Below are 70029 nucleotides of genomic sequence, written 5' to 3' on the forward strand. Positions count from 1 at the left end.
TGACTTCGTCGACTGCTGGTTCGCGCTGACTGTTTAGTTCCCAACCCAGCATCTTGCGGGTCGACTCGCCAGTAGGCCTAATCTCTGTGGACCAAGCCCTTTTGACGGATTCCCGATCAGTGAAAGTGGTATGTGGCACACTGGCCGGCCTGAAACCACCGAGCCATGATCCATCAAACTCCTGTGAAGGGTCGACAGCTCTTTTTATGGAACCAAAGTGCTTCTCGAAGGCGTTGAGTCATTGGTCAAGGAAGTGCCATACAGTATCGAATTCCTTCTGTGATGCCCAGCCCTTCTCAGCCAGCATGAGTGAAAAATTGCCACACAGGTCTATAACAAATTCGCCTGTGGCATAATTGGTGGCAGTGGCCAGATGCGTGAACGCTGAAATCTTCGAGAACAGTCAATCCTAGTCGATCTAGGGGTGTGAGCCGATATCGCAGTGTTGGCTTAGCACTGTCATCGGGGATGAGTTCTCTTTCGAGCCGGGCTGGCATGATTCTCTGCCAATTATGGATTTTGGTCATAGGGGCATTGGGATCGTTGAAAACTCCACCCTCAAACTCTCTGATGGCCTCTATGATGAGTGTGAGATCTTGTTGCCTCCGAACGGCTTCAGGCAAGGTTTGCACATCACCCCATGGGGAAGACGTTGCTGCGGAGTCGGGTACCTGGTAGGAGAGGGTGTCTTGTGTGGATGATGCCAAAGCATCATGGTTGTGCGTTGATTGAGCCAGTGTCCTTAGTGGCATGGTGCGATCTAGTCGGACCAGGGTCGGGGCACCAATGTTAAAGAAATGGGTTCTGGGTAATCCATTCCTTTCCATCCTTATAGACGACTTGGGATCGTCAACCTCGTGTATGTAGGGTGGCCTAGTCATGTAATGAGTATCATCCGATAACCTTAGAGCTTTTGACAGAAAGCTGGGACCTCGTGGTGAATGAGAGTCTGCTGTGATGGATACTTGGCACTCGTTACATGAGCGTACCATGCATGGATGTATAGGATCACAAGGAAAGGGGATATCCCAAGCTGGACCAGTCAAGGGCAAGAGGCTAATGGGTACTTGGCGCTCAAGGGAGCGTACCGATAGTGGGTGATATAACAGCTCCTTGAGGGAGCTTCCTGAGGTTGGGTTGACGGGTACTTGGCACCCAGACAGGCATACTGGCAACAAGTGGGATTCCAGCTCCTTGAGGGAGCTTCTTGAGGTTGGGTTGACGGATACTTGGTGCCCAGACAGGCATACTGGCAATGGGGTATAAGACTGTTCGTTTGGTGAACGGTCTGTGTTCATGTCAACGGGTACTTGGTGCTCGTATGAGCATACCGGTGACGGAGGGGTTAGTCGTTCATAGGTCAAACAACATATGGTGGGATCGGCAGCTACTTGTCAGGGGACGACTCCCGGGTCCCCATGACCCTCCCCTATGGTCCACAGCCTACTGGTGTAACCAGCCCTATCCAGGGCACAACCTGCTGTGGGTAAGAAGATGAGAAGGAAGCTAACTTCTCATCTTCCCACAGTGGCCACAATATCAGGCAAACTTCCGGGGATACCCGGAAGTCACATGAGGGGGTGGGAACCAGGCCTGGAACATGTGGCATGTGGAGCGTGCATGGATGCGGGAAGCGCAGCGGGCAGACGCAGGTCCGGATGCGGGTCCGGGTCCGGGCTAGTCAGGGTGTGTGCCCTGACACTAGTTGGCACTTGCGAGAGTGTACCGGCAACGAAGGGAACAGGCTGGTATTGAGTACTAATCCATCTATAGAGTTAACCAGATTCTCACCATGTGGTGAGACAGACAAGAGCCCGGTACCTGGGCAAGCGACGTGAGTCGTAACAGAAGATGTTTGCACATACCTGAGTTGAGTCACGCATGAACTTGACGATCCATGGCTAGAGTCGTCAACCTCGGTAGGGATGACCCATATAGATGGTGACCAAGACATATACAACCTTACACAGATGTTACAATGTTGGCACAAGGAGGTTTACAGTTGTTGCACAGAAGGTGGGAGTGTGTTATTCGTTAAGTTCCATCTTTCTCGGCTGTAGCTGTACATGAATGTGATGCTAACTATTGAATATGAATGATTGCGAGAGTCTCGCGAAATGGAATAAATAATCTGGCCAGCACCAAAACCCAATAATGGAAAGCTTAGTGCAGAGTGAGTGTATAAGAAGGGGGGGAATGGGGAGAATGTAAGAAAGAGATGGGAGGATGTGGACAAGGAGGACCTGCTGTGGTTGATGTTCAGTCGACATGGTCGTGAGAAACTCCATTCCTATAACATACATTGTATATAAGGAGGGGTCCGGAATCAAAAGGAGGAAGGGTACTCCGAAAGGAGACAAAGGGAGCTGGAAGGAGGAACAACACTGAGGGTCAAGGGTTTGACTCAATGGTGTTTCCCAAAGAAGGAGTGAAGGGCCAAGGCCCAAGGAGGAAGGAAGGAGGATGGGAGTGGGGAATGGCTAGCTGACTGAATAGAAAGGAAGCAGCAGCCCAAATAGGAGTGAGGGAGAATAGCAGAATTGAATGGAGCAATGCAATAGTTGCAAGGTCCAAAGTAAGTCTGGGAAGTCCGAACTCAGAGGTTAAACTCCAAATATTGGCAAAGGTAATTACATGGAATGAGCTAACCAATACAATGGGTATAAGTGGAGGTGGGGTCAAAGTCCGAGGTCAGAGGTAAGACCAGAGGTTCTGGAGATGGAGATGCAAACAGGATTCTGGAGCAGAGGTCCAGAGTCAGGAGCATAGGTGTTGCATACTCGTCTGGAAGGTGTCGAGGTTGAGGTCGGACCTGCAATTTTCCAGAGTCGGACCAAAGGTGGTGTTGGAGCTGGAGGTGGGATAACCTCTTGGGAGCTGGCAAGGAGAAGGTGACAGAAGGGAAGTAGGGCTCCGGAAGTCAGTTTCGGAGTTCCGGGAGCCCAGAGCAGAGGTTGGGATTGTATGGATATGACAGGAGGAGTGGGTAGTGGGGCACTGGGTAAGGTGGGGCCAGGTGGAGCCAGGTCAGGTGGGTGTGCCCTGACACTTGGGTCTTGGCCCTTCACTCCTCCTTTGGGAAACACCATTGAGTCAAACCCTTGTGTCAGGGCACACCCACCTGACCCCCACTCCACCTGGTCTGGCCCCACCCAATCCCACTATCCTCACCCAGTGCCCCCACCCTCCTTCCTCTCTTCTTCCCTCCTCCCACCTTTCTCCTTCTTTCTTCCCTCTCTCCTTTCTTCTCTCCTTTCTTCCTTCTTCCTTTTCTATTACACAGATGAATTTCCCTGCATCGATGTACCATTAACCCAGCTGTGCAACATGCCTGGACCTGGACACACCAGGTGATGCCCTGCACACCAGACACTCCTGGGATCTCTTGCAGAGATACCTGGGCAGATGCAGCTGTGTGCGTAGATGATGTGGCACCCCCCATGTGCCCTCCAACTGCATGTATATCAACACAGCCTAAGTGGGAATTGAGAGGTACCTTCTTCTCACACTTCCCACTTTAGGCAAGTAGTAGTTTACTTCCTTCTCTGTTAATAATAATTCACACTTCCCACTTTAGTCTAAGTGGCCAGGGACACCCTTTTGTGCCAGGCCTTCTAGTATGTGTGCTGGTGTTACACCCTATTGGGCCCTCAGTGCTGGGTGATACACCTGGGCGCTCTTAACCCCAGGTCACTCCCTGACACCTTGACCCTTGGTGTTGTTCCTCCTTCCAGCTCCCTTTGGACTACCCTTGCTCCTTTTGATTCTGGACCCCTCCTTTATATACAATGTACCAAGTAACTTGTAACCTCAGCCTGAAATGAACTTGATTCCCCACTAAGAGACTTCCCCCTCATTAGATCTGAAATTAGGGACCCCCAGGACAACCAGCAATGGCACAGTGCTCTGCCTGAGTCACTGAGGCCAAGGTCCTTCCACGATAAGTCTCCAGTTCCATTCCAGAATCATCTGAACTCACTGTATCTAACAAATATAAAGAACTCTTGGCATCACTATGCCCCCAGAAATGGATGTGGAGGAAGTGAAGCTGAAGGGCAAATGCCCACAGTCCCAAGGCCAGGCCAGAAACTTGCCTGGACAGCCACCTGAAGTCCTGCATGATTAGACATCACATGGGCTAGGCAACCTTGCTGCCCAGACCATGTGAACCACAGAATCACATGCTTCCCAATACACCCTTGCAACAAATTCCACACATGCAAGGACACCAACCCCTCCCACCACCATGAGAAACAAATAACAGAATGTCATTCTCTGGGGAGGCAACCCTCAATATGACCTGAACAAACCACTGGACATCAAGATACAGCCACCCAAGGAGCAAGGCTCCTTGAATCAACAAGCACACAAGGGGCAGCAAACACAGTGGGAAGTAACCCTGGTAGATAGTGTAGGGTTGCCCCAGTACCAGCCCTGCTAGGTAGCCCCATTACCATTTGACGGGGCCAACCATCAGATTTCGAGTGCTGGGACCTCCTATCAGATATGCGCAGTCTGATGGGGCCATCCTGATGGGGTACCCCAGAAATACTGATAGGGTGCCCTGGAAGTTATTGATAGGTAACCCCACTTGTTTTAATAGTAAATCATAATATATTCATTTGGCATGGCACTATATAGTAATACATGCATACACTGGTGCTTGTCATTGCGAGTGTTGGAGAAATAGTACCCTAAGGCTATACTGAGGGTGCAGGGAAAACCCTGCACCTGAACACACCCTTGCAGGGATAGCCCCTCAGAGTCTGTGGGGCCGGTGTAGGTCCCAAGAGCAAGTTGGTTTGAAAGACAGGATGACAATAATCAGTGGGGGTAAATATGGCAGGTAGATTGCAAAGCGAATGATGAGGTGAATGGTGGGGTGAATGGTGGGGAACACATAGTTTGCTCATCCATGAAACCCGACCCATGGGGTTCTAGCACTCCTTGTACCTCACTAGCAGGAGTTTCCAATTCCGGTCGCTTTTGGGAAGTTTGATTGTTTCCTGGAGTAGAAAGTTAGCAAGGAAATGGGAAGGGGAGGAAAGTTAAGTGCGTAGTAGTAGGCACACTTTTTGGTCAGGCACCAGCACAGGCTCTGCAATAGCGTGTTGGGCAATGCCATGATGACACATCTGGTCTGCATCCTTCCATGTCGGTTGACCCAAAATCTTGGCATCAATGAGTGAAGAACACGTCAAAATGCATGGGAACACGTCCAATTGCACAAGCCTGACTATTGGAATGGAAGCATGCATGGTGCAACAGAGCATGGGCCCACAGTGTCGGACTCAAGAATTGAAGAGACGAAATAGCAGACACAGATATGGCTCCCACCAAAGGGTGCAATGCAGGCTTGATCACCAAGATCGGATGAGCTGATTGTGCAAGATCGCTCAACCTGGATTGACAATAGTAAGCATTGAAGCATGTATTAGGATGCAAAAAACAGAGGGCCAGCCAAGAAAAACATGGCTGCACATATTACAGATATCCAGCATCGATTGGATGAGTGTGGGGGGAACACAGAGATAAGAGAGCTGACAGGTGAGACAAAGTTCCAAAGTAAATGGCACCTCCCAAACCGACAAGGATGAGGAAAGGAACCCAAAACCGATATTAGCACCCCGCTTCCACTCTTCCCAATGGTCTCCTCCCTCCCAACAATCACATGCCTACAGTAGCCCTGGTACTCCACTCGACTGAGCAGCTGCTGCATTTCGAAGAAAATGATAAGTGATGGTAAAACCCAGTACAATCTGATGGGGAACTTCCCACACCTGGACAGACTTGAAAAGGGAGGACATGTAACTCAGTGATGATGAGAATGAGGGATTGGAATTCTCTAAGTTAATGTGCGAAATTGTCTTTTGGTATCAATATGTAACTCAGAATCCAGATGCTAGGTAGCCCCAGTACTACATGACTGAGCATTTCCAAAAAGCTGATAGGGACTCCCAGCATTTTCGATTAGGTGATGGTACAACCCAGTACAATCTGATGGGGGGACTTCCCACAGTGCAAAGTGCCACAAACCTCACAGCATATGTGGCCAGATGAGTGCCATGGATCAACAACTTCCTGCAATGCCAATGGGCACTGTCAGGACATGGTGAGGAGAGAGCAAGTGTGCCTGGACCTTTCCCCAGAAGGGAGGCTGGAGGTAGAGGACGAGCGGAAGGACTGTGGCCTCAGCCACTCGGAGGGGAGCTGTCAGGGGATGCGCATGCTCGTGCAGATTGCTCCGGATAACCTAGTTGTGATTAAAGCCGGGGGAAAGGGATGTCCCCATCTTAGGGTCAGCTATATACATGTAGAGTCCGGCAATAAGGAAACCAAACGGATTGCCAATAGAATCACATGATCATAGAATGTTCCAGAACAATGCCGGAGATGATCCGGGCCACCGGGGCTTAGGTAAGCAGAGTAGATGGGAATTACCAGCATACTTCCCATGTGCATATGCGCAGCTGGCATAGGGTCCAGGGTTGTTGCTGATCCCTGACAGGAGCACTGTGCCTACGTTTGGTAACGCTTAGTGTTGGGTCCTTAACTTCAGAACAAGGGGGCACGAACTCTGGGGGAATAGTTGTTGTTGTCGATTTTGCACTAAGGTGCCATCAACTACAGTACATGACTTATATACATAATACAAGACAAATAGGAACAAAGGGGAAAACTCAAGATGGACTTACCCACTTGCCAGGTTTGGCGAACTCATGAGAGAATTGCCTTATCGAGCACTGTGGAGTGGGTAGTTGAAGGGTGGGATTAGCAACAGCTATTGGATAGTGGGAAAACCTTTGTGGGATTGGTGGAGGTCCTAGGAGGTCCATAGTAATGTTGGGTAGGTAGGAATATTAATAACCTTCTATGATTAGGATAAGGGGTACCGGAGATGGTACCAGAGATTGGAGGTGGAGGTGGACTGGAAGTAAACTGGAGGGTATGGCAGAGGTGAGGGAGGGGGCGAACCGGAGGTGAACCGGAATGGTGGTGGAGCAGGTCGGAGGTTGGGCAGAGTTGGTATGGATATTGTCATATCCATGCATACCCGATCCCAACCCGACTCCCAGACCTCCTTCTTCACCACCTCCGGAGTCCTACCCTACCGCTGTCCATTCCGATATTCACCTTCGGTCCTCTCACCCCTCATGCCACCTCCACTCCTCCGTCCTTCTCCTGTCCTATCTCCATCCACTCCAATACTCACCTCAGGCCGAATACCACTCCTCTTGCCACCCTCCTCCTACTCTTCCTCCCACTCCTCCTCTTCCTCCTCACAACACCTCCACCCTTCCGTCATTCTCCTACCCTTCACCCATCCGCTCCGATACTCACCTTCGGACCTGACACCTTTCCTCTCCTCCACACCTTTCCTCTCCTCCACACCTTTCCTCCCCTCCACACCTTTCCTCTCCTCCACACCTTTCCTCTCCTCCACACCTTTCCTCTCCTCCACACCTTTCCTCTCCTCCACACCTTTCCCCTTTCCTCTTTCCTCTCTCTTCCCTCTGGCCCTCTTCCGCTGACCTTCTGCCAAGTTATGACCTTCCACCGCTGTCCCGTACCTCGTACTCAGACACCGCTCATACCTTTGCTCCGAGTCTCCATCATAGTTCCTACCTCGGAATTTGACTCCACCTTGGCTTTAGTCCATTGCATTGGTGACCTCATACTATGTAAACACCATTGCCAATATTCCTCAGACTTTCAACCCTGCCTCCGTAACCTCCGTAAGTGTCATATCCGTGCATACCCGACCCCAACCCGACTTCCGGACCTCCACCCTCTTCACCTCCGGAGTCAAAACCTACCGCTGCCGTTCCGATACTCACCTTCGGTCCTGGCAACATACCTCCTCCTTACCTCTCCGACCCTATCTCCGTCCGCTCCGATACTCACCTCGGACCGAACACCACCCCTCTCGCCACCCTCCTACTACTCCGCTCCCCCTTCACAACACCTCCACCCTCCCGTCATCCTCCTACGCTTCCCCCGTCCGCTCCGATACTCACCTTCGGACCTGACCACACTCCTTCTCCCTTACCTTTCCCCTCTCTCCTCCCTCTGTTACTCCTCTGCCACCCTTCCACCAAGTTACGACCTTCCACCGCTGTCCCGTACTTCGCACTTGGACACCGCTCGTATCTTGCTCCGAGCCTCCGTCATAGTCCCTACCTCGGACTTTGACTCCACCTCGGTCTTAGTCCATTGCATTGGTGACCTCATACTACGTAAACACCATTGCCAATATCCCTCGGACTTTCAACCCCGCCTCCGTAACCTCCGTAAGCTCCGCAACCCCTGAGCTTCGCGGATCACCTTCGGCACTCTCGCCACTTGTAATGTATTTCTCGCGTTTTCCCCTCATCCCTATTTGGACTACTGCTTCTTCCTATTCTAGCCAGTTAGTCATCATCCCCACTTCCCCTCATCCTCCTGCCCCTCTGGGCCTCGCCCTCCCTATCTCCTTTCGGACGTATCACAGGTCCTGCCTTATGACCTTTGGTACCGCTCTGCTCCTTCTACCCTTTGTTCCCGTTCGGACGTCTTCGTTCCAATTCGGTTACCCTTTGTTCTCCTTGTGCTTTTGCCCCTTCCATTATATATATCGGCACTTGTACATACTCGTTTTGGTTTAGTCCGAAATCGACCTGAAATGCCCCCTAGAGACTTCCTGCTCACCTACTGTGAAATTAAGGACCAAATGGACAAACAGCAATGGCACAGCGCTCCGCTTGAGTCGCTGAGGCCAAGGTCCCTCCACGCTAAGTCTCCGATTCCACTCCGGAGTCGTCTGTTTCCGCCCGGTTCTAACAGTAAGCTCCACAACCTCTGAGCTCCATGGATCATCTTTGGCACTTTTGCCGCTTGTAATGTATCTTTCACGTTTCCCCCTCACCCCTATTTGGACTGCTGCTTCTTCCCATTCTAGCCAGTTAGTCATCATCCCCACTTCCCCTCACCCTCCTGCCCCTCTGGGCTTCGCCCTCCTTACCTCCTTTCAGATGTACCACAGGTTCAGCCCTATGACCTTCGGTACCGCTCCACTTCTGTCATCCCTTTGTTCCCGTTTGGACGCCTTCATTCCGATTTGGACCCCCTTTGTTTCCTTGTGCTTTCGCCCTCTCCATTATATATATCGGCACTTGTACATACTCGTTTTAGGCCTTAGTCTAAAATCGACCTGAAATGCCCCCTAGAGTAGTACAGTACTACCAGGCTGTCAAATACACAGAGCATTGCAGCTCCACACACTGTGCACACTGTAGTAGTCAATGAGTGAGAGGATAATAATGCGAAAAAGTGCTTCACTATTTTGGTTTTACACTGGTCAGGAATTCTGGAGGGCCATTGTAATGCACATTGCAAGTGCCAATTGTAATAAAGATCAACTAACTGGTTGGCTGTGGGAAGAGGGGGAGTATAAGTGGCGCAAGAGGAGCTGCAGAGGTTGGAGTAAAGGTGGAGCAATGAATGTCGTAACAATGCCATGGAGGAATGTGGGGGGCAGGGGATGTGGAAGTGAGACAAGTGATATTAGTGCTAGTTGTATAAAATACACAATGCGCTGAATTTTTCACACCCCCTCTCCAGGGGGAACAGAAATGTGTGACAAAGTTCTGTCACAATGATTTTGTGACACAAACGGTGATGCATACTCTGTTCCTCCAAGGGGAACAGAAGTGCATCTGTGACAACTTGTGTCACAATGTTTGTGACCCAAACCGGTGATGCATACTCTGTTCCTCCAGGGGGAACAGAAAATGCAGTGACAACTTGTGTCACAATATTTTTGTGACCCAACCAGTGATGCATACTCTGTTCCTCCAGGGGGTACAAAAATGCACAAGCCAAAGTAAAACTTGCTAGAGTGCCCTACTGCTTGATGCCCTAGCGCTAGGGCAAGCTGAACCTGGTCCCTAGGAATTTTTTGACCCTAGGGCAGGATGACCCAGGTTAGGGCTAGGGATCCTGCCCTAGGGATTTGTCAAACCCTGGAACCCTAGGCCCCCTCTTAAAATAATGGAAAAACTACTTGCCTTTGATGGAAATAAATACTTCCATTAAATTCTACAGCATTGTAGCTTTCTGTTGCATATTTTATCATAATTTAACTATAACTATGGTAAAATCTGATTTCCACCCAAGATCAACAAAGATTAATAGGATTTCAGATGTGGGATGCTTTCCAGGTGCACAGACCTGTACTGTGCAAGTATAGATACTAGGCAAAAAGGGCTGATGAGTCCCCCCAGACAAAAGTCCCCTGTGTTCCAGTAGGAGCAAGGGTCTCCTCTTTCTGCCTGCAATTTCAGCCCAGGACAATTACTGTATGTTGACAACCCAACCCATAAATTGCTTTCTAAAACTGCAATGGGTATGTGAGCATGTCTTCTATAAACTATTAGCACAAAACTTTGGATTCAGGTCAACAAACATCCTGACCCTCCAAGCTGGCGCAATGCTTCAGCGATGTATGAGCAGGTCAAAGAAATGCCAGGACCTCCATCTTGGACGTCAGAAATAGTCACCCTGGATGAGGCTCCAGATGAACCACAAACCTTATATTGGCGCAACCCGGTGGAATGTGCCCACTTCTTATTCCAGAATCCGGATTTCGATGGCTCTATGGCATATGCTCCTTCTCGTGTATATGATCAACATGGAACAAGGGTATACACGGAAATGACAACCACAGAGGAATGGCACCTCCAACAGGTGAGTAAGCATCCTTCAATCGAGTAAGCACACATTAGCAACATACCTGATCAGTTATCACTTGACAAGGGAACCACAATCCTTGGCATAATCCTGGCATCAGACCGGACACACCTAACAAACTTTACTGGCAACCAAAAGATGCATGCTGTGTATATATCGCTGGGGAATATCTCCAAGAATGTTCAGAAATGGCAAAGTGCCCACGTGTGGTTACTCCTTGCGAAAATACCTATTTCTAAGTTTTCCAAGACTCACTTCACTGGAAACAAGTCAGAACGGGAATCCATGCCTGGGATTCTTTCTCATCATCTATTCCATAAGTGCATGAAACGAGTACCTGCACCGCTGAGGGTAGATCAGAGATTGTGCAATCACCTGATGGCAAACTCCGACTGTGTGTCACCATTCTGATGGCCTGGATAGTGGATCTGGAGGAACAGCTGCTTATTGTTGGGTGCAGAATTTCAGTTGTCCAGTTTGTTCTGCGAAATTTGAGGATTTGGAACAACACAGATGTTTTGGCATTCATACAGGTGAAATGATTACGTCCGCACTCAGGAGTGTTTCTTGTATGCGAGTTCTGACTGTATTTACAGTCCCGCACATCGAGGTAAAAGAATAACATTTAGATCTCTTACTCAAGACTGAGTCCTGTGCATCTATCCATCCAGCTTATTTACTTTAGCAGCAGAGACAAACTCTTGGTGATGGGAAACCCTATCACTTGGTTCTTGATGCGCGGTATAAGCACTAGCTAAAGGATACATATCATGTAAGTTACGGAGTAAAAGGGATGATAAATGAAAGGAAGTATTACTGACCTCTGTCTCAAGCTATATGCATGAGAACTGAGGGAAAAAAGGAAATTCCTGCTACTCTGTAGGGGGTTTTGTAAATTTCTTGGTGCCAAACTGAATGGAAAATATGATGGGGTCCTCTATTATTGCCAATGGCTTCATAACTTAGGGTCCTCCCATTCTGCTTTGATTCTATTTCAATCCTCTCTGTGTATGCATGCAATCCAATGTCTGTCATCCATTATGGACTCCTTTGCAGTCGAATGCAGTGGGTGTCCATCACCACTTTCTTTCTATTCTCTTATCACTTTATCCTCAGCTCTTTGGTCTCAAACGTTTTTAACTTCCACCATATTGGCATATTCTCATCCACTAATTGTGGATGCCCAAAATCATGGCTTTTCTGTGAACAGTTTGACTGAGAATTGTCTTTGTGATCACCTACTTTGTCACCTCTTTTGGGGTGATTGTTATCAATCCGGCTTTCCAGCCTGTGTCACTCTCCGTACCCAATTTCCCTCTTATGATCAGTACTATCGCACCGTACATCAGGAAACTCGGTTTGACTCCGGAGACTCCAAGAATTCGCTTGCGCTCTTGGTGCTCCCTGCACTCTCATGAGCTGCTCCAGTGTCTCCCGGTGCTCTCCATCATTACCATTGTATATAGCTATTGCATATGGAATCAAGAAGTTACGCATACAGTTCATAATCAATGTGACTTGCAAAAGGATTAATATAGAACTCCAACTCTGTCTCCATGCAGGTCGCGGAGCGTATGCTACCTTTCTGGAGACGCCCAGGAAGAACTGGTGCTAAAGGGCATGGTACCACAATGTTGGAGAGGGGAACAATCCCACCATCTGGTATGTCACGATATACCTCCTTTTTTACCGTGCGGAAGCGGCTACTTACACTGGGTTTAGAGATCGGACTGAACCAGTGGACATAAGCGAACAAAGGGCCTAAATTGAAACGCTCACAGCCATTGCGGTCTTGAGACTCGGAGAGGGTGAACACAAATCGGATTTCCCCAACTCGGTAACCTAGTATGGAGCCGGGGTCAGCGGAAAATGAGCTCTAAATTAACCCGTTGGCATTGTACTTACGTCGTATATCTGAGACCAGCAATTCTTGATCCATGTCGATGAGGACGGTTGAATAGATACCACCTTGCTGTGCTGTTGGGGGGGTGCATTGGATCCGAGTTTGTGCAGGAGGATAGAAAGCATTGGGCTGGGGGAGTTGTATCTTGAATGTGTGCCAAATATCGATGCTTTGGAGATGGCGTGGTAAAGCAGCTGAGGAGTAATAATCTCGATTTGGGTGATTTCGAAGGCCCGAGTTCCCATTATAAACAAAGTACCGTATCATTGCTGATATAAGATCCGGTGAGGAGAATTTTATAGCAGCAGAGGAGACCAGCAACCCGATGGACTGAGGCCGCTTAGAGACAGTAGGCATGTGACCAGCAAGTGACCTCGGGGTCATGCTGCCGGTTAAAGGGACATCTCTGCCACCGGATGTCGCTGCTTGGCCATCGCAACAATCTTCTGCCCTGTCGAAGTCATCTTGCTCAGGAGCACCGCATCCCATTGCTTCAAGAATGGAAGCTTGGATAAAGAGCGAATCCACGCGTTGAAGCTGATCGAGAATTTGTATCGTGTGAGCCTTCTTATTTGTTGATTGATAGGTCACTTTGCATGTTGGGATATGCAACGATTCTGTGATTTCTGACGATCCATTATCCATAGTGCCATGATCACGAATATCTTGAGCGAAATGGCGAAGATTATGGTGTTTTGGTATGTGGAAGTGAGGAATTAGTACACCCTTTATATTGCAATGAGCGCCGTTGTCCAGGAAAACCTTCGAAGTGGAATAGTATGTTTTCAGATCTTGAATCATTGACCCCAAAGTAACATCGGAATGTGCAGGGAATTGGGCTTTGTAAGAGAAATCAAGCAGCGCACGCGTCGCTTTCACAATTCTTGGATTTACACTTTCCTTCCCCTTCTCATATGCTCCTGCGATGATGACGCCTAGATGGCGCTGAAGATCCCGATTTTCACGGCCTGACCACTGGGATATCTTTGATATCCCCTGGTGAAATGTACGTTGTCCCTTCCGGTACGGTTGTGCAATGAATCGAGCATCAAGTGAGTCTTTTCCAATCGAATTTTCGATCCATGTCTTTGGATGGTCACTTATGTATTTGTGAAGGCCATGCAGCAGGTCAAGGCAGACAACGTGGCAAATATCCACTGGAAGACCCTCCCAGCAAAGGTTTTCGACACCTATCAGTCCCATGTCTTGTGCCTTGTTCGCAAATTGCCACGTTGTCGCTTCAGGGAACCTTTTTCGCAGCTCTCGGAGGGCACATATGATTGAATCCCCAGTTCGACATTCGCATGTCCAGTTTCCACCAAGGTCTTTGTACTGAGCAGTGCACTTTGGACAGCTGTTTCGACAAAGACCAAGGAGATCAAGGACTTCTTCAAGATCCACAATCCAAGCCATTAGAATTAGGATGCAAGTGCGGGTCATTCCATGCGCATCAAGCAGGGGCACTGGTCTGATTATGCAGCCTGTCCGATAATGCTCATGAAGTGGCTTCAGGACAATGCGAAGACATTCATGATACAATATCTTCTGAAGGAGACCAGGCATTCCCTTCATCTCATCAGCTAAGTGGCTATTGTCGAAATGTGTTGCCGCAAATTTGCTAATTGGGAGATTGGCCAAGAGAATCCATGCATGCTTGTTAGGTTTGTTCCGGACCGATTTCTGAATATTTCCCAGAGAAAGGTACACAGGATGCATCTTCTTGTTGCCAGAGAAGTTGGTTAGGTGAGTCTTGTCAGAGCCAAGCATTATCGCAAGGATTGTGGAATTGCTGAGCCCCTGCTCAGAGAGTTTGAACTGTTATGAAATGAGGAATATTTTCCAGACTATACTTGATCTACCTACTAACCTGCTCCTCATTCCAGATCCTACCGGAGCTTAGCTCAGCGTAGACTCAATTTCTTGTGGGTGTCCCATTTCTGTCAGTCACAAAAATCTCCTCCGGCTCATAATCAATAACCTCCTTATAGTCAGGATTACTGAACAGAAATGCTGAGCATGCAATGATGTCGCGGAAATAGAGCTCATGCTGCTCATCTGGGGCATCCTTTAGCACAACCGTTGCATGCTGGAAAGGTGGCCCCTGAGGTAGCGACACTCAGATTATCGTGTACATCTCCCTTGCTGAGGAGAAGGACAGATCAAGGTGGTGAATCTGGGATTTCAATGTTAGTTTCTCAATTGCCTTCCTCGATAATTGGTGAACTCACAAATTCCAACTGGAGAAATTTGTTTCAGCTTGAGACAGCTCGCACTTGCAGAGCCATTGAACTAAGTCCCATTCTGCTTTTGATTTCCATGGGCTGTATGGTTTTTCGGTGTCCCCTGTCTGCTCCCAAATAGACCATACTGACGTTGCTCTCTGCTCTGCTCTCGCTGGCACTGCCCTTGGCCCTTCACATCTCCGGAACACACTGAACGACAATGCTGTGCCTTGCCATGCACTAAGCCCATGGAATTGCGGCTGGTGTTCCAGCTCAGTGTCTGAACTCATGTCTAGGTTGGATGAGTCTGACATCTCACTGTGAGTATTGCGGGAATCGTCACTGGCATGGGAGTCTTGCCCATCATCTTGTCTTTCATCAACATTGTTCAGGAAATTGTCGTCGGTGCGATTGTCAAGATTGCTAGCAAGGTATACAGTGGGGCCGACCTCATTCTGTTTGTGAGAGTCAAATGATGGTTGGAAGCTGGATGAGGGTGTTTGTGAAGTGGCCAGCGGGGTATCTTGGGAGGAAGGAGTAGGGGCTATGTGATTGTAAGTCAATCTATTCAGTCTTTGTTTTAGGCACTCCGGAGAGGCTGAAATGTGAGCTTGAAGTGCTTTATGTGACCGGAAAGCTCGACTGTTACCACAAAATTCACACACCCACTCCGATTTTGATTGGGTGGCGTCAGAGCTGGAGCATGGCATCACTTGCCCCTTGTGGGACCTGTGGAACCGAGACTAAGGTATGGAGCAGTCCGGAAGGTGTGGCAGTTGGCTCAGACGTCAGGCCTGGGAGGCAAAGGCCAGATGAGCACTTTTTTTTTTCGGGGATAAGCGGATACTAATTTCAGTGGCGAGGCAGATTCAGTAACACCCCCGTTTTTTTTTTCACTTCGCCACACCCCATTTTTTCCCTTCCACCATCTTCTACTCTTCCACTACTAGTTCAACACCCCTCCTGCTTGACAATGCTCTCACAACACCGCAATCCCAATTGTAACACACCTACTCACACATCCTCGGCAGAGTCGGTTCCTCCTGTTCTTGGAAAGCGTGCTCGTCGCCCAACAGTGGCTATTGCCACCCATCTGGCTGAAGTTGAACTCTCCAAAAAGCGACGCCTTTCTCAAGGCAGCCGGAAAAGCAAGAAAGGTGGGCCTTGTTCGTTGCCACTCACCATGAAAAATTTTTAACACATGAAATCTTGCCAGTTCCGGCATCAGTTACAAACCCAACGAGGGACAAGATGAAGTCTGTCAACATGACCTACACCACAGCTGACCGACCCGAATACGAGAATGACAGCAGTGACAACGGCAGTGACAGTAACGACAATGCTGGTAGGAGGAATGTTGAGAAGGGCTCTCACTCCTCAGTCTTGCATTTCTCCAATGGCAGTGAGTTGAATGATAGTGGAGAAATGACTGAACCAAATGATGATGGTAAGTGTTGCTGGTTACTTTCCTACTTAGTTTGGTTGCACTCAAGCGGCTTTAGAAGCAAACAAGTTGCAGGCTGAAATTACAGCCTTAGCCGAACAGATGGAGGTGAAATGTAAGGCACTCAAGCTCAACAAAACCCAGATCTCCAGTGGACGGACCAGCCACCACACCAGTCGGGTCCGTCATCTCCCCACTTCTTGGGATGAAGCTAGTCTTAGCAGAGGGCCCTCCTTGGGTCTTGTTCCGCTGAAGGGAACACGTTCCTCTCAGCCCTTATCCTCTCCCCATCCAATATCGCGACAGTCACCTGGCTTAGATGATGACGCTTCAAAACAGGCTAGCCACTCTTGCGGGTTCACTTGCTTCTTGATACTTATTATCATCTCACTAATAGTACGATTTCTCATCAAGCCCCATGCCTCCCCAAACTCAAACACCAAATCCGTCATCAAGGACGCATAGCTCATCTCCTGTGGCCTCCAGCACAGCATCTGTCACGCTTCATGGTGCTGTTAATCTTGCACCCAAGGCAAGCTCCAAGAAGGCAAAGCAGAAGGCCAATGGCGAGCCAAGTGCAAGAGATGCCACACTTGAATTCTGGCGCCAGCATGATAACCCTCAAGTTTTTTCCGTCCTCAATTATTCACGCCCAGTTTTCCTTCAGCTTGTTGCGTCAAATCCCTGGTCTCTTGGGGAGAATAGCCTGAATGGAGCACTGTCAGGGCACACACCCTGACTAGCCCGGACCCGGACCCGCGTCCGGACCCGCTTCCACCCGCCGCGCTTCCCGCATGCGTGCACGCTCCGCACGCCGCATGCTCCGGACCCGGTTCCTACTCCTTCATGTGACTTCCGGGTATCCCCGGGAGTTTTCCTGATATGGTGCCCACTGTGGGAAGATGAGAAGTTAGCTTCCTTCTCATCTTCTTACCCACAGTAGGCAAGTGTACCTACTACTTCTTTATCTTATACATCTTCTTACCCACAGTAGGTTGTGCCCTGGATAGGGCTGGTTACACCTCAGGGCTGTGGACCATAGGGGAGGGTCATGGGGACCCGGGAGTCGTCCCCTGACAAGCATGTAGTGAAGATGCATCAATTCACCAACACTTTGCACAAGAAGCTCTTGCAAGATCTGCCCAAAATCTGAACCTGCGAAGTGACCGGTTCATGGTTGAGCCCCTGATGATTACTACAGTATGTTGAATTAGTTGTATATAAAGTCGTAAATATCCTCTGTCTCAACCCCTCATACAGCTTATGAAAATTGTGTCCAACTTCCGAAATAGATTCCGGAATGCTGCTGTTCAAGCTGTTAATGAATACTATAACTTTTCAGCGATGGATGACTCAGAGCGCATCGAAAGTGTCACAGACCTAATGGAGAAGTCCAGGTACATCTGGCGAAATCACTGCTTAGTATGATTTTGCACCAATGTCAATATGGCTAACTGACTTTTTACATACAGAAAGATGGTCCATTCAAAAACCCGATCATTTTGACTGTGCTGAAGGTGTTCTTCACCTTCAAACAGCAGTTTATTTCTCATCGGTTGGGGGAGACTTGTCTTGATGATTTCAAGAACCTCGATGAACATCACGAGCTTATTGCCCTTGCCCTATCAGCGGTACTTCATCCATTTACTCATAACACCAGTTTGCTAATATGCACTTTGTTTAGATTCACTGTGCGCTTGAGAGTGTTATTAATCCCAAGGTTGAATTTTCTGCCGAACGCTTTGCAGAAATACATGAACATCATCTGTTCGACATTGCCGAGTTTTCATCAAAAAAGACAAGACGATGGAAGCGTATTTGCTGTGCCATGTTTTGGTCTGTAGCGTATGTTGCCAACACTCACTAACCTAACTACCGACTCATATTCCATCAACCTCTATAGGCAAGAACTCAAAAGGGATCATATGTATGAGGAGAGGGATGGATCTATTATAGACATGGAAGAACAACCACATGGCAACACTAGTCCATGGAGCGAGTCTGAGTAGCTGCCAGTTATATAAAAATCGAATTTTCTTCCTTTAATTACATGAGTTCGCGAGAGTCAAGAACCAAGGGGGGGTCATTCGGGAAATGCCGAACCCCATGTTAGTATGATAGTCTCTGGTCGGAGGGACTAAACCTATTTTGCGCATGTCAAAATTTTCGATTCAAATGTATATTATCATTGAAAATAAATTGAAAACCTCCACTATGCCAATAGTTAGCCTTGTTTCCTTGCTCGTTTGCTGTTGCGGGATTCTTGATGGGCACCGCATGTCCAGTTCGGGGGGATGTAGGACCCTAGACCCTGACATGACCTATGGAACTAATTTGTCTGTCAGAAAACAACAACAGTATTAAGGTATGGTAAAAGGCATATACCCAAACCGTCTCACAGCCCATCCCATTACACCTAACAACATTAGTACTGTCGTTAATTTCACTTGCGGTAACTTTCATGGTACAACACATATGAATGCCAGTAGGACGTTTGGGAGCGTGGCACATTGGACGGCCACTGGAATAGGTGGTTGGCAAAGCTGAGGCTGGGGAGGGTGGATGGGGGCTAGGAGAGGTGGGAATATGTTCGGGGGTGCTGGTATCGAGGTCATCGTCGATATCTTGTTCCAGTGGTCCAGTGGATGAGTCCGCATTGACTTCGGGTGGTGTTTCCAGGTCTGTGTCCCTGGATGTAGATTAATAATTAATATTACATCTGAAGTGATAAATAAATAAAGAAGGATTGGGACATACCGAAGGCAGAGATGGGAACTATGTGCTTCAGAAATGTTGAGTTTCGCCGCTAAGTGTTTCCATCGTCTAGTTTCCCCTCAATTCGCAGTATGGCGATTGTTCCAGACCATCTTGAGACCTTCCAGCTCGAAATCTGAGATGTCAAATTCGCTAGGTGGAACAGAAGGGGAGTGGTTTTTCGCATAATGAAAAGCAATGTTGTACTTCCATACCGTGTTGGATCCTTTGGGGCACTGTGGACACTTTATGGGAACATTAGCACACAGGTTTGTAGGTGAAGGTTGGGAAGCAGTGGCGTAAGAAAACTTAACCAGCCTCTGACACATTGAATTAGTATAATCAAGCGTAAAAGACGCTTTATATTTCTTCAGGCCAATCCGACATGAAGGTGCTGGTGATAGACAGAGCCCGCATGGCTCGTCCTCTCGGCTAATAGTTGGGTCATGTAATATGTGAGCTGCGATGTGTGCAAGTAATTTTGGGGCTGTTTCAAAGATCGCATGACAACGTTCACAAGAAATATTCGTTGTTACCACATCTCTGTCATCCCCCTCAAGTTCACATGCAAAACACACTCTGCCTGATGAGAGAATTGCCCAATGGGTTTCGTGTGACAGTTGTAACCTGCAGCCAACTAGCTCACCGTTAACCTGGTAAGGGAACTTATCCGACTGTTTGATCTCAACTATCTTACGTCGATCATCCAGCGAGAGTGCCCCAAACATCACTGCTGCTAACTCTCGCAGCTCATCACTTCGAAACCCATATCCTACAGCCTTCCTCAAGCCACCTTCTCTTCTGATTCCTGCTCCGATCACGGCGCTCTCTTCTTCGACAGTAACAACATCAGGATTGATTTGCTGGATGAACTTTCCGGGAACCACGATGCTTGCATCTCGTCCATGCTGCCAGACCCAATCACCATCCTTCCCATTTGACAGAATTATGTTTTGCGACTTCAAGCAGAGGATTTGAAGACCGATGGTGACTGTTTCTTCGTTGAGTAAGTCTTTTGATACTGCACTTTGGGAACTCTTATCAACTTTGATGGAACTAACTTGGGCAACACCCAGAAATGGGATTCCCTCGCATCTCAGAAGCATGGCTACTGGATCTTGGATCAAGATGCATTCGGTCTCCGTTATAGAACCATCACCAATGTGATGATGTGGCGTGGCGGGGATTTGGGCAAAGCGGGAAATATTGGCGACACGTCTCAATCGGTCAGTCGAGTTTGATGTTCTTGTGAACCTTGTGAATTCATGCAGAACCTTTGCCTTGTGTACATGCTTCCCATTCCCCACATCAATTGTACTTTCGAGCCCATTTTTCCGCGCATCCTCGTTGTCAACGAGTTCCTCAAGTTCCAGCGAGTCGGGTACAATGGGAATGGTGGAATCTGGGTTGGGTTGCTGGGGAGTTTCATCGTACGTTTCTTCATTTTCACCATCTTCACATACTTCCATCCCAAAGGGGTTTAGCAGATCGGCACCCGGGGTCGACTCAAGCTTGCCGAACTTTTCTGCAGGACTGAATGCCATGAGTTCTGGATCATTTTCCACCTCATGCCGGCCGGAACTCCATGCAGACATCAGTTGTACGCCAGAGACTCGCACGTCTCCCTTCCACAATGCCGGATTGAGGTGATCGATTTTTTGCTCTATCCCTGTTGTGGTGCTTAAACCCTGGAGCCTTAGCCGACGAGGGCCCCGGTCCCATTCTGGGTGTTGGGAGAGGATTGAGTGGCATTCGACGGCCCCTGAAGTTCGGCCCAATAAAGTGTAAGTGCTAACGTTAACATCGCTCCCATTTTGAGATCTGATAAGGCCAAAAATCCATTCCAGCCTATCCATGCCCAGCAGGATCAAGAAGAACTCGCCATTGGGATTGTCACGCTTCATCTTTGCCACGCAAAAGAACGCGTTCTTGACCATGATTTGGATATCACGGTAAAGGGGTGATGGGAGGTAAGCCGAGTGTGCATTATGATCAGTAAAGAATATGTATGCCAGGTGTGCCGCGGCACTAAGAGACTTAAGTTGATCATGAAGGCTCATGTCAACATTTATGTAGGGTAAGATTAGATATTTGACAAGCTTTGAGTGTTGATTGAGGGCGACACGAGTTTCATAGTATATGGGATTGTCCGTGGTGAGTGGTGGTGGTAACTTCCAGATAAGTAGCATTAGGTTAAACATTGTAGTGACATCTTGTTTATCTGTGGCATTCATCAGGTTGTTGATTTGGCTTGAGGGGTATTTGTTGCCTTCTAGGTGGGACCGCAGGACTGAGGGTGTAATCTGAACACCACCGACTGAAACACCGCTGGGCCTCAGGTGAGTGTGTCGAAGTCTTTTCATAACATGCTTGTAGTCTTTGTCAGATGTTAACTCGTCCTCTCCAACCAGTAGGTTTAGCAGCGGTAGTCCACCCAGGTAAGCATATAAGCGGGATGTTGGAGATAGTGGTGTGTGCTCCGTTAAGGCTACAAGTGCCTTTCCTCGCCTTGATTCGCCATCTGAGGCAAGGCAATATACACTCCCCTTGGTCTCCTTATGCATTTGGTTGCAGGCACTGCATGCTAGGTGGAGGAGATCAGCATGTTTGTCGGCTTTCTCATTTTTGCATGTTGCACTGATTAGAAATGGCCGTGCGATGTATTGGCGATGATTCCCGGTGAGAGCTCCAATTGCGGCAACTGTAGCCTATCGTCTATGATTTAGCTGGTGCTATGGTTCACACCCCTTTGTCCTAGACGTACCTCCATGCCGAAATGCACTTTTCTGTTTGCCAAGTCATCAAACAGTGTATGCGCATCATTGTCAGGGTTCAGCACCCTGCCCTAGGGTGCCCCAGACTCCCCAACCAATCCCTTCCTTCCATTCCTTCATTGTTGCCTTGTTGTTGCCTTTCTGTGTTGTGTACACATGCGCGCACGGGATAGCGTGGGAACTTTCTGAGCGAGCAGCTCGCCCAGAATGTTCCCATGGGTCACAGCCACAGTTCTGGGCAAGCAACTCGCCCAGAACGTTCCCACGCTTACTGGGCACTGCCACCTGGATGTTCCCTCCGGGTCACACTACACAACTCTAGGAGCTGTATAGTTGTGGGCATGTGACCCATTCCTTTATATAGCAACCATGCGGGGAGATGAGACCTTTACCCTTCTTCTCATCTCATGCCCCACATAGGCAAGTGTATATATTATCTTTCCTCTTACTATACATCTCATACCCCACATAGTGTGAGGACAGGCCAGATGGGGGTTGAGGTCAGGGAGCCTCCGAGTCCAAGGCCGGGCCCTGACAATCATCGATGTTATTGATTGCATGTGCATTACACCCTGAATGCTCTCGACAAAGGCCAATCACACTGTTGGTGTGCAGGCACCAGTCCAACACCTCTTCCACCTTAATCTCATCTATCATACAAACAAGGCCGACAACTTGATTATTGGAAGGGGCATCAATTTGAAACGCTGTTGCGATGTTTGATCTCATTTCATCAAGGGTTGGGAAGGCAGGAGAAGCGCGGATTGAGGTTGTGCAGTGTCGTCAGGTTGTTGCTATCCCTGGCATGCTGAGTGCTGCATGTGCAAACTCTGCAACGCGTGCGCCCCCTAACCAGTAGAGCACAACACTCATAAGGTGTTCTTGTTCTGTGTGCCTCGGGCTGTAAGTTCCAAGTGCGGCTCTCCCAATAAGTTGAATGATTCCATTAATCCCATGCTTCTTTCGTAGCGCGGACCGCACAAGTTGATTCAAGCGGGGTACATTGCACTTGCCCACAGCCATGACGAATCTTTTGTAGTCCAGGTTTGAAGTCATGAGCAAATCCAGTTTCCGATTGGTGTTAAGACGTTGAAGTTTGAGACTGTCAATTTGACGGTCTTTCCGCCTGAGAATTTCGATTAATCCAGACATCCCAAGGTACTTATATGGGGTGGTCTCGGGGATGCCTCTGTGGATCCGGTCCTGAATACAGCAAAGTCTTTGATTGTTTTGGAGGAGTTGGCATTCTCGGCATGGCTCATTAACCCGCAGTGTCAACTGTAGACAAGTGGGAGCATGCAAGGTAAGAATACCATTTTTAGTGTGGATGTCCCAAGCCATTGCTAACTCCGCTTGTTCTTTCCATGGCCACTCAAGAAATGGGCTTCTCCCTTCAGGAACGTCAATTCTGATTCCTTGGCATGGATGCTTGTTGTCAATTATTTGGGGAGGTGAGTCGCTGTCCTCATCAGAGTCCAGGAGAAATGGGAGGTGTTTGGTACCAGGTTGCGGTGAAGGCAACATGCGCTGAGTGAGTACAGTATTATCCTGTCTCCTTGGGGAGGGCCTTGTTGATGCAGGATGGGACTCTAGAGGGATTCTATTGGAATTATGTTAAGCAGCACTTTGGGGGGATTTGAATTTAACGGTGATGGTGACATACATTTTTTTTGCTTCCTCAATCAGGTTATTGATTCGGATCTCCAGAATTTCTTCAGAAGCAAATTTGTTGTTGGTGAAGTATTGGAGTGTAGCACAAAGCCCTGGCAACCCCATTGGGCCCCGTCTAATGGCTGATGCTAGGGTGCCATTCCGTTTCGCATATTCACCACAAATATTGTTGAGTTTTTTATCCAGCCACTCATATGTTAGAAGTTGCAGCCCAACGCCACTGGTGGTCAAGGGAGTCACCCGGGCCGGACATTCACGCTTTGGGAAGGGGAGGGGCGCTTTGAGGCACAAACGGCGGCAACCTCTTGGACTCTTTGTTTTTGCGCTTTGCGCTTTTGTTTTCAACTTGTTGTTTACCATTTATGTTTCACCTCAGTGGCGTAAAGTCATTACAAGATGTATATAAGGACCGGACTTGCGCTAGCAGCTGATACCTCACTAATTGAGGTATCGCGCTGCGCAGGCAAGTCCGTCCATCACTACTCATACCTAACTAATTGAGGTATCGCGCTGCGCAGTCATCACAGGTTATCAGCCCAGTTTTACTCCACCGCTTTAAAAAGTCGCCCGGCACCGTTGAACTATTGCTCAGAAAGGAGCTGTCTCGTTCTGAATCGCCGTTACCTGCTCGTTCTGGATCAGACCCGAAGAACGTACCATGACTCTGAAAGACTCGACCATCGATAAGGCTGTCCTTGCTATCGCTAAGCTGAAGGGACGCGACGATTGGAATAGGTGGTCTATCAACCTCCGATTTGCTATGGGACACACCTGGGGCTACCTAGATGGAAGCCTGATTGAACCATCTGATAAGACAATACCCGAACACGCGGAATGGGTTGAAGGAGAAAGGAATACTCGCCGAAGATTATGGCTATCTCTCAGCGATTCAGTCCAAGACAACGTTTTTCGCCACTCCGAAAGTCCTGCCGCAACACTATTCAGAGCCTTGAAAGGTGCCTACCAGCAGACTGGTGCCTCCGCTGAATATTATGCGAGAACTAGGTACTGTGAGGCAAAAGTCAGCAACTACGAATCGATCTCGGACTTCTTATCTGGCCTTATGAACCTCGCTCACGAGGTAAACAAACTTGTCCCTGGCGATCGAGGACGGATCGAAGATCGAATGATTGCCATGCAACTCATCCATACCCTCCCATCTTGCATGAGTACCCTGCAGACCTTGCTCATCCAGAACGCCCCAGCAGCAACTGACGACATGAGCTGGGACCTCGACAAACTGAAGGGGGAGGTAGAGACCGAGGAACTCCGGGCCCGGGCAAAGGGGGAGAACCTTGGAACGAAAACTGAACTTGCACTCACGCCAAAGGCCCTTGCTGCAGAGAGCGATACAAAGGGAAGGAAGGGTGATCCATCCTGGCTAACGCGCAAAACATGTTGGAGTTGTGGAAAGACCGGCCATCTTCGCACAAAATGCACGGCAACAGAAGCCGAAAAGGAAACCTACCAGAAAAAGAGAGCCGCCGAAAAGGAAAGTGCAAACGCTACTGAGGACTCTGAGGAAAAGGCTCTATGTGCTGAACATATCATGGACACTGCACTGGTCACCGACAGGAACACAGACGCGCCGAAACCCTGGATCGTGGACTCAGGATGCAGTAACCATTTTTGCCCAACCAAAACGACTTCGTGGAATACACACCTTTTGATCCTCCACGCCAGATTGCCTTGGGAAACGATAGCCGCGTTCCCTCGCTCGGGGAGGGGACCGTCTTGATCGCCTGCACTGCCGGAGGGAGGCGCTTCACCTGTCGAATTCCAGACGTACAGTATGTACCTAGTCTCAAGTACGGTCTCCTTTCCTGTAGAGTCCTCATCCGTCGGGGCGCCCGGATTACCTTCGGCCTTGACAATGTCTGCAGGATTGAAAAAGGTGGGAAGCTGATCGCCGAAACACTAAAAGAACTCGCACCGATGTTCTACCTGAATCACCCGACCTCGCAGCTGACACCCACCGCATCCGAAAGGGCGAACCCGGCTGTGGAAGCCTCCACCCCCTCCTTCGACCTTCTCCACAAACGCCTGGCCCATCCTGGGAAGGATGCATTAAAGGAAATGATAAAGAGCGGGTCGGTTCTGGGAATGGAAGATGTTCGGGATGACTCGAGAGGTTTCGATTGTGAAGCGTGTATCAGGGGAAAGATGACGAGGGGATCTTTTGGAAGGGGACATGAGGTTGCTGGTGAGAGACTAGGGCGAATACACTCCGATATCTGCGGACCGATGGAGGTGATGTCACTTGGAAAGAGGCGATATTTCTGCACACTCGTGGACGACAAGACAGGTTTCACCTGGTTCTATCCGTGCTCACTTAAGTCAGATTTCACAGGGTGGTTCATCAGGATGGACACACACTTTGCGAATCAGTACGGGTCCCATGTCAAGGTTTTGAGGACGGATGGAGGAGGAGAGTACTTGAACTCAACCCTTCGGACGTATTGTAAAGACAAGGGAATTGCCATGGAGCAGACAGTTCCGCACACCCCTGAACAAAATGGAGTGGCCGAACGGACTAATCGGAAGATCTTGGATAAAGGACGCACCTTGCTGAAGGACGCCGAGGCTCCAAACTTCTTATGGGCTGACGCTTTCGCCACAGCTGTCTACGCTATGAACCGGACCATCGATACCCACTCGAACACAACGACGCCCTTTGAACGATTCCACGGAAGGAAGCCAAGTGTCGCGCACATGAGGGTTTGGTACGCTAACATGTTCATTCATCAGCCAAAAGATTTGGGAGCGCAGAAGTTGGGGGAGAGGGGGCGACCGGCTAAGTTTCTAGGGTATCCAGAGAATTCTTCTGGGTATAAGGCGTACGATGAGCTGACCCACAAGGTCGAGATCGTCCGCTCACCTATCTTCCGGGAGGAGGCGAAGATCCAGCCACGTGCCGTCTTTGAGTCAAGGGCACATGATGATTCTGGTGATGAGTCAGATGACCCGGATCACCTGACTGAGGCGGCATCTTCCAGACCCACATCTCCGCCTGTACCCCCTACTGTACCTCCCGCTGCCACCCAGCCCACTGCTCGACCACAGAGGGAACGACGTCCACCTCATCGCTTCGACCCATCAGACTACGGTGCACATGGCCGGCGCAAGGACCTGATTGCCAATGTGTATGAAGACTTCCTGAATGAGGTACCGATTGCGGCGACTGTCACCATGGAAGATGTCCTGGATATTGTGTTGGATGAGGCCCATCTGGTGAACCCCATATTAGATAAAGACGCTGATCTGCCAGACACTCCGACCTTGCGGGATGCGTTGGCTGGCCCCGAGCGGGACCAATGGCATGCCGCCGTGCTAGAAGAGCTTTCTGCCATCCGGGACGCCGGCACCTGGGATCTGGTTGACCCATCTCCAAGTATCCGTAACGTCATCGGCTGTCGATTTGTGCTCGCCAAGAAGCGTGGCGCTGATGGAAAGGTAACCCGTTTTAAGGCTCGTCTGGTGGCTCAAGGCTTTGGTCAACGGGAGGGGATCGATTACTCAGAGACGTTCGCCCCCGTTGTGAAATCAGCCTCCCTACGCGTTTTTCTTGCCATATGTGCCCGTCACGGTTGGAGAGTCCGCCAGATGGATATCAAATCGGCATATCTCAACGGGGTGCTCTCGGAAGATATATACATGCGTCAACCGAAGGGATATGAGGAAAAGGGGAGGGAACAAATGGTTGCAAAACTTAAGAAGGGGCTCTATGGATTGAAGCAAGCTGGACGGGAGTGGTACGCAACCTTACATGACTTCTTGATTCACCTTGGATTTCGTCGAACACATGCTGACCACTCGGTCTTCGTATTCAAACGAGGACGATCCATTGTAATCATTCCTGTCTACGTTGACGACAAACTCCTTGCTGGAAACGACGAGAAACTGCTTACATCTATCCAAGACACCATCGGGGACCGTTTCAAAGTCTCAAGCAAAGGGGAAGCATCATGGATCCTGGGGATCCGAGTTCGCCAAGACATATCGGCTGGCACACTATCGATTGACCAGTCGCAGTATATCAAGGATATTCTCGCTCGTTTCGATATGACAGACTGCGCGCCATGCACCACGCCATTACCCGCTGGGATACACTACAAACCGGTACCAACGGAAGACCATTTGAGAGTTTCCTCGTACCCCTTCCTCGAAGTCATCGGATCTCTCATGTATGCTGCTCTAGGAACCCGTCCAGACATCTGCGCATCCGTGAGAGCGCTGGCGCCATTCGCATCGACCTTCGGACAAGAACACATCGAGGGACTTAGGCACATAATGAAATATCTTGCAGGGACTATGAACCGAGGGATAGTATATACAGCCGGGAGCGGGGACCTCGTAGGCTACACCGATGCAGATTGGGCGAACGACGTGGTAAACAGAAAGTCAGTATCCGGATATGCCTTTCTTTTATCTGGGGGAGTGGTTTCGTGGATGTCAAAGCAGCAAGCTGGCGTAGCATCATCCTCAACACACGCGGAGTATGTTGCAGCAGCCGAAGCAGCCAAAGAAGTAGTCTGGCTTCGACGCCTCCTGGAGGAATTACATGAAGGAATGCCCGGCTCAACCACGTTACACATCGATAACCGAGCTGCAAACCTACTCGCTCGAAACCCCGTCAATCACGCCGCAACCAAAAGTATCGACGTCAGGTATCATTTCATACGGGAATGTGTTGCAGATGGAACGGTTGATTTGAAGCTTATTGGAACGAATGATATGGCGGCCGACATACTTACGAAGTCCTTAGTCAAGGCAAAGCACGATCGCTTCTGCCTGATGCTTGGGATGGAGTTCGTGGCCTAGATAGATGCGTGGACGTTGGACTGTGGGGGAGTGTTAGAAGTTGCAGCCCAACGCCACTGGTGGTCAAGGGAGTCACCCGGGCCGGACATTCACGCTTTGGGAAGGGGAGGGGCGCTTTGAGGCACAAACGGCGGCAACCTCTTGGACTCTTTGTTTTTGCGCTTTGCGCTTTTGTTTTCAACTTGTTGTTTACCATTTATGTTTCACCTCAGTGGCGTAAAGTCATTACAAGATGTATATAAGGACCGGACTTGCACTAGCAGCTGATACCTCACTAATTGAGGTATCGCGCTGCGCAGGCAAGTCCGTCCATCACTACTCATACCTAACTAATTGAGGTATCGCGCTGCGCAGTCATCACATCATATACATCCTCATCTGGCTCTTCCAGCTTTCAAGTGGCCACTATTTCTTTAGGGTCACCAGTGAGAGCTGAGGGAGCAGCAAGTGGGACAGTATCGGGGAGGTTCATCGCAATATGTCTCAGTTTTGATAAGCAACTGGCTGATTGCAGTCCTTTGTCTGGTTGACTAGGCATTTTCGGAGCTTCTTCAGTGTGTGGAAGATTTGGTTTTGATGGCAAGGGTGAATGGATGGGCTCAGGGGCTAGACTTTGGAGTAAAGCGGGGGGGACCACAGTTGGGCGGTGTACGGACTCCTTTTTTTTGAAAAATGAAGCCATTAACTCAGCTTGTGGTTGGGCTTTTACTTTATTCTCCCGCTTTTCTTGGGATTCACGGCATCTTGCCTTGCCAATATGATGCAGCAGATTTTTTTGACCACCGGTCCCCAGAAGTACGTCCATACCACACTCCGGACACACTTGAGAATGATTCTCTGCACTCCCCTCATGAGCCTAAAACAACATGCCATCATTGGGAACAATGTTTAATTGATCCACATACCTCCATCTTTCTAGTTGGCAGTGAATTCGACTTCTAGGTGGATGCCCAATATGGAATGCGGCAATGGCCGGGGTACGGCAATTGCCGATTGAATTACTTAGTATGTATGTCTCCGCTCAAACCCGCTAAAACCTGAAATGGTACATCGGGTATAGAATTTCCATGTTGATCACCCCTTGTCAAGAACACTGAGAATCCTGGAGTCTGAGAGCCAGCGCTGCACCGTTAGAAGGAGAGGAGCCGCAGAGCTCAAGAGGCCCAAGAGAGCGTGCCTCCTGGTTCTTTGAGAGGGGGTAAGGACCTTTTGGGCTCCCCAAGCTCCGTGGGATATCTCGGCTCCAGGAGGTCCCTCCGAGTTTCCTGATGTATTCAATGTGGTCTTGTCTCCATCATGTCCAGTTCAACAGCGGAAATTGATTTGCCTGGCTTTACGTCTTTGCAACTCGGCTGACTCCAAACACTTAAACAATGAGAGTGTGCTTGGCATACTCTCCCATTTTTGACACATTGGCTCCTATTATCCTCATCGTAAGAACATCTGTGAATCATTGGAAACGTTGACTTATTCAGATCTTTGTGCTCTGTGTTTCTTTCACCACATTCCTTATCTCCAGCCCCTGCCTCTCAATCGCGAGCAAATGCGTTCCAAGTTGTTTGCTCACATCGCGTTGGTCACTCCCTGTGATTTTGGTCACCCTGCCCCTGCTGCTTCCGAACCTAACATACACTGTCAGCCACTCACACTCACCAATGGGAATGATCACTATCAACTCTCTCGGTTTCTGTCCGACATCTCTCAATCCGTTGTACATCAAAAATTTCTTCAGAGAGTAATGTAGCAACTGCCTGCTATCACCGGATAAAGAGAGCATCAAGACAAAAAGGTATATACGATACCTTTACCTGATATTGCATCAGTAAAAAGAATATTACCGCGCATGGACATTGATATTCCAATAGCTGTAACTATTCCCAAGATTCGTGCTCTGCCACTACATTCAGGTTCTCGAGAAACTGATTTCACAAGTCTTCTACGAAATCAACGAGGTCTTAAGCGCTCTACAGCGTCAGTACTCCTGACAAGGTTAACCCTCATGGTGGCGGTTGCAGTACGTCAACTGAACTTTTCGTTTGTAAATGACAACCCTTATGATATCCTCAGCCCCAACGCTATCTTGATTCGTGGGTGAGGTAAAGGACCGTTTTGCTGGTAATTTGGATCGATGTGTCATGTAGCGTCCACAATTTCACCAATTGCTTACAGAAAAACACCCCCTGCAAGTTGGAGTTGAGCAGTAAGAATGTTACAAAACGCCGGCGACGCAATGTAAACATGAGGAAAATCTGAGTCATCTCCATCATCTTTGATCTGTGCAATAATGTCCGCGGCGCCACTCATCCTCAGGACGCGAGCCACAGCAAGCTGGAGGTTACAGAGCGACGGATTGGGGCCTGGTCCAAGTCGTGCTGCCTCGGGGCCTCCTCCGAAGACAATCTGATCCCCATCGTGGAGGCGAATAATTCCGGGGCCCTTCGCAGTCTTGTAGGGAACCCTCCTATAGATGTATTTAACCTTGGGGGACCGATGAGTGATGGCAAAGTAGGTCGAGCTTGAAAATCGCACCACTCCGTTCTCATTAAGAGCTTCAATCCCCCAGTGAATGTCATCATACGCAACATGTGCATTTAATTCGATATGGAGAAGGTTGCCTAGATCATTCAACTGTTCCAAAACAAGGTCACGGACAGCTGTCCCAGCGAGCATAGCAATACACTTGATAGTATCAGGCTGTGCAGTAGAACGAGGATTAATGAATACCACCTTAAAATTGTAGCGCTAACCTTGTTATGGACCGAGTTAGGAATGATATGGGCCAAATGTGGCTTAACACTATCCTCAGTGTCGAAAGACAAGCCAGTTAATGGACATGATTGGCCGTCACGTTTGAATATCTGAATCAAAATGTTGAGCATAATAGTAGATGTGTCATTCACCGTCACGACATACCAGAGCTTTCAGAGCAGCTTGCTTCCTAGTCCCGAGCCCTTCTGAGGCAGCAATATCCAGTAGTTCGTCCGTGTCTTTTGCAATGAAGTCGCTAACTGAGAAGGGTGTGCCGCTCCGAGATTTAGGACCACCGGGATTCATAACTGATACCGAGTCCTTCATCAATTTCCGGGGAGATTGGCATCAGGACCTACAAGCAACGCAAAGATGGGTAAAAAGTTCTGCGCCCATCTCAAATATTGGAGAGAAATTAATCGTTTCTCGCTCGACCCCATCGAATAACACTATCTCAGAATGACGCGGGGAGTAAAATCCTATCCGCCGAAGGATCTTAACTGAGAAAGGATATTAGTACAGAATGTGCATGCAGAAGGGGGTCTCGACGCACTATTTTCCTCGAGCTGGGGATGGCATTGCCCTACCACAACCCAGAATTGATCAACTAAGGTTCCGCCTAACGATTGTGACTCGGTGATGAAACCAGACAAGAGTTTTGGCATGATAGCCTTGAACTTGCTATCTTGGCCTCCTGAGGATTTGATGCGATAGGCAAGAGGCCAGTCCCATGACTCCGCGGCCTTTAGAAGAGCCAAAGCATGCTGGTCCATCGTGGTGGTGAGGGAGCGCGAACTACGAGCACGTGACAGGTGGCTTCGGAAAGATCCTGTATATATCGTTTACCTAATCAGACGGTGTAAGCGCTTTTAGTGGAAACGGCCGGAACCCAAGCGGTCCGGGCATTGTGCGAGTTCAGCGAGATACAGCAGATATCAGGTTGGTGAAAGGGGAGGTGGTGGGTAGACGCGACAGAAGGCAAAACAACTCAAGGAAGCTGAAATAAGTAGCACAGGCGCTACAGTGAGACCTGCACGGAGTTTGCGCAAGGTAAAGTAGACCTACTTGAAAGCACAGCGCAATATGAACTTGAGATTGGAGCTTAGATGCAGACGACTTGTCTGTGGCGCACATATAAGCTTCCAGCCCCTGTTGCAACCAACTGAGGACTTACCAGTCCCGATGGAGCAGACGCGAAGGCAGCGCTGAGGGAGCAGGCGGAAGTAAACCTTCTGCCAGTGTCACATGCACGTCAAAAAACACGTGAGGAACGCGAAAAACCCAGGATAGTGAACACCCCCACGCTGCAACAACGCAGGACCATGCGGCACCATTCAGCGCCAATTACCGTCGAGATTAGTCGTGTGAAATAAGAATATTAAACCATGAAAAATAACAAAGCGATGAGTCGAGGCTTTTTGTCCATTTTCAACTGAGGTTATATACATGTACATCGGGAGGAGACAGGAAATTATGTTTCCTATTAAACACCGTAGGCCCAGTCCAGGAAGATTCAGCCAGAGGGTTTGCAGGTGCAGATAGGATTCCAGGTAGAGATGTATTAGCTGCAGCGGTTGCAGATGATGATGCACCTACACGAGGGGTTTTTAATCGCTTTGCTTCAGCCTCAGGGCCTTCATCGCGCACGCGTTTTTTTGAGGGATAAGGAGGGAGAGAAGCGATGACATGCTTCGGGACGACAAAATATTTAAGGACAGGAGAAGTAACGGGAGTATTTGACTGGGATGAGATAGCGGAAGAGCTGGGCTCAAAGGTCGGGTCAGATGTCTCTGTGGGGTGCACGAGAGAAGAAATGGACAGAGAACCACGGCGGCGCTCCAGAGAAGCCGAGGGCTGCGTCGCAACGGTATTGGCTTTTCGAACACGTTCCTTGTACTTGTGGGGTCGGAGGATCAGTTAGCAATCAAATTATGGGCACGACCAGATGATTGGACCCACCTGTTCCAATTCTGGTAGACCACGCCACTGAGCAATGGCTTCCAAGAATCGAAGAGCTGCACGTTCAACAGGCTCAGCCGGATATCGCTTCGAAAGGTCAAGCAAATGCGTGTGAAGGTCGGTCGTATGGTGCACACTGGCAAACTGAGGATATGGATAGTTAGCAAAAGAATCAAGTTCGCCTTGAGGAAACTAACCTCGGAGACACGTTCAGTCATCTCAACCGCCCATTCAGGATCAGTGTCAATGGGGCGTGTGTTTCCCAAACATGTGGTCTGGAATCCATTCGCATAGGAGTTGATAACACTCAACTCTGACTGAGTACCCGCGATGCCAGTAGGAATACTACGTTTGAAGAGAATTTTCGCGGCCTCGGCTAACGTAGGCATGCCATCGGGCTCAAACTGGGCAGCATAAGCTTCCGAAAGTGACGTGTCAATCGATCCTCGCTTCTGGCTGACTCCATCATCCTCCACGGATTTCACGTCAGATGAGGCCGATCCCGAGCGGGCACGCATTGCGGAAACATCCTTTTCGTCAGGTTTCTCAACAACCTCTTCCCAGTCCACACCTACCCCAATACCAAAAAGGATTTCAAGAGCATCGGGCCCCAACCAACCACGTCCCAGGTATCCCTCTAAAGCGGCCCTAGTGACCATACCACTCAGTAAGGCATACCAGATGCGGGTGGGACGCCCGTCGCCAGTGGTGGAAGGAATGCCAGCAATAGAAGTGGGGTTGGAGGAAGAGGGCTCCGCAGGTATGATAGTCCCGGCCTTCACATCAGCGAATTGCTGCCGCTGCTCACGCATCTCACAACCAAGTTCTCGAGCGACGAAGGCAGATAGCCTGAGGAATCGCGGCAAAAGTGCAGCCATCCGTGTTCCGCTAATGGCGAGTTCCTTTGGTTCGCCCTTGTCGTTAACGTCGTTGAGGACAAACTGAGGAATAGCAGAGCGCAATGGAATGCAGGGGTCCGGCAACCCTGAACCGATCGTGGTCAGGCTTCTTTGAATTAATAGTGTAAGAAGACCATTCTTGTCCGCTGCATAGGCCTCTGCGTGAAGGCACTCAGGTGGACATTCATCAAAATCCGTCAGGTGACTTGCACAAATGGGCCAACACCTTCGAATTCCAGAATTGTACAAATCCCGAGAACGCCCGACAGCTTTGCGCACTCGAGGGCCTCGGCTTGCATGCGACCCTGAGGATGATGAAGCAAAGGGCAGGCTAGAAACGAAGTGGGATGCCGATGCCGACTCGGGTCCCCTTGCAGATAGACTGTTCAATGATCCAAGAGCCCATGGAGACTCCATACCGGCCCCACGAGGAATCGAGGAAAAAATAGATCGCGCTGGAGGTCCACCTGACTTCGATTCCGAGGCAAGGCTGGACTTGACCCTAGTTTGCTGAAAGGACGAGATCGGGGTGAGGGGGGCGAGGGAAATGGGAACGCCTGGCGACGGTTCAAAATCCATTTGGGCCCAGCGCAATTCAGTGGAGGAAGCGGTGCCGCTGGCTACGATTGATGCAATGGACATGGGCGACAAATCACTTGACAACCCTGAAAGCACGTTCTCTGGTTGCTCATCGGGGCCAAAAAGGTGCTGATCGCGTGCGAACAGGTCGTTGACAAGAGCAGAAAGCACAATTCTGATCCTAACCCCATTTGGTAACACCCCCGGAACTCCAGGATTCACTTCGTGAGTGTGACGAGAACCAACGGACCGCTGGGTGAGTAAGGAAGTAAGAACCTATAGGAGACATCAACATGGGGTGGAAAAACATGCAGGGGAAAATGAATGGCCAACCTTCTCCATTCCTTCTGCGTTCGCCCTTTGAACTTTTGCGGTCTCAATGTCCACATTTGGTACATACCGGTTCGCATCAGCACTGAGGCCTTTATACCGGTCGTCCCCGGTTAACCCAAAAAGTAGCTCGCGAGCAAGTTCATCATCAGTTTCAGTGACGTCCTTTTCGGTTGGACCTTCTGGGGACCCAGTCTGCATTCCCAGCTCAGATCTGACCTGGAATACCAGCGCCTCTCATGTGAGCGCTACGGTTGATTTTACCAACAGGCAGCTTCATCTAACCTGGTTGAAACGAGTGCGTGAATGCAGCCATAACATATGATCAAGACTGGGAATGTTGCGTCAGTAACGGGCGTTTGGGATGTGTGATCTCAAAACAAATACATCAAAGTCTGGACTGTCTTCTCCTTTGGAGGTATGCTATGAAGATGGTGGGCATGTTTGTGCGCTGGGGCTTTGTAGGTGAAGATGTTTGGGGATGGAGGGGTCTGTTCTGGCTTTACTGGGTTTGGGTGAGGGATTGTAAAAGATGGCTTGGCTTGGGGTCTGGAGGTAGTAGGCTGCTGCAAATGGGGTACTGCTGGAACGACAAAGAAGGGAGACTTGGATGACGATGTAGGAAGGGTGATGCTTTGAAGTGATGGTAAAGCGTGCTGAGTGGACGAGGGTTGTTGTTGTTGTTGGACTTGCATGGTCCAGGGGAACTTCCGGGAACGATTACTGGGCCTCTGGATGCTACGTTGTCAATACTGGCGGCGTTGCTGAGCGCTTTTTGAGAGAGGGACGGGACGGGAATTGTTGAGGTCGCCTGATGCAGTGTTGGTGGACCATGGTCACAAACGGTCACATGGTCAGACATTGACTGCGTGCTTCGCATCGCAACGACCTGCACAGCATAGAATGAAGGAAGTGCATTGAATGATATGTACAGTGAAGAAATGGTACATCAGAGGAATCAGCATCGGAAGTTATGTACAATGAAATTAAGTGGGAACACTTATTGGTCGGTGAGGTTATGGATAATTGGCAATAGTGGAGGACCTTGGAATTCAGTCCCGGGCGAAAATTTTGCAGGACCCGGGAATTGTGATTAGATACATGTAATCAATCATTTTCACACCATGGTCGGCCAGGATAAGCTCGCCATCATCCGCTCCGGAAGGCCGCTTGATTTCTGCATTGTTCACGTTCATTGGATATCGTACTTCCCCAGGTACACCTGCCCAGTCAAAGTCAACTAGCATGATTCTGGGTGTACAGTCCCTCTTCACCATGATGTTGGTAGTTCGAATGTCGCCATGCACATATCCTGCTTGGTGGAGACTGGTCACCATCTTTCGGATTTCGGATTCAAACAAGGCTTTTGCATGTATTCATGATAAGTATTATCGATGAAATCCATGACAACCATATACCATCCACCGGGAATGGGCTGAAAGCCCCTCAAGGCAGGTGCAAACCCCAATGATGAGCATTTGCGATGTGCTTCCTTTGAGTATCGACGGACGAACTTGATGCATATTTTGTCATCACTGGCAGTGCCATAGAATACGAGTTTCTCCTCCTATCTAATCACAGTAGGTATTATTCCCGCTACTCTGTAGCGGGTCCTGCAAGTTTTTCGCCCGGGACTGAATTCGTTTTCTGGCAAGGTCCTCCAATATTGCCAATTCTGCATAACCCAGGGTCCTCCAATCCCCGGCCAATATTTGTACTTGTACCCAAGCAGTACTGTAATCTTGCTTCCTCTGCCATCCCCCAGCTTTCTTTCTACTATCGATTGTTACCATTCCTCACACACACAATGCTTTCCATTTCACCCCTATGTTTGCTCAAATTGAGACTCAAAATCGTGGGCCCTCTCATTGCCACATCATGGTGGTGCATATTCAATGGAAACAAATGGATGTGACTGAGGGGAATGGGTGCACAGAATGCAAGTTACATAGTCCTCCAACCCGAGCAGGAAGAGGGAGGGGTGATGGATGGGGGAATGAGAGTGGTTCTCTGGTGGGGATTTTGCATGACTTTATCCTTCAAACTGTGCATCTGATCTCCATGCAAGGTAGTTTTTCCCTTGTGTGCACACTGGAGGAGATGCAATGAGATAGCATGGCAACAGTCCCAGCTAATGCCAGAACCTCTTGAATTTGAAGACAACCTGGCTAATTTACAACAGGCAGGAGACTGGGGATGGAGGAGGGTAACATGAAAAACAAGGACAACGAGGAACAAGAGGGAGAAGAGCAGAGGTTACAAAGAGCAAGGAAACAACTGAAGGTAATGAAACCTAGGAAAAAACACTGAGTAAGCAATCGGGATCCCACCCACCGAGTAACCAGAGGTCACAACACCTTCCCCTCAGTGAGACCGAAAAGCTTACCGGAAACAAGAAGCCAAACAAAAAACTTCCACAAAAAACAGCTTGTAGGCCAAAGGGAATAAGACGTAAGAAATAAAAACATCTTCAGCAGAGGTCGAGGTAAAGTGGGCTAGAGCCCAGTAGCTTAGGTGGACAAACAACATGTACAGAATTCGTCTGAAGAAATCAATCCAGGAATGCAGTGGCAATTAACCTGAATCGGCATGACTGCAACCTCAGAAGGCACAGTATGCGTAAGGCCGACAGCAGGTATGGTGCATAAGATGAAGCATCACCTGGGATTGTGCCAGATGTGGAAGAAAAACAGAGAGCGCATTTTTAGACCGACCACACACAAGTCTAATTTAATCTCGTACCTCCATTAAATAACAATTAAACAGCGATGGTTGAAGCTGTCATGACCTGACATATCCATCACTTCCGTCTACGCGTCCTAGTGCCACTTGGCCCGTCCCTCCCACTATCATCATCTGTCCACCCATCCGTCCACCCGTCACTGTCAGGGACAGCTCTGAAAGCGGCAAGGTCCTGGTGCGAGGGACTCGATGGGACAGATGTCGGCTATGCATAGCGGCGGTCCCGTTGTGGGGTGAGCATCCCCGACCACTTAGTCTGAAGTGGGAAGTTGAATTATCATTAAAAGGGGAAGCTACAGTACTTACCTGAAGTGGGAAGTTGAGAAGAAGGCTGCTTCTTCTGTTCCCACCCCAGGTGCTATTATATACATGCAGTTGGGGTCACGTGGGAGGAGCCACGTCATCCCCGCACACAGCCGCACTCCCCTGGGTATCTCCGTGGGAGATCCCGGAGGTGTGCCACTCTGTGAGTGGGAATGTGCGTGGTGGGTGCGGCGATTGGGGGAGTGGGGTTAGGTGTGTAGTAATACATAGAGAAGGGGAAGTCGACCATGGAACGGAAATAGAAAGAAAGAAGGAAAGGGGAAAGAAGAAACAGGGAGTGATAGCGGGGGAGCAGAGTAGGGCGGTGCAGCGTGGGGTCAGGTGGGGTGTGCCCTGACAGTCACCCTCATCCGCACTTCCTCCCTTGTGTGCATACCTTCCAACCTAGGTTGCCTGCTTCATTGTTGTCTGCCCCCAGCTGGACGGCTTGCTAGACGGCCGAATGGCCTTTTCTCTTTTGTCCGCTTGTGGACTATTGTTCCTCCTTTTGTTTCTTGCTTGCCTTTTGTTGACCAAGTTTGCCGATATTAACTATTTGTTCCTTTCTTCATTCATTAATATCGCACTTGATCCGCCACTCCTTCCGGGGCGGTCCTATTTAGTTACTTGTGTTTATAACGCATGTAGGTTACACTGGATGTACCTTAGTTCGTATATCGACTTGGATTCCCCCTCTAGACTCTCATCCTCATCGTAAGGCTCCTGTCTGAAATTGGGACACCAACGTAAGAACGAAGTGCAGCACTCCACCCGAGTCGCTGAAGCTAAAGTCCCGCCCCTCCGACCTTATGAGTCCGGACAACTTCGCGTGCCTTGTGGGTCACCCAGATACGCATCTGGCACGTTCCTGACAGTATATACGAACTCAAATCGCTCTTACGTTCTTTCCTTGCTCTATCATTGTTTCACTGAACTATGTCTAGAGCTTATCAGACCCATTCACAGATGCGCACCGAACCTGGTTCTTCTAGGCTTCCAGGTCTCGGGACGCTTGAAGAACTTTTGTGCAGACATGATCTAGACTCTTCTGAACGTCCGCCATTCCAAAGCTTTACGGCCGACCATGATGACCCTACCTCCTCCACTCCAGCACCCTCCTGTCGATTCTGTCGTTCCATATTCCAAGACCATGACAAGGCGGCTGCTGTTGAGAGAGATGTCGATCCAGACAGCCAAGCTGATGACTATGACCCCGAAGCCTCTCGTAACCCTACTCCATGTCCTGACCCCGCTAATCCTCTGGACCTGCCAGACGCCCCACCCAACCGTGGTAATGGTGGTGGTGACGGTGATGGTGGTGGTGGTGATGACGGTGGTGATGATCCGCCTGAGTGTCATATCCCAGAATCCCGACCCTGCACACTCCCACCACACCACACCTTCCTAACAACTTCACCATCCCCTACACCATGCCTCCCCACTCCCCAAGTCACCTTCCCTCCTGACTATCTCAGCTCCAGTCTAGTTGCAGCACACCGAACCTTGGCCACTCCCATCCCGGAAGCTCGGTCCCGAGTCGGAACATTTGGAGACCCCGGATTTGCTCTGATATCCCGACAGGCCTCCGACACCCCATGACATACCCTTAAACCATTCTTCCACCCATTTCATTTATTTGAGTCACCCAACATCCTTTGGATACGCAACTCCGCTTTCGGAGTTACCCGCATCCTTCGGTGATCTCACCCACATCATCACTTATTAGTCACCTTCCATTCTTAGCACAACTATCTTCTTCTTATCATTCAGTCGGCTAACCCCCCCCTTACCCATTTCTCATTCCCATTCATTTTCCGGCCTCTTACTCCGCCCTCCTTGGTCCGACACCTCAGTTCCCCGTTAAAGATATCGTTCGGTACCTCTCGGTATCATTTGGCACCTTTCGGTGTTGTCCCATTTGTCATTCGGACTTTGACTAAGTCCTTTCCATTCCCCTTTATAAGTACCCATAGATTAGAACCTGTAGTTCCTCAGTTCTAATCTCGACTAAAATGCCACCCAAAGTCCCTCTGAGTGAATCCCGTTCCCATTCTACAAGATACCTCAGACATAAGAAATACAAGGACTAACTGAGACGTAACGGAGGCACAGCGCTCCCTCCAAGTCGCTGAGGCTGCGTCCTTCTTAGAGCCTCTTGTACCATCCAGCAGAACCGGGCTCCCTGAGAAGCTTCGGTCCACTACCGGAGCTCTCGGACCCCCCTCTAGTTGAGCCCCGCCTGCATTCGGACTCATGCATTTACCCCTACGATCCGGGTTTTTGACACTGAGGATCAGCTGCCAGATGACCCAGGTAGCTGTGTGTTGGCCCAGTTGACGGACGCTATTGCCACCCTGGCCCGCTCAACCACTGCTGCTCGCCAACCCCCAGACCCCAGCCATAGGACGAAGCTTCGTGAGCCTGACCAATTTGACGGTACTGACCCTCAGAAACTCCGTACCTTCCTTGTTCAGTGTGAACTCAACTTCCAGAACCGCCCCCAAGCATTTGTCAACAAGCGTACCAAAGTCATTTATGCTACGTCATTCCTCAAGGGGATTGCTCTGAGTTGGTTTGAGCCTGAACTTCTTCATGGTAACCCGCGTTGCCATCCACGCTGGATGGATGACTATGAACTCTTTGTCCAAGAACTCGAAGAGAACTTCGGCCCACACAACCCCTTTGGTGATGCTGAGCGTCATCTGAGTACTCTGACTATGTCGGATAATCACAGGATTGCCAAGTACGTTGTCAAGTTTAATCGCAATGCTTCACAGTTACCCGGATATGGTGAGGTTGCCTTGAGGCACCATTTCTATAATGGGTTGCTGGATAGGATCAAGGACGAGATCACTCATTATGGTAAGCCATGCTCGTTGCATGACATGCACTCTCTTGCCCAAGATATCGATGGACAATATTGGGAGCGCAAGGGCGAGTTGTCGCACTGTCCGAGAGATCGAGCTACCTCACCCGACTCCTCCAAGCAGAACACGAAATCAGGCAAGAACCCGAAGTACTCTAAGTCCTCCAACCCTCCTGACTCCACATCCGACCCCTCCACCTCCGCTGATCACTCTACCAAGGACCCTAAAAAGTCTAAGGGAAAGCAACCCAACTCTGATCTGTCCTCGAAACTTGACAAGAGTGGCAAGCTCACCAAAGAAGAATGCCAGCGTCGTTTCGAGAACAACCTCTGCCTCTTCTGTGGGTGCTCTGGGCATGTGGCCAAAGAGTGTCCTAAGTCCTCCCGTGCGGCCAAAGCTAGGGCAGCCCAGGCTGAGGTTGTCACGGATTCTGTGGTGGATTCAGACGAGGAAAAAAACTAGATAGTGACCCTCTGGGCCCCGTACGACCGGTTGGTCATGCTGACCCTCCTCGTACGTCTAGAGTCCTGCACTTGAACGCATCTGGACTATCTGCTCTCCATTCTCTTTCTGTTCTGATCTCTTTTTCTCCTTGTTCTGATGATGGTCGATTTCCGACTTCAAGGGAGTGTGCTCCCAGCTCTGCTCTGTTTCCTTCTTCTGGGGGGTCTGAACCCCATAAAAATATGTCTTTTCCTTCTTCTCTTCCATCTGGAAACTTTTCCGCTCTTATTGACTCAGGATCTTCTGACACATTTGTAGATACATCCTTCGTCAATAAACACCACATCTCCACGTACCCTGTCATGCCTCTGCAACTCCGTTTGTTTGACGGTACCATGAACTCCATGATTACCCAAGCCGTCAATCTGCCCATCTGATTCGCCACTGGTGAGGTTACTCCGACGACATGCTATGTCACATCGTTGGATGGCTCTTGCACTATCGTCCTAGGACATGACTGGCTCACCCAACACAATCTGTTGATTGACTGGGTCTCGAGCAGTATAACTTTCTGGACATCTGTGCAATCCAGTTGTCAGGGCAATAGCCCTGAACCCTGAGCCACATGTAATTAGATACATATAGTCACGTGGGTAAGTGGGAACCTCCAGGTAACTGCTTACACACCACCGTAAAATACACATACTTGTATCACTTACGGCCTTGTGTGCTGAGCTACCCAAAGACCTCACATGGAGGCTCAGAGCAAAGGTATGAGCGGTGCCCGAGTAAGAAGTATGGGACAGTGGTGGAAGGTCGTAACTTGGCGGGAGGTCAGTGGAGGAGTACCAGAGGGAAGAGAGAGGAGAAAGGGAAGTGGGAAGGAGTGGCGGAAAGGAGAATTGTCAGGTCCGAAGGTGAGTATTGGAGCGGATGGGAGAAGCATAGGAGGATGACAGAAGGGTGGAGGTGTTGTGAGGGAGGAGCAGAGGAGTAGGAGGAGTAGTAGGAGGGTGGCGAGGGGGGCGGTGTTCAGTCCGAGGTGAGTATCGGAGCGGACGGAGATAGGGGAGGAGAGGGAAGGAGGAGTGGAGGTGGCATGGGAGGTAAGAGGAGGTGTGGTGCCAGGACCGAAGGTGAATATCGGAACGGACAGCGGTAGGGTAGGACTCTGGAGGTGGGGAAGGAGGAGGTCCGGAAGTCGGGTTGGGGTCGGGTATGCACGGATATGACACTCATTCCTATTTGGGCTGCTGCTTCCTTTCTATTCAGTCAGTCAGCCATTCCCCACTCCCAACCTGAACTGTTCGGCTCACTAATGGAGGTGACTGCATAGCCATTGGAGGGAGAGCAGAATGGGATGAGTGTCTGGAAGTACAACCTGTGGGTTGGCCAATGGCAACTTGGCGCTCCTGGGAGCGTACCAGTAGCGAGTATGATGTGGGCTCCTTGAGGGAGCCACCTGGCTGTCTGCTAACAGGGACTTGGTGCTCCTGGGAGCGTGCCGGTAGCGGGTGTGCTGGGAGTGGTTGGCTGGCGGTGACTTGGCGCTCAATGGAGCATACCGGTAGTGCGGGATACTGGGACTCCCAAAGGGAGTCACCCAGCTGGTGGCTATCAGTGACTTGGCGCTCACAGGAGTGTACCGGTAGCGGGAGTTGTTTGGGAAAGCAGGCTGGTTGAAAGGTATCTTACTATTTTGGGGACGGTAACGTTCCGTTCCCCTGTTCGCCTCAGGCCTCAGTAGGTCCATCTAAACATAAGCTTTGATGAGCTGTATATTCAACGGGGTAGAGGTAAAGGCTACCGGGCCTTTACAACTACTCTGAGGTATATATATGTAATTTACATATCTCGGCACAAATAAATAAAGAAAGAACAGCATCACTATAATGGGAATTATAGTGAAGTAAGGTTAATCCCTTACACTGGTGGACCAGTGCACGGTAGTGGGTGACCGTGGGAAGTGGGACCCATGGGTGCGTGGCCAGGCATCCTGGAGCTGCCTGGACCATATCCCTCTCCTAAGGAGGTGGGATAGGCTACAGTTCCTGATAGGGAACTTCTGGTTGGATGGGAGTGGGCAGCAGGAGGTTGGGCATGGGAATGCCCTCCTCATTGCAGTTTTGTCATGGAGAGGATGAATAGGGAGGTGGACATGGTTCCAGGGTTACAGGTTGAGTTTACAGTGGTGGCACAATGGTGAGGATGTTACAATCGAGGTACAAGGTTTGTGGGTTATGTATTCGATAAGGATGGAACAATTCTGGCAACTGCCTTACATGTCATATGACTCATAGCTATCTAATATAAATATTACAATGGTCAAGGGAAATCCCTTGAAACTCAACAAATCCCCCAGCCAGCACCAAAACCCAGTGGGAAAGCTTGGCATGGGGTTTGACAGCAAAATAAGGTGATGGAATCCCAAAGTCTGCTTGCCTATAGTCACGGACCATAAGATTCTAGATCCGTTTCTATAACAATCCTCCTTCCTTTCTCCTTGGGCCTTGGCCCTTCACTCCTCCTTTGGGAAACACCATTGAGTCAAACCCTTGACCCTCGGTGTTGTTCCTCCTTCCAGCTCCCTTTGTCTGCTTTCAGAGTACCCTTGCTCCTTTTGATTCCGGACCCCTCCTTATATACAATGTACATAGTAACTTGTAACCTCAGTCCGAAATCGACCTGAAACAGCCAGTCAGATCGTAATAACTCAAGAGATACCTCGCCAGTAGGTGAAGATGTGCATTCCTCACCTGGCGCATTCCTGAGACAACAAGCTCTCAGGCAAGTCATCGAAGCTCTTGGAGAATTCGAAGGTGGAATTTTTGAGGATTTGAATAACTACATGAAACGTTGTAGGAGAAATAATATTCAAAGAATAAAACAATGATCTATCAGAATAGTCAACGAACAGGTGACAAGTTCAGACGTTTAACAGATCTCATGATCTTTATGAGACTGGACAGACATTAGATCATTATAAATTATCTACACCCATGTAGTATGAGATTTAATCTACTACAATCATGCCTAGAACTTGGCATAGGTGTAATATTCAAAGAATATATCCCTACAACAAGAAAATAGCACATAGACGGCAGAATAAGAAGGAACATTGGAAAAGAAATGTGAATATCTCGGGAACCAGTAAACCTTTGACTGTAATCTTTTTACCATCTGAAAGGACTGTTTCTTAACTTTATCCACGGTTTTGTTTCATTCTGAAAGCTTCAAAACTGACGGAGATATCGCTCAAACGGCGAAACACCTTATAATTCATATATATTTATTTGCTAATTCTTACAAAAAGTAATGTGACTCAAGGGAAATATATTGGCGCCCGGAAGTCTGGCGGACCGAATACCATATGATAGAGTATTCACCGGCGCGGGCGGACAGTTTTTGATCGCATCAGAAGAGGAGAAAATGCTAAAAAACCGGATCTTGTATATTTTCCCATGATTCATCAAAACCTTTTGATTTTAAGCTCAAATAAATCGGAACAAAGGAATGATTGATGATATGGATCTCGGATCATAAGCATAAAGTGATTCAAAAGTCCGCGGATCAGTTAATTAATTGGGAAGGCTCTAGAACATTAGTAATGATGCGGCTTCACAAAAAGGGGTCAATTAGAGAACAGTCTAGAAAGTTCCTTCATAGCCGAGTCATTTCTAAAGATAACCGTTTGTAATTAGGGCGGTGTAGAGCATAGCTTTAGCGCTACAAGATCCCGCTAAGATCGGCCCAAAAGACAAAGAAATGAATTACTTATTGCTGAGTCATGTCCTAAGTCCATTATTAAGCTTACACAGCCCAAGCCCCTATATCATTCTAGAACTATCTATAATACAAATGTAGCACATGTAACTAGTGCGAGGCGTGGGAGTAGAGAGGCCTCTGAAAAGCATAAAAGGCCGCCGCTTCTGCCCCCTCTCAAACCTCAGGTAGAAATAAAAGTTTAATTCTCCTCACCAGTGGTTGGTTCATTTGCTCCAAAAGATAAAAGCAAATATTAGTTGTTAGCTAATATAAAACTAACACGTCACTCTAAGCGTGAGTTAGGGTCAGTTAGACACAGCTGAACAAAAGTGTCATAGTGAGAATTAGTGAGAATTTGGTGGAGGGACTTCTTAATTGAATAATCTCTCAGCAATATTTGGTTATCACACCACAGGAGAAAAGTGAGCGATCCTGAACCTGCTAGATAACTAGCACGCACTCTAAGCGATAGAAAGAGCAGTTTGGTCACTCCTGTATTGAGTAACATTTATTGCAGAATTATTTTATTAGTAGTTTTCCTTCAGTAAATTATCAGGAAAATCACGTCCTACTGAAAAGTGGTATATCTAGGTGTAATATTGACTAGAAATCATAGTAAAGTCAATATAGAATTTTATCCATCGATGATCTATACGTCAGGTGAGATCGTTGGGGGGTGTTTATTGTTGTTTAGACAGTGAACAATTATATATTTGGCAACCAAAACACAGTCAGTACGCAAATCAGCACAAACTCTAATATCGTTATTGGACGTAGGAAACTGGTTACATAAGGTGATCCAGCTCCGCTCCTTCAACGCACAGACTCGGCTCAGATACCCGCTTCCACAACTATAAAACCCCTTCCATTCATGTGACAACTCGGTACGAATTTAGTATCTAAAAATAGGGCTAATTCCTACGATCCCATCGATACCAAGAACGTCCCAATTGGTGGAGAATTGATGGAGTTCCGTGTTGGAGAAGTTAGGCATGGCAGGTCACGAGCATGTGCAGGTGTGGGAATCTCAAGCAGCAACCCAGAATTCCAGCCTCACTCGTTCCCACAGCGTCTAATAAATTGGTAAAAATGTTTATTGGCTGCGTGAAAGTTATCTCCGGCTTCATTTCCAATTTCGGCTTTTAATTCCGTGAATCCGTTGAGAAATCGCCTATTTTTATATAATTTCATATTTTGCCATCATTTCAGTTATTGATTGATATTCTTTTATTGTTACTGATACTTTTTCGATTATTTCGCCTAATAAGGTACCCAGGTGCCATATGGTACCAATATTTCTCATCTATTATTTCTAAAAATAATTATTAGATATAATCCTGTACATACCGGATTTTGAACACATGTTCTCCCCTCCCCCAAATTCTCTAAGGTGCTAGGACGCGCTAGAGTTGGAGTGAGTGTGTGGAATCCAACAGTAGGAATAAGGGCAACTGTCTAGCCCACAATGAGTGGGTAGTAGATTTGTTGAGCCCGGACCTTGTGGAATCCTGGAGAACTCACACGGAGTTTAAGGATCGAGAGCATAGCGAGTTTAGTCAAGAAGTAGGAGTTTTGGAGAGTTTGGCCCCATGAGCTTAGTTGGCATAGAGAGCTGCGAGCCCTCTTTCAATGTGTGCATGGGCTCTGTCCCCATCCTGGGGTGTTGCCTGGTGTCAAGCTCAAAGGGGGTTCGGCTGGTAGCAGAGTGGATGCAGTTGTTGTAGGCAAACTCCGCTAGCTCCCAGTCCACCCAGTTGTCTTGGTGGTGGTTGACAAACACTCAAAGGTAGGCTTCTATCTCCTGGTTTACCCACTCGGTTTGTCCATCCATCTGTGGGTGGCAGGGTGTTGAGGGGGTGAGCTTGACTCCAAGGAGGTCTGCGAGGAGATGAAGGCGCTTCCTCTATCACTGAGGATCTCTTTGGGTAGACCATGGTGTCTCCAGATGTGTTCGAGGAAGAGCCACACGATTCCCGCTGAGTTCACCATCATCACCATAGGGACCATGTGGATGTGCTTGGACAGGTGGTCCACTACAACATTGTATCCCTTCGACTTGGGAAGCTCCCCTACCATGTCAACAGAGATCACTTGCCAGCGGCATGTGGGGACCTTGTTCAGGATGAGCTTTCCGACCTTATGGGAGGGGAAGGACTTGACACGGTTACAGGTGTTGCACCCACGCACATACCGTCCTACATACTCTGCCATCCGGGGCTGCCAGTAGTCATGGGAGACGAGTTCCAGGGTCTTCCATCGCCCTGGGTGCCCTGTCACCTGCGCATCATGGTGTAACCGCACCAGGTCATGGCAGAGTTGCAGGTCCTTGGGGATGTATATTCTCCCCCTGTATAGGACTAGCTCTCCCTGTTTCTCCCATTCTGTCATATCCGTGCATACCCGACCCCTACCCGACTTCCGGACCTCCACCCTCTTCACCTCCGGAGTCGTACCCTACCACTGCCATTCCGATACTTACCTTCGGTCCTGGCAACACACCTCCTTCTACCCCCCCGCTCCTCCTTCACCCAACCTCCACCCTCCCATCATCCTCCTACGCTTCCCCTGTCTGCTCCGATACTCACCTTCAGACCTGACAACCCTCCTTTCCGCCACTCCTTCCCCCTTACCTTTCCCCTCTCTCCTCCCTCTGGTACTCCTCCACCACCCTTCCGCCAAGTTACAACCTTCCACCGCTGTCCTGTACTTTGTACTTGGACACCGCTCATACCTTTGCTCCGAGCCTCCGTCATAGTCCCTACCTCAGACTTTGACTCCACCTCGGTCTTAGTCCATTGCATTGGTGACCTCATACTACGTAAACACCATTGCCAATATCCCTCGGACTTTCAACCCCGCCTCCGTAACCTCCGTAAGCTCCGCAACCCCCGAGCTTCGTGGATCGCCTACGGCACTTTCGCCGCTTGTAATGTATCTCTCATGTTTACCCCTCATCCCTATTTGGACTACTGCTTCTTCCCATTCTAGCCAGTTAGTCATCATCCCCACTTCTCCTCATCCTCCTGCCCCTCTGGGCCTCGCCCTCCCTACCTCCTTTCGGACGTATCACAGGTCCTGCCTTATGACCTTCGGTACCGCTCCGCTTCTTCTACCCTTTGTTCCCGTTCGGACGTCTTCATTCTGATTCGGCTTCCCTTTGTTTCGTTGTGCTTTTGCCCCCTCCATTATATATATCGGTGCTTGTACATACTCGTTTTGGTTCAGTCCGAAATCGACCTGAAATGCCCCCAAGAGACTTCCTGCTCACCTACTGTGAAATTAAGGACCAAATGGACAAACAGCAATGGCACAGCGCTCCGCTTGAGTCGCTGAGGCCAAGGTCCCTCCACGCTAAGTCTCCGATTCCACTCCGGAGTCGTCTGTATCAGCCCCATTCTAACACATTCATCTGACCTAACCGTCCCTTCTCCTAGTTCTCGCATTGCCTTCACCATGCTCTCATCCAGGTCCCTTGCTCCATGGATCCTCTCGAGGATAGTCATCTCTTCTCCTTCTATGGAGATCACCTCCGTTGTGCAGGTTTCAAACCAAGTTGGTTGGAGGAGTGGCAGCCCCTCATTATCATCCTTACCCCTCAGGTGGTCAGCACGGTGCGAGAGTGCATCCAGTTTCCCAATGAGCTTTCCTGGGCAGTGGATGAGGGTAAAGTGGAACTGAGAGAGGAAGAGTGACCACCGTGCTTGGCGCCGGTTCAGGCGCTGCATGGTGCAGAAGTACCCTAGATTATGGTGGTCAGTGTAGACATCGACCTTCTCCTCTGCTCCTTGCAGGAAATGCTGCCATTCCTCGAGGGCATGCACTATCGTGAGCATCTCCTTGTCATACACCTCGTAGTTGTGTTCCACATCTGTGAAGCTTTGTGACATGAAGGCCACCAGGCGGAATTCTCCATCCATCTGGAGCTGAGAGAGGATGGCACCAGTTGCGAAGTTGGAAGCATCGCACTCAAGTTTGAAGCAGCCTGTGTCAGCAGGGAAGGCAAGGACAGGGGTGGAGGTGACGGTGTCCTTGAGGGCATGGAACGCACAGTCCTCGTCCAGTCCCCAGGCCCATGCCTTTGTCTTGTGGGTTAATGCGTGGAGGGGGTGGGCTATCTCCGAGAAATCTTTGATGAACCGGTGGTAGAAGTTGACAAACCCCAGGAAGGACTGCACCTCTTTGACCTTAGTTGGGGTCAGCCAGTCAAAGACTCTGCGGATTTTCATGGGATCCATTGCGACACTTCCCTTGGTGATGATGAGGCTGAGATATTCAATTTGGGTCCACTCAAACTTGCACTTCTCCGGCTTCAGGAAGAGCTTCCTTCTTCACAGCGTTTCCAGAACCTCGCGGACGACCTTCCAGTGTTCTTCCAGGGTAGCGGTGAAGATCAGGATGTCATCCATGTAACAGATGATGACCTCCCAGTCGATGAAGTCTCGGAGTATGTCATTCATCATGGTCTGGAACGTTGCTGGGGAGTTGCATAGGTGTCAGGGGATGATCCCTGGGTCCCCATGACCCCTCTCTCTATGGCCCACAGCCCTGTGTGTAAACAGCCTATCCTAAGGCACAACCAACTGTGGGTAAGAAAGTGATATAAGATAGAAGGCAAGTAAGATACACTTGTGGGTAAGAAAGTGAGAAGAAGATTAACTTCTCACTTTCCCACAGTGGCCCAATATGGCAAAAACCTCCGGGGATACCCGGAAGTCACATGAGAAGTGGGAACCGGGCCCGGAGCATGCGGCATGTGGAGCATGCAGGGCAGAGCACACATGCGGGTCTGGGTCTGGGCTAGTCAGGGTGTGTGCCCTGACAATAGGCCAAAGAACATGACGGTAGGCTCAAACAACCCCTGGTTGGTCGAGAACACCGCTTTCCATTCATCGCTGTCCTTGATGCAGACATTATTGAACCCCCAGCAGAGGTCTAGCACTGAGAAGTACTTGGTGTTTCGGAGGCGCGCAAGGATGTCCGAGATGAGGGGGAGGGGGTATGAGTTCTTCACTATGATCTCATTGAGCTTGTGGTAGTCCTGGACCAGGTGTAACAACCCATCCTTCTTTTTGATGAAGAAGACTGGCACCCCCATTGGGGACTTGGACAGCTGTATGTGTCTGTTCCGCAGGTCCTCACGGAGGAACTCGTCTAGTTCCTTCTGTTCTGGCCTTGACAGGGGGAAGGTCCTCCCTCTCAGGAGTTTGGCCTCCGGTGCCAGATCTATTGCATGGTCCCAAGGCTTCCATGGAGGTAACTGGTCGAAAGCCTCCTTCGAGAATACATCTTGGATGTCATATCCATACATACTCGATCCCGAACCGACTCCTGGACCCCCATCTTCGCCACCTCCAGAGTCCTACCCTACCACCGTCTGTTCCGATACTCACCTTCGGACCTGACACCACACCACCCCTCACCCCTCATGCCACCTCCACCCTTCCGTCCTTCTCCTACCTTACCCTTGTCCATTCCGATACTCACCTTGGACCAAACACCACTCCTCTTGCCGCCCTCCTCCTCACACTCCTCCTCACACTCCTCCTCATCCTCCTCACGACACCTCCACCCTTCTGTCACTCTCCTACCCTTCTCCCATCCGCTCCGATACTCACCTTCGGACCTGACACCTTTCCTCTCCTCCACTCCTCTTTCCTCTCTCCTCTCTCTTCCCTCTGACCCTCTTCTGCTGACCCTCCGCCAAGTTACGACCTTCCGCTGCTGTCCCGTACCCTGTACTCAGACACTGCTCGAGATTCCGTCATAGTTCCTACCTTGGACTTTGACTCCACCTCGGCTTAAGTCCATCGCATTGGTGACCTCATACTACGTAAACACCATTGCCAATATTCCTTGGACTTCCAACCCTGCCTCTGTAACCTCCATAACCTCTGTAAGCTCCGAGCTCCACGGATCATCTTTGGCACTTTCGCTGCTTGTAATGTATCTTTCACGTTTTCCCCTCATCCTTATTTGGACTGCTGCTTCTTCCCATTCTAGCCAGTTAGTCATCATCCCCACTTCACCTCACCCTCCTGCCCCTCTGGGCTTTGCCCTCCCTATCTCCTTTCGGATGTACCACAGGTTCTGCCCTATGACCTTCAGTACCGCTCTGCTTCTGTCATCCCTTTGTTCCTGTTTGGATGCCTTCGTTCTGATTCAGACCCCCTTTGTTTCCCTTGTGCTTTCGCCTCTCCATTATATACCGGTGCTTGTACATACTCGTTTTAGGCCCTTGGTCTAAAATCGACCTGAAATGCCCCCTAGAGACTTCCTGCTTGCCACCTATGAAATTAAGGACCAAATGGACAAACAGCAATGGCACAGCGCTCCGCTTGAGTCGCTGAGGCCAAGGTCCCTCCTTGCTAAGTCTCCGGTTCCCCTCCGGAATTGTCTGCCCTTGCCCAGTTCTAACATTGGAAGTCCTGGTACTGCTCTGGCACCAGTGCCTCAAACTGTGCGGGTTCTGCCTCCGGCTCACGGGCCTCCTGGGCCATCCGCTGTGACAGCATCATAGTCGCTCTTAGCTCATGTCCCCACCCCAGGGGAATGATAGCGGCGTAGATCCCATCCTCAGGCTCTATCACGGGGTCTGAGTCAGCTCATGCTCGTATTGACTGGCAGGATGTCGGGCAGTGGGACATGGTGACTTTCTGCTGTGTCCAGTCCACTTCCGGGTTGTGGTGTAGCAGCCACGAGTGTCCTATAATGAGGGACTGCCTCCCAAGGTTCGCAATGGCGAAGCAGGCCTGCTCCGTGTGTTGCCCGAATGTCAAGAGGGCCTCTAGCTCCTCGGTTATGGCTCCATTATCATTTGGGGTTCCATCAATGTTGCGTACAGGGATGGGCTGGGGAAGTGGGGTCGTCTTGAGCCTGTGTTTTCTGACAAACTCGGGGCTCACAAAGTTCCCTGTAGCTCCAGAATCTAGGAGGGCTGACATGGAGATGGTGGCAAGGGAGGTTAATGTCATATCCATACAATCCCGACCTCCGCTCCAGGCTCCCGGAACTCCGAAACTGACTCCAGAGCCCTACTTCCCTTCTGTCACCTTCTCCTTGCCGACTCCCAAGAGGTTATCCCACCTCCGGCTCCGACACCACCTTTGGTCCGACTCTGGAACATTCTAGGTCCGACCTCATCCTTGACACCTCCCAGACGAGCATGCAACACCTATGCTCCTGACTCCGGACCTCCGCTCCGGAATCCCGTTCGCGTCTCTGTCTCCGGAACCTCCGGTCTTAGCTCCGACCTCGGACTTTGACCCCACCTCCGCTTATACCCATTGTATTGGTTAGCTCATTCCATTTAATTACGTTTGCCAATATTCCGGAGGTTAACTTCCGAGTTCAGACTTTCTGGACTTACGTCGGACCTTGCAACTATTTGTCTCCTTTCGGAGTACCCTCGCTCCTTTTGATTCCGGACCCCTCCTTATATACAATGTACATAGTAACTTGTAACCTCAGTCCGAAATTGACCTGAATTCCCCCCAAGAGACTTTCCCTCTGCTAGATCCGAAATTAGGGACCCCCAGGACAACCAGCGATGGCACAGTGCTCCGCTTGAGTCGCTGAGGCCGAGGTCCTTCCACACTAAGTCTCCAATTCCACTCCAGAGTCGTCTGAATCTGCCCGTTCTAACAGTTAAGGCGGTTAGCTTCATGGCAAGGTTGAGGGATCTGGGAGGCTGCTTGGACAACACATAGATGGCAGGCAGCAGGACCGCTACCTCCAGCGCCGTTTCTGGGGCTTCTCTGCCCTTGCTGGTTGAGGACGTGTTTTTCCTCTTCTTCTTGGCAATGACTCAGTGGAATTTAGATATTGGCACTGGGATAGGTGTCAGGGCACACCCGCCCCACCTGGCTCCACCCGGCTCCACCCAGTTCCACTCCACCCACTACCCCCTTCTCCCCCTTCCCATTTCCTCCTCCTTCTACTTCCTTCCTCTTTCCATCCTTCCTCTGTATCATTCTTTATTCTTTCTATTTCTATTTACACGGACAACTTTCCTTGATCGATGTACCATTGACCTGCCCACAGTCCATGCATGACATGCCCAGCCCCAGATGGATGGCTGGGGCTGTGCATGAGGACGACATGGCAATCCTCATGTGACCCAAGCGCCATGTATATAAACATACCTGGGGTGGGAACCAGAGAAGCAGTCTTCTTCTCACTATTCCCACTTCAGGGACATCTGCCTGCACCGGACCCACTGCCGCACGTGCTCGCTTCATACCTACCGGGCCCCAGCGCTGGGCGATATACCCGGACACTCTCGACCCTGGACCGGTCCCTGACAATAGGCGCCTCACAGTATCTACACGAGCTAGTACTATCACCTGCAGGTGGCCAGGACACGTCCCTCACCAGTCACCTTCCTGAAAATCCTCCTGGGCTTCTGCTTCCTGCCCTTCTCCCTCTGTCTCTGGTTCATCTACCAGTTGTCTTGTCATATCCATCCACAGCCATCATCTTCTACTACCTCTGGTCCTTCTTCACTAACCTTGGAGCCCCCATATTCCGCAATCACCTCCACCTCCCTCGATGGTCACCACCCCCTCTTTTCAATATATTACCTACACCTCCCTAAGTACGGAGCCCCAAAGGCTTCCGGACAGCTCCGACGTCCGCTAATGCACTCCCACCCCCACTGGGCAATTCACTTGCTTGCCCTGCAAGTCCACCTTCGGGCCTATCCCTCCTTTCCATTTCTGGGTTATTGTCAGAGACCAGGTTGAGACGAAGGAATGTCTCTGTGGCGGAGGGCTTTGGCCTCAGCGACTTATGCAAGGAGCGCTGTGCCAAGTAACACATCCATGCCCTAACTTACTAACTGGCAACCAGAACTAAAAGGGGGTAACTCTAGTCGATTTTATTACTGAGGTGTAACCTATGTACAAGTTGTGTATATATACATAGTTACAATGAGGGCGGGCCCGCAAATGGCAGAGCTGAGCGGAGTGGAGCTAACGGGGTTAAACATTAGCCCATTGAATATTACTGACAAGTCGGGTTACGGGGTTAACGGAATGGTAGGTGATAACCCAGAAATGGAAAGGAGGGATAGGCCCGAAGGTGGATTTGCAGGGCAAGCGAGTGTATTGCCCAGCGGAGGTGGGAGTGTGCTAGCGGACGTCAGAGCTGTCCGGAAGCCTTCAGGGCTCCATACTTAGGGAGGCATAGGTAATAAATTGAAAAGAGGGGGTGGTGACCATTGAGGGGTACCGAGGTGATTGCAGAATATGGGAGCTCCAAGGTTAGTGAAGAAGGAGCAGAGGTAGTCCGGAGGGATCGGAGGGAGTGGAAGTCGATGGCCGGGGATGGATATGACAGTTATCACCTGCCATTCACGGGCCTGCCTCAATGTAACTATATATACTTACATAACTTGTAGATAGGTTACACTCCAGTGATAAAATTGACTAGAGTTGATCCCCTTTAGTTCTCATTGCCAGTAAGTAAATTAGGGCACAGACATGTAACTTGGCACAGCGCTCCTGGTCTGAGTTGCTGAGGCTGAAGCCCTCCGCCATGGAGACAACTCCTTCGTCTCGCTCCAGTCTCTAACATGTCTCTTCAGCCCCTCCATGAGTGCCCTGAGGTCTTTGGGGTGCATCCATCTGGCTCAGCGGGTTTTCGGTTATGGGCAATCCCGTGCAATGTGCCCTGGTGTGTTGCAATTATAAAACAGCCCATTTCACCTCTGGTCGATCCTTGAGCGGTCAAGGTCCATGGGCTGTGGCCCTGCTCCTGCTGTGGGGCAGGGTGCAGGGGGCTGGGGTGTGGTGGCGGTGGGTAGGGGGTGTGGCTGCAGGAGAGTGGTAGGGAGTGGGGGTCTCACAGGCAAGAGTGGAGGCCTGGTAGGGGCCAAGCAGGGTTGCGTCACCTGGAAATGCTGCCACTGGTTGTCAAGGAGGGTGGCCTCGCATTTCCACTCAGCCCAGGTCGTTGGCATGGGGCAGAGGAGGTAAATCCTCTCGTGGAGCTGGGAGTTGATTCGCCTGTTCAAAGCGATCTACTAGCCCCACGTCCCCTAGCTGTGAGGTGGGTCCGAGGATCTCAAACTCCTGGATGATCTTATCCACGAAGTCGCTGCCCTGCCGCAGAGTGGCCAGCTTCTGTCTGGCTGTGGCCTCGCAGTTTGGGTCCTTGAACATGGCATCGAGTTCCATGTTGAACTTGTCCATGGTGAGCTGGGGGGAGCCCATTGTCAGTAGCATGATGGTGCGCTGTGTCGCCCACACCCCCACAGTCCCTCCCTTCATATAGGACAGGACAAAGAGGATCTGGGAGAGGGCATTGGGGAATTCCGCTGCTCGGACATGGAAGTATATGCCGCATTCGGCCTTGAAGCGGTCAAGGTCTTTGGCTGCTCCAGAGAAGGCAGTGGGGGGGCAACTTTAGGCGGTTTGGGTCTGGGGGCGGGTGCGGGTGTTGGTGCAGGCATGGCTGGGGGCTGGTTTTGAGCTTGGCTCTCTACGATGGCTTGGAGCTCTTGGAATTGGGACAGCAGCTCATCATACTGCTCTTCGGTCACCATGGTGGGGGAGGTGGGGGAGATGAGGTTGGAGCCTTCTTCTGCTGTCAGGGACAGCTCCGAAAGTGGCGAGGTCCTGGCGTGCAGGACTCAGTGGGATGAGTAGCAGCTATGTGTAGCGGTGGTCCTGTTGCGGGGTGAGCATCCCTGACCACTTAGTCTGAAGTGGGAATGTGAGAAGAAGGCTACTTCTTCAGTTCCCACTCCAGCTGTTATTATATACATGCAGGGTCGATCACGTGGGGTGCACCACGTCACCCTTGCACACAGCCATGGCTCTCCGGGTGTCTCCATGGGAGATCCCAAGAGGGTCCATTGCAGGCATGAGGTGAGCATGGCAGTGGTGACAGTGATATAGGGATGGTAAGATACAGGAGGGGGAATGGGCATGTGCACCGGTGATACATTGAACAGTGGGAAAGGTGGTCCATGTAAGAAAGAAGAAAGAAAGAAGGTGCGGTGTGGAGCAGGGAAGCGGAGTGGGGGTTGGGTGGGGCATGTCAGGGCATGCCCTGACAGAGTGGTACTGAAGATATCTCCCTGCATGATCATTTAGTTGTGATGGAGCAACTGCTTTTCCACTTGGGTACTGTGGGCTGTAACAACTTGGCTCAGCAAATATAAACTAGTAAAATATGTGGACATACCAATCCCAATCAACAATACATCCCTCCTCAGGAATGCAAGCCTGCTAGCAGCAATGACATGCTGTAGAGGTGCCCATTTATGATGAAAAGCTTCAGAACTCTGATGATGATGATTTTGGAGCATACTTAGTTGGGAGAGGGGATCCTATGGAACCCTCTTGAGTTTTTTCTGATGATTTTATGAACCACCATGGAAAAACCTTTCCCAAAAAGCAGCATGAATGCTGTTGTCTTGATCTCTGGGCAGGGATTAATATCTATAACATAGAATAGATGGTGTAGGCAGGATAATTGCCCATGCACAGAGCCAGCTTGTCATATCCATCCCCGGCCATCGACTTCCGGTCTCTCCGATCCCTCCGTTCTAACTCCGCTCCCCCTCACCAACCTCGGAGCCCCCGTATTCCGCAAACCTCTCGGTACCCCTCGATGGTCACCACCCCCTCATTTCAATTTATTACCTACGCCTCCCTAAGTACGGAGCCCCGAAGACTTCCGGACAGCTCCGACGTCCGCTAGCGCACTCCTGCCTCCGCTGGGCAATACACTCGCCTGCCCTGCAGAGCCCACCTTCGGGCCTATCCCTCCTTTCCGTTTCTGGGTTAACGCCTGCCTTTCCGCTAACCCTGCGAACCGACTCGTCGGTAATATTCAGTCGGCTAATGTCTTAACCCCGTTAGCTCCGCTCCGTTCGGCTCCGCCAATTGCGGAACCGTCTCCGCTGTAACCATATATATACACCACTTGTACATAGGTTACGCCCCAGCAGATAAATCAACTAGAGTTACCCCCCCTAGGTTCTAAGTGCCAGTCAGTAAGTTAGGGCACGGACGTGTCACTAGGCACAGCGCTCTTGGCAGAAGTCGCTGAGGCCAAAGCCCTCCGTTACGGAGACATTCCTTCGTCTCAAGTCTGGTCTCTGACACAGCTCGGATACCCACTTCCATGATTAGAAAACCACTTTCATTCACACAACAACATGGCACGAATTTGGTATCTAAAAATAGTGCTAATTCTTGCGATTCTGACGATACTAAAAATATTCCAAACGGTGGAGAATTGACAGAGTTCTGCATTGGACAAGTTAGGCATGGGAGGTCACGAGCATGTGCAGGCGTGGGAATCTCAAGCAGCAACCCAGAATTCCAGCCTCACTCATTCCCATGGCGTCTAATAAATTCGTAAAAATGTTATCGGCTGTGTGAGAGTTATCTCCAGCTTCATTTCCAATTTCGGCTTTTAATTCCATAAATCCGTTGAGAAATCGCTTATTTTCTTATATTTTCATATTTTTGCTATCATTTCAGTTATTGATTGATATTCTTTTATTGTTACTGTCACCCTTTTTTTATTATTTCGCCTAATAAGGTATGCAGGTGCTATATGGCACCAATATTTCCCATCTATTAGTTCTAAAATTAATTATTCCTTATATCCTGTACATATGTCAGGGCTTGGTCCTCACTCAAGGACAGCCTGGCCTCAGGGCTGGGTGTGTGCAATGTTCCGGGTGCCTGGGTGATAGACCCTGTCCTCAGCTCCTGAAGGGACTAAGCAGGGATTGAGTTGTCTAAATGGAATGAGCTAACCAATACAATGGGTATAAGCGGAGGTGGGGTCAAAGTCTGAGGTCGGAGCTAAGACCAGAGGTTCCGGAGACAGAGATGCGAACGGGATTCCGGAGCAGAGGTCCGGAGTTGGGAGCATAGGTGTTGCGTACTTGTCTGGGAGGTGTCGAGGTTGAGGTCGGACCTGGAATGTTCCAGAGTCGGACCGAAGGTGGTGTCAGAGCCGGAGGTGGGATAACCTCTTGGGAGTCGGCAAGGAGAAGGTGATGGAAGGGAAGTAGGGCTCCAGAGTCGGTTTCGGAGTTCCGGGAGCCCGGAGCAGAGGTCGGGATTGTATGGATATGACAAATTCCAACAGTAGGAATAAGGGCAGCTGTTTAGCTCTGTTATGGAAATGGGAATTTCCCATTTTAGACTCTTATGGGTTCTGTATCACATGATTTGTAGAGTAATAGAGTTTATCCAACCAATTACAACCATAAAAACCCGCTGCCACACTATCATGTCTAAACATCTGTGAAACCACCTGTACAACCATATGAATCCCCTTCCCCATTCTATTTCCTATTCCTGTGCCAGGACGGACAAAAATGGGCACCTCTGGCCCCATTTTTGTAACAAGCTCACAATGAGTGAGTAGTGGACACTGAGCCTGGACCTTGCAGAAATCCTGGAGAACCCACATGGAGTTAAGGATCTGTCATATCCATCTACAGCCATTGTCCTCCACTACCTCCGATCCTTCCAGACTACCTCCACTCATTCTTCACTAACCTCAGAGCCCCCATATTCCGCAATCACCTCCGACTCCCTTGATGGTCACCACCCCCTCAATTCAATATATTACCTATGCCTCCCTAAGTACAGAGCCCCGAAGGCCTCCAGACAGCTCCGACATCCACTAGTGTCAGGGCATACACCCTAACCTGGCCCATACCCACATCCACACCTGCACTCGCACCCGCACCCACGCCCACACCCAGCTGTTGCACTTCCTGCGTGTGCCCTGTGCTGGACACTCAGTGCGGCCGGATGGCCCGGACCTCGGGTCTTGGGTCTCATGTGACTTCCAGATATCTCTGGAAGTTTTCGATCTATTGTGGCCACTTTGGGAAGATGAGAAGTTAACTTCCTTCTCATCTCTGACCCACAGTAGGATTGTGCCCTGGATAGGGCTGGCCAGACCAGAGACTGTGGACCATAGGGGAGGGTCATGGGGACCCAGGAGTCGTCCCCTGACACTAGTGCACTCCCGCCCCCGCTGGGCAATTCACTTGCTTGCCCTGCAAGTCTACCTTTGGGCCTATCCCTCCTTTCCATTTCTGGGTTATAGCCTGCCATTCCGCTAACCCCACAACCCGACTCGTCAGTAATATTCAGTCAGCTAATCTTTAACTCTGTTAGCTCTGCTCCGCTTGGTCCCGCCATTCACAGGCCCACCCTCGCTGTAACTATATATACTTAACTTGTAGATAGGTTACACCCTAGTGATAAAATCGACTAGAGTTGATCCCCCTTTTAGTTCTCACTGCCAGTAAGTAAATTAGGGCATGGACGTGTTACTAGGCACAGCACTCCTGGTCTGAGTCACTGAGGCCGAAGCCCTCCACCATGGAGACATCTCCTTTGTCTCACTTCCAGTCTCTAACAGGATCAAGAACAGTCAAGTTACACAAGAAGTGGAGTTTAGGGAGAGTTTGGCTCCACAAGCTTAGTCAGCATAGAGAGCTGCAAGCCCTCTTTCAACAGCCAGTGTTTCAAGTTGCACTGTCATATCCATACAATCCCGACCTCCACTCCAGGCTCCCGGAACTCCGAAACTGACTCCGGAGCCCTACTTCTCTCTCCCTCTCCTCATTGGTTGAACACCACACCAAGATCCCAAGCCAATCAATGCAAGTCGCTCCTCATACATCAACACTTCATCTCGCTCCTTGTGTTCCACCACCTCCTTCATCAGTATTGTAGTAGGTATATCCAGAGACCCATTCGAAGGCCTTCATGGATTCAGGCCTAAGAAAGGGATACTGACACATCCATACATACCCAATCCCAATCTGACTCCAGGACCCCTGCTTCACCACCTCCGGAGTCCTACCCTACCTCCGTCCGATCCAATATCCACCTTCAGACCGAACACCACTCCTCCTCATTCCTCCCATCGCTCCTCACGTCACCTCCTCTCCTTCCATCCCTCTCCTACCCTGTCCCTGTCCACTCTGATACTCACCTTCAGACCTGGCATCATTCCTCCTCTTACTCCTCTTCTCATTCCTCTCCTCACTCCTCTCTTCCATCCCTCTTCTGCCAACCTCTGCCAAGTTACGACCTCCTGCTGCCGTCCTGTTCCTTGTACTTGGACACCACATGTGTCAGGAACGTGCCAGAAGCGTATCCGGGTGACCCGCGAGGCGCGCGAGGTCGTCCGGGCTCGTAAGGTTGGAGGGGCGGGACTTTAGCTTCAGCGACTTGGGTGGAGCGCTGCGCTTCGTTCTTACGTTGGTGTCCCAATTTCAGACAGAAGCCTTACGATGAGGATAAGAGTTTAGAGGGGGAATCCAAGTCGATATACGAACTAAGGTACATCCGGTGTAACCTACATGCATTATAAACACAAGCAACTAAATGAGACCGGCCCGGAAGGAGTGGCGGATCAAGCGCGATATTAATGAATGAAGAAAGGAACAAATAATCAATATCGGCAAACTTGGTCAACAAAAGGCAAGCAAGGAACAATAGGAGGAACAATAGTCCGTAAGCGGACAAAAGAGAAAAGGCCATCTGGCCGTCTAGCAAGCCGTCCGGCTGGGGGCGGACAACAATGAGGCGGGCAACCTAGGTTGGTAGGTACGCGCGCGAGGGAGGAAGTGCGGATGAGGGTGACGGGTGGACGGATGGGTGGACGGATGATGATGATAGCGGGAGGGACGGACCAAGTGGCACTAGGGCGCATAGAGGGAAGTGACGGATATGTCGGGTCGTGACAACATGTACCTTTGCTCCAAGATTCCGTCATGGTTCCGACCTCAGACTTTGACTCCACCTCGGCTTAAGTCCATTGCATTGGTGACCTCATTCTACATAAACACCATTGCCAATATTCCTCAGACTTTCGACCCTGCCTCTGCAACCTCTGTAAGCTCTGCAACCTCCAAGCTCCATGGACCATCCTAGGCACTTTCACTGCTTGTAATGTATCTTCACACTTTCCCCTCATCCCTATTTGGACTACTGCTTCCTTCCATTTTAGCCAGTTAGTCATCAACCCCACTTCACCTCATCCTCCTGCCCCTCTGGGCTTTGCCCTCCCTATCTCCATTTGGATGTACCACAGAGTCTAACCCATGGCCTTCAGTTCCACTCCGCTTCCATCATCCCTTTGTCTCTGTTTGGATGCCTTTGTTCCGATTCAGACCTCCTTTCATTTCCTTGTGCTTTCATCTCCCCACTATATACAGGCACTTGTACATACTCATTTTGGGCCTTCTGTCTAAAATCAACCAGAAATGCCCCCTAGAGACTTCCTGCTCACTGCTTCTGAAATTAAGGACCAAATTGTTACAGGAATGGGTTCCGGGGATCCCAACCTGAACTGTTCGGCTCACTAATGGAGGTGGCTGCATCAGCAAACCCAACCAGCAGGTATGAGAGCTCATAGAGCTCTCAGAGCTCACAGAGCTATGAACTTTGAAAATTGCAGGTCCCCCTCTCTGAGAGCTCAGGAAAGTAGCTCAAAGCTCTGAGAGCTCATAGAGATACTGTACTGGCATGACCGGTCACACGTTACGCAAGGACCTTGGATTGAATTGAAAATCAACACGATTGAATTGATTAGCAGCCTCCGGCAACTCCCGGAGGCTGTGGGAACCGGTTGTTGGTCGTGCCAGTACAGTATATTTGCCCACAGAGGACTATTAGCTCTATGAGCACCCTGAGCCCATGTTTAATTCGCAAAAATTCAAAAAAATAAAAAGCTTGACTACAGTATCATGTGACTGGCCACAGTCAAGTTCCTACCCTAGGGTCAACTGGACAACAGTTCTACTTAACTTGCAACCCCTCATGTGGCACTGCACACCAAGGGCACACAACCCAATTGATATATACACTGAATTTAGGTTATAAATAGGGTTAATCTGAAATTACTTAGGGGAAAATAGGGGGAAAGGGGGGAAAAATGAGGGGAAAAATGAGGGGGGGAATGGGGGGAATTGGGGGGGGATGAGGGAGAAAATGAGGGGGGAATTGGGAGGGGGAATGAGGGGGGAAATGGGGAAATTTGGAGGGGGGATGAGGGGGGAATGAGGGGGAAAATGAGGGGGGAATGGGGTGACATTTGGAGGGGGAAATGAGGGGGAAATGAGGGGAAAATTGAAGTGGGGGGATGGGGGGAGAATTGCAGAGGGAATTGGGGGGGGGGGAAATTCAGGGGGGGATGAAGGGGGAAATGGGAGGAAAATGAGGGGGAACTGGGGGGTTTCTAAAAACTTGAAAAGAAGTCAGGGAAAATTAAGGAAAATTCAGAAAATTCAAGGAGAAATGGGGGACTTTCAAAAAGAATTGAGAAAAGGAAAATTTCTAAAAAATCAGGGAAATTTAGGGAAAATTCAGAAATCTTGGGAAATGTTAGGGAGAGAAATTTCAGGACATTTAGAAATAATTTAAAAAAATTGAAATCACCTTTCTATCATAAAATTTTTGCTATCCGAAAATTTCAAGGCAAACTCCAAAATCCAAAAATTTACACTATATATTTCATCTCCTTTCTCACCCAAAACGCACCCAATTTTGACAATTCAAAAGGCTTGGTATGGATGTATGGATGATATCTGAAGGATACATCAGCTTTCTGTTTGCTTTATTGGGCTGTATTTTAAATTTACTCTTTTTGGGACACTTTTCAAAACTGATTTATACCCTACATAACATGCATGGTTACATTGCCACACTTAAGTGCTTTCCAATGCACATAGATAGAGTCATCAAAATTGGATGAGTTTTGAGCAAGAAATGAGATGAAAGATAAAGTGCAAAGTTTTGAATTTTGGAGTTTTCCTCAAATTTTACAAATAGCAATAAACAAAGTGCTGTATCTGAGCATATTCCATCAATACATCAGTTAACACAAAAGGTCTATGAGGTCTATGAGCCTGTTGAGATCATAGAGCTCATAGAGCCTTTGGAGCGTTTGGAGTGATGAGGATGGCTATTTTCCACACATTTACAGAAACATATATCCATATTACCATTAGACTACTGGTGCTAAGATAACTCAGCAGATTCCATGGAGACATGAAGACCATTCATTAGTAAAAAAACACAAAGCTCTATGAGCTCTAGGAGCCCACTGAGCTCATAGAGCTTTTCGAGTGATAATGATGGCTATTTTACATGCATTTCCAAAAATGAATATCCATATTATCTTTGCACTTCTGCATCCTTATGAGAACAAAATCATATATATATTTCATTTTCTTGACTCTATGTGTAGAGGGTGCACAGCAAAGACTCAATTTGCTCACAGAGCTCTGAGAGGCCCACCCCAGGTTTGCTGATGTGCATAGCCATCAGAGGGAGAGCAGAATGGGATGAGTGTCTGGAAGTACAACCTGTGGGTTGGCCAACAGTAACTTGGCACTCCTAGGAGCGTACCGGTAGCGAGTATGACATGGGCTCCTTGAGAGAGCCACCTGGCTGTCTGCTAACAGGGACTTGGCGCTCCTGGGAGCGTGCCGGTAGTGGGTGTGCTGGGAGTGGTTGGCTAGCGGTGACTTGGCACTCAATGGAGCGTACCAGTAGTGTGGGATACTGGGACTCCCAAAGGGAGTCACCCAGTTGGTGGCTATTGGTGACTTGGTGCTCACGGGACTGTACTGGTAGTGGGAGTTGTTGGGGAAAGCAGGCTGGTGGACCAGTGCACGGTAGTGGGTGACCATGGGAAGTGGGACCCATGGGTGCGTGGCCAGGCATCCTGGAGCTGCCTGGACCATATCCCCCTCCTAAGGAGGTGGGATAGGCTACAGTTCCTGATAGGGAACTTCTGGTTGGATGGGAGTGACCACTCAACCACCCAGTGGACTGGTGGGAGCAGGCAGCAGGAGGTTGGGTGTGGGAATGCCCTCGTTGCGGTTTTGTCATGGAGAGGATGAACAGGGAGGTGGACATGGTTCTGTCAGAGACCAGGTTGAGATGAAGGAGAGTCTCCGTGGCGGAGGGCTTCAGCCTCAGCGACTTATGCCAGGAGCGCTGTGCCAAGTAACACATCCGTGCCCTAACTTACTAACTGGCAACCAGAACTACAGGGGGTAAACTCTAGTCGATTTTATTACTGAAGTGTAACCTATGTACAAGTTGGATATATATAGTTACAGCGAAGATGGGTCCACAAATGGCGGAGCCGAGTGGAGCCGAGCGGAGCGGAGCTAACGGGGTTAAACACCAGCCGACTGAATATTACCGACGAGTCGGGTTATGGGGTTAACGGAAAGGCAGGTGATAACCCAGAAAGGGAAAGGAGGGATAGGCCCGAAGCTGGACTCTGCAGGGCAGGCAAGTGTATTGCCCAGCGGAGGCGGGAGTGCGCTAGCGGACGTTGGAGCTGTCCGGAAGTCTTTGGGGCTCCGTACTTAGGGAGGCATAGGTAATAAATTGAAAGGAGGGGGTGGTGACCATTGAGGGGTACCGGGGGGATTGCGGAATACAGGGGCTCCGAGGTTAGTGGAGAAGGAGCGGAGGTAGACCAGAGGGATCGGAGGGACCGGAAGTCGTTGGCTGGGGATGGATATGACAGTATCCCCTTCTTAGGCCTGAACCCTTGAAGGCCCAGAATTAGTAGGGTGAGGGGAGCTGTACTTACAGAAAAGAAAAAAAATGAGAAGATGAAAACGGAAGTGAGGAGTGGAGGGAAAGGAGAAATGGGAGAGGAGTTGGGGTTCCTAAGGAGCTTCAGGTCCAGGCTTATCTGGGTACCGAGAGTGGAACGCTTCGACAAGGTCGGAGGCATGATCGAGTTCGCCAGCAAGGAGGCATTGTGTCTCCTTGTTGGTCCCTTCATAGCCTAGCCACTTGACCAAGTAGAGCAACTTGTTGCATCTACGTCGGTCGATCTTGGAGTCGAGTATCTCCTCAATCTCGAACTCCATCTCGCCTTCGATTTCTACGGGAGGCAGAGGTGGCTGGTGGCAGTTCGGAATGATGTTCGGGACGGAGGGTTCGATCTGCGAGACATGGAATACTGGGTGAATGGCTCGCATGTTTTCCGGCAGGCGGAGAGTGAGAGAGTGAGTTCCAACGTGGGCAATGATCTCGAATGGGCCAAGGTTTTTCTCGGAGAGCTTTTTGGAAGGTTGGGTGGAGCAGAAATACTTGGCCTTTACGTAGACTGAGGTTCCTACTTCGAAAGCTGGGGCAGGACTCTGACAGGAGTCTGCCGGGCCCTGATAACGGATCTGAGCGAGATGCATTTCCTCACGAAGGAAGTGGTGGAGGGAGTCGAGATCTATGGAGTACTCTTGGGCACGTACTGATGTCAGGTCTCGCTCCGGGTGAACGGTGATGTTCGGATGGTAGCCTTTGTTGGTGAAGAATGGGGAGACACCTGTGGTGGCATTCGGAGCATTGTTGTATGTGAACTCTGTGAGAGGCAGGAGTTTGGACCAATTGTCCTGCTGGTAGTTACTGTAGATGCGCAGGTACTGCTCGAGCATCTGGTTCATCCGTTCAGTCTGACTGTCTCCTTCCGGATGATATCCGGAGGTGAAGTGGAGGCGGATGTCGAGGGCTTTACCAAGTGAATGGAAAAAGTGAGAGACAAACTCCGGACCCCTGTCGGAGGTGACGTGGGAAGGAACTCCGTGCTTGGAGAACACATGGAGGAGGAAGAGCTTGGCCAGTTCCGGAGAGGTGATGGTGTCGTGGGTAGGGATGAAGATGCACTGTTTGGACAGGCGGTCCACGATGACCAAGATGGAAGTGAATCCGGAAGAGGAGGGTAGCTGTTCGATGAAATCCATGGAGATGGAGTTCCAAGGACATTCGGGGATGGGGAGTTGTTTGAGTAAGCTGTAAGGCTTATGACAGGGAACTTTGGCATGGGCACAAGAAGTGCAGGAGGATACATAACTCTTGACGAAGTTATGGATGCCCGGCCAGGTATACTCACGACGTACTAGATCCAGAGTCTGGTTTTGACTGAAGTGTCCGGAACGTTGGTTCGTGTTTGTCTCACAAAACGCAGAGATGGAGATCGTTAGAATCCGGAACGTAAATGCCGTTGTCCAGCCTTAAAAGGCCTTCGGCATCAACGGACCAGCAGGAATTGGGGAGGTTGGGGGAAGCGAGATGAGAAGAGATTGTGGTGTCGGAGGAGAGGGAGGCTAAAATGTCTCGATGAAGAGCCTCTGTGTCGACGAGTACGGCTGCTCGGATTACTGTGGCAGCTAGGAACGTAGCTCGTGAGGATGCAGTGAGCTGCTCCGAAGTGAAGACCGGTCGGAAGTTCTGTGGATTGACACGAGTGTAGTCCATATCCCCTTCTTTGGGATAGACGTCCCAGCGTCTAGTCAACGCATCTGGTTTTACTCCGAGTCTTCTGGGACGGAATCGGACAGTCATGTGGAACTGGGAGAGGAACTCCGACCAGCGGGCTTGCCACTGGGTCAAGAGTTTGGTGGTGGAAAAATACTCGAGGTGCTTGTGGTCGGTGACAATGTTGATTGGGGTTCCTGAACCTTCAAGGTAATGATGCCATGATCGGAACGCATCATGAATGGCGAGCAGTTCCTTGTCGTGGGTGTCGTAATTGAGCTCCGGCGCCGAGAGTGTTCTAGAGCGGAAAGCAACAGGGTGAATCTCTCCATCATCACAGCGGATGGACAGGATTCCGGAGATCGCACAGTCGGAAGCGTTGGCCAATGTGTAAGGATAGGAGCAGAGGTGAAGGCTTCTTTCAAGGTGTTGAAAGCAGAGCGACAATCGTCAGAGAATAACCAGGGGGCCCCTTTACGCGTGAGGTGCATCAAGGGGACCACAATGTCGGAGTATTGGTGGATGAAACGCCGATAGAAGTTAGCGAAGCCAAGGAAGGATTGGACATCCTTGACTTTACGGGGCTCGGGCCAATCTTGGACGGCTTTGACCTTCTCGATGGACATGGTGAGTCCGGAAGGAGAGAGGCAGTAACCGAGATATTCTGTAGTGTCCGTATGAAACTCGCATTTCTTCGGATTGGTGTATAGGCCATGTTTGCGGAGTCTCCTAAGAACTTCTCGGACATGCTCCTGATGTGAAGCCATGTCTTCCGAGTAGGTAAGGATGTCATCTAGGTAGACTACCACAGAAACGTCCAAGAGGTCGGCAAAGATCGTGTTGACGAATCGCTGGAAAGCCGCAGGTGCATTTGTGAGACCGAATGGCATGACAAGCCACTCATAGGAACCATAGTGCGTGCAGAAGGAGGTCTTCCATTCATCGCCTGCTGCAATGCGAACCAGGTGGTAAGCATGCCGGAGGTCGAGTCTGGTGTAGACCGTGGCACAACTAGGTGCGTCAAGGAGGTCGGAGATGCGGGGGAGTGGGTAGCGATCCTTTTTGGTGATCTTATTCAGCCCTCGGAAGTCAATGCAAAGACGGAGGGATCCATCCTTCTTGCAGATGAAGAGGACCGGTGCCGTGTGAGCGGAAGTAGCGGGACGAATGAACCCGGAGGCCAGGTGTTCATCTAAGAACGCCCGGAGGGCCTCGAGTTCCGAAGTAGAGAGAGAGTACATAGTACCCAAGGGTGGGGAAGTGCCTTCCTCAAGGTCGATCTTTAGGTCATGCTCACGGTGCGGTGCCAGCGTCGAGGCTTTGCTCTTACTGAACACATCTGCGAACTTGTGATACTCCTTCGGAACGGCCGAGAGGTCAACAGAATTGGTGTGGGATGGGGCAGCCCTCAAGCGGCTTTCCTCGGAAGGTGTCATGACCGACAAATCCCGGGGCTCCGTCAGTGGCGAATCAATGCCGATAGGCGAATCTGCCGACCCGAAACCCAATCTAACCAGCCCCCAATCCGATGTCTGGCCCCCTGCCCTATCAACCATGCACTGCATCCAGTCCTCCACCCGCATCTGGACCTCTGCCCGCATCCGGACCTCCACCCGCATCTGTACCTCTGCCCACCTCCACACCCTCTGGACCTCTGCCACTCCTGGTTGCCCTCCACACCCTGTGGTCAGGCCAACACTCCCCTCCGACCTTGCTGGCCATCATGCTGCCCTTGTTTGTGACGGCACTGACGGACCACCCTCTGTTGCGGACTTGTCAGCACCGCGCTGATTTCCATGTCCCTTCACGGACCTGTGTCGGCACCGCACCGACCCCGCTTATTTGCGGACTTGTATCGGTGCCGCGCGCTGACCTCCGCTTTTCTCTGGCCATCTTGTCACTCGGCAGCATACCATTCATTCCTTGCCGAGTGCCTATACTGTTCATCCATTCATTCGCTTAACTTGCCAATATTGGCACTTGATCCATGTGCTGATGCACTTCTTATTACCTGTCAATATTGGCACTTGATCCGCTTTTGTTTAGTTCATTGCCTCCCATTTCCCGGGCTCTTGTCCTTCATTCAGTTTGACAATCCCCGCTTATTTCCGCGCCGGACCGCGCCGGACTGACCAGTCCTTCTGTGTTTCCCTCCTGCCTATTTATATCCTGTAAATACTTTCGGGGACCTTAGTCTGAAATCAACTAGAGTACCCCCCTGTCTGGTCTGAGTCCCTCCTTCTGCAAAGGGGGCTTCCCCCCTCTGAGTCCGTGCTCGCGGAGTCTGCGCTCCTCCTACAGGTCCGCTCCGCCCGCAAGTCTTGTTTGAAGTCCGCTGTAAGTGTCAGTTTGTAAATACGGGATCTCCCCCAAACGTCAAGCTCAGGGCACAGCGCTCCACCTGAGTCGCTGAGGCCGCGATCCCACTCTGCTAACCTTGAACAGCGCTTCCGGACGCGCCGCATATTTCCGTCCGCATATCCGCGCGCGCGCTCCAACAGAACTCTGCACCTCCGACCTCGACTCAGACAGAAACCCAATCCGTCTTCTATCCGCCTCCTGACAGTCTGCCAGACTCTGACAGAAGGGATGGTTAGGCTGAAGGATACCGATCCTTCAAGTCGACAAGCCTTCGTGAATGCGGAACGGCTGACAAACTCGATAGATGGTAATGGAGGAGTGTGAGCCTGTGACTGAGGTGCTGGCGAAACATCAGATGGTTGGATGTCAGACGACGGCAGTGGTGCCGGAGATGATGGGGGAGAGCTCGGAGTGACTGTCTTGGTAGGTTCAGAAGTTTGGAACGTAATACTGCTTGAGACCCAGTCAATCAACGGATTGTAGCGGGTAAGCCAGTTGTATCCTAGGACTAGGGAACATGATCCATCCAGCGATGTGACAAAGAGAGTCGTGGGGGTGATGTTTCCGGAAGCGAAGTGGAGGGGAATATCAACGGCACGGGTTATGATTGAGTTGGTGCTACTGTCGAATAGGCGTAGTTGTAGGGGTTTAATCTGGTATGTTTTCAAGGCCAACTTTTTTACGAATGTGTCGTCGATGAAGCAGTCCAAAGACGAGTCTATGAGTGCGGGTACGTTCTCATAGGAGCGGAAAAGTTTATTGTGTGCCCTATCATTGGATGGAGGAGGAACAGGAGAAGAGAAAGAAGAGAAGCGGTGAAGGAGCGGAGCTGGATCACCTTATGTAACCAGTTTCCTACGTCCAATAACGATATTAGAGTTTGTGCTGATTTGCGTACTGACCGTGTTTTGGTTGCCAAATATATGATTGTTCACTGTCTAAACAACAATAAACACCCCCAACGATCTCACCTGATGTATAGATCGTCTACGGATAAAATTCTATATTGACTTTACTATGATTTCTAGTCAATATTACACCTATATTTACCACTTTTCAGTAGGATGTGATTTTCCTGATAATTTACTGAAGGAAAACTGCTAATAAAATAATTCCGCAATAAATGTTACTCAATACAGGAGTGACCAAACTGCTCTTTCTATCGCTTAGAGTGCGTGCTAGTTATCTAGCAGGTTCAGGATCGCTCACTTTTCTCCTGTGGTGTGATAACCAAGTATTGCTGAGAGATTATTCAATTAAGAAGTCCCTCCACCAAATTCTCACTAATTCTCACTATGACACTTTTGTTCAGCTGTGTCTAACTGACCCTAACTCACGCTTAGAGTGACGTGTTAGTTTTATATTAGCTAACAACTAATATTTGCTTTTATCTTTTGGAGCAAACGAACCAACCACTGGTGAGGAGAATTAAAC

General features: G+C 49.9%; 11 protein-coding genes across 11 annotated transcripts; 2 read left to right on the forward strand and 9 right to left on the reverse strand.

Moving 5' to 3' along the window:
* Nucleotides 1-10455: 10455 nt before the first annotated feature.
* On the forward strand, nucleotides 10456-10752 carry EI90DRAFT_2933135 (uncharacterized protein; the record flags this gene model as incomplete). Its single annotated transcript, XM_039055092.1, has 1 exon — nucleotides 10456-10752. A coding segment is annotated over one exon (297 nt), but the record flags the coding sequence as incomplete, so codon positions are not given.
* A 24-nt stretch (nucleotides 10753-10776) lies between these two features.
* Nucleotides 10777-11139, forward strand: EI90DRAFT_2933015 (uncharacterized protein; the record flags this gene model as incomplete). The annotated part of the gene is made up of 1 exon (XM_039055088.1): nucleotides 10777-11139. A coding segment is annotated over one exon (363 nt), but the record flags the coding sequence as incomplete, so codon positions are not given.
* A 1037-nt stretch (nucleotides 11140-12176) lies between these two features.
* Nucleotides 12177-12960, reverse strand: EI90DRAFT_3073852 (uncharacterized protein). Its single transcript, XM_039061465.1, has 2 exons — nucleotides 12634-12960; nucleotides 12177-12570 (listed from the first exon to the last, which is right to left on the reverse strand). The coding sequence occupies exons 1-2, from the start codon at nucleotides 12896-12898 to the stop codon at nucleotides 12218-12220; spliced, it is 618 nt and encodes a 205-aa protein (XP_038912023.1). The 5' UTR covers nucleotides 12899-12960; the 3' UTR covers nucleotides 12177-12217.
* A 190-nt stretch (nucleotides 12961-13150) lies between these two features.
* On the reverse strand, nucleotides 13151-13834 carry EI90DRAFT_2933238 (uncharacterized protein; the record flags this gene model as incomplete). The annotated part of the gene is made up of 1 exon (XM_039055093.1): nucleotides 13151-13834. A coding segment is annotated over one exon (684 nt), but the record flags the coding sequence as incomplete, so codon positions are not given.
* A 114-nt stretch (nucleotides 13835-13948) lies between these two features.
* EI90DRAFT_2873771 (uncharacterized protein) lies at nucleotides 13949-14413 on the reverse strand (the record flags this gene model as incomplete). Its single annotated transcript, XM_039053866.1, has 1 exon — nucleotides 13949-14413. A coding segment is annotated over one exon (465 nt), but the record flags the coding sequence as incomplete, so codon positions are not given.
* Nucleotides 14414-19143: 4730 nt separating this feature from the next.
* EI90DRAFT_2828058 (uncharacterized protein) lies at nucleotides 19144-19626 on the reverse strand (the record flags this gene model as incomplete). Its single annotated transcript, XM_039053595.1, has 1 exon — nucleotides 19144-19626. A coding segment is annotated over one exon (483 nt), but the record flags the coding sequence as incomplete, so codon positions are not given.
* Nucleotides 19627-20531: 905 nt separating this feature from the next.
* On the reverse strand, nucleotides 20532-23048 carry EI90DRAFT_3238888 (uncharacterized protein; the record flags this gene model as incomplete). Its single annotated transcript, XM_039066526.1, has 8 exons — nucleotides 22655-23048; nucleotides 22362-22549; nucleotides 21816-21832; nucleotides 21690-21759; nucleotides 21594-21665; nucleotides 21363-21572; nucleotides 20617-21341; nucleotides 20532-20576 (listed from the first exon to the last, which is right to left on the reverse strand). Exons 1-8 carry the CDS (start codon nucleotides 22975-22977, stop codon nucleotides 20532-20534), a joined length of 1650 nt encoding a protein of 549 aa, XP_038912027.1. The 5' UTR covers nucleotides 22978-23048.
* Nucleotides 23049-30480: 7432 nt separating this feature from the next.
* Nucleotides 30481-31838, reverse strand: EI90DRAFT_3129205 (uncharacterized protein; the record flags this gene model as incomplete). Its single annotated transcript, XM_039064169.1, has 5 exons — nucleotides 30481-31011; nucleotides 31065-31175; nucleotides 31231-31373; nucleotides 31425-31565; nucleotides 31619-31838. The coding sequence occupies 5 exons, from the start codon at nucleotides 31836-31838 to the stop codon at nucleotides 30481-30483; spliced, it is 1146 nt and encodes a 381-aa protein (XP_038912028.1).
* Nucleotides 31839-32489: 651 nt separating this feature from the next.
* On the reverse strand, nucleotides 32490-35811 carry EI90DRAFT_3157124 (uncharacterized protein). Its single transcript, XM_039066096.1, has 6 exons — nucleotides 35220-35811; nucleotides 35118-35163; nucleotides 34836-35051; nucleotides 33222-34778; nucleotides 33025-33168; nucleotides 32490-32961 (listed from the first exon to the last, which is right to left on the reverse strand). The coding sequence occupies exons 1-6, from the start codon at nucleotides 35525-35527 to the stop codon at nucleotides 32494-32496; spliced, it is 2739 nt and encodes a 912-aa protein (XP_038912029.1). The 5' UTR covers nucleotides 35528-35811; the 3' UTR covers nucleotides 32490-32493.
* A 73-nt stretch (nucleotides 35812-35884) lies between these two features.
* Nucleotides 35885-36190, reverse strand: EI90DRAFT_2933000 (uncharacterized protein; the record flags this gene model as incomplete). Its single annotated transcript, XM_039055086.1, has 1 exon — nucleotides 35885-36190. A coding segment is annotated over one exon (306 nt), but the record flags the coding sequence as incomplete, so codon positions are not given.
* A 721-nt stretch (nucleotides 36191-36911) lies between these two features.
* Nucleotides 36912-37374, reverse strand: EI90DRAFT_3073869 (uncharacterized protein; the record flags this gene model as incomplete). The annotated part of the gene is made up of 3 exons (XM_039061466.1): nucleotides 36912-37125; nucleotides 37219-37300; nucleotides 37366-37374. Coding segments are annotated over 3 exons (216 nt in total), but the record flags the coding sequence as incomplete, so codon positions are not given.
* Between the last annotated feature and the right edge of the window lie 32655 nt (nucleotides 37375-70029).

Source organism: Cantharellus anzutake, assembly GCF_015039405.1.
Source record: "Cantharellus anzutake strain C23 chromosome Unknown EI90scaffold_55, whole genome shotgun sequence".
NCBI lineage: Eukaryota > Fungi > Basidiomycota > Agaricomycetes > Cantharellales > Hydnaceae > Cantharellus > Cantharellus anzutake.

Bases quoted from the DNA above. Each gene is read 5' to 3' on its own strand.
- EI90DRAFT_3073852 (XM_039061465.1), bottom strand. From the start codon at position 12,898: ATGATACGGTACTTTGTTTATAATGGGAACTCGGGCCTTCGAAATCAC. The intron at 12,571-12,633 runs GTAAGTACAATG...GCTCCATACTAG, and splicing joins GCTGGTCTCAGATATACGAC to GTTACCGAGTTGGGGAAATC.
- EI90DRAFT_3157124 (XM_039066096.1), bottom strand. From the start codon at position 35,527: ATGCAAGTCCAACAACAACAACAACCCTCGTCCACTCAGCACGCTTTA. The intron at 35,164-35,219 runs GTATTTGTTTTG...CAACATTCCCAG, and splicing joins AAGACAGTCCAGACTTTGAT to TCTTGATCATATGTTATGGC. The intron at 34,779-34,835 runs GTTGGCCATTCA...TGTCTCCTATAG, and splicing joins ACGCAGAAGGAATGGAGAAG to GTTCTTACTTCCTTACTCAC.